Genomic DNA, 71,794 nt, shown 5'->3' with positions numbered 1-71,794 from the left:
TTTTATGCCTACCTGCCAGCTGCAAGATTATAAAAAGACACAACGCACATTGTTCATTTGTCCTCTAAAATGCATGCACCAGATTTAAACAATTCCAGATATTTGTGACAGCCACATTCGCACCTCAGATGGTCTTCTTAATCCGTATTCTGAAACAAAAGCTAAAGGCAAAGATGAAGCGATAGCAAACTATGGGATAACATGCAAGCCAGTAAGAAACAAGATAAATTAAACATTTTCGCAGCATTCAAAGGTTTTTGTTTTGTTTTGTTTTGTTTCCTGGAGTCTGGTTCCTCCAGAGGGTCAAACATTTTAGCAAGAGTTTTCAGATCCCAGTTTTGTGTGGCTGCCGTTACAGTACGTTTGCATAACGAGAGAACATGGCTCCTATAACAGCAAATGTGAAGAGTTGACTAAAATTAAAGTTCAGCTCATTGATCCCCTGATCCCCATGTCTAATTATCAGACAGGTTATGATTCTTACTGGGTTTCTAAAATGTAATTTGATTTTTTTTAATATTAATTATATTTTGCTGCACAATATAACAATCAAGCAAGAGTCACGTAGCGACTCACACATGGTTTGTGGCTCTGCCCGCATCAGACACTTGCATGTCCATCCAGAGGGTCTCCTGTACCGTAAATGTAATTAATGCGTGCTAACATTCCGTTTAAGATTCTGTTCAAGATAGGATCAATTTAATTTGGCAGCACAAAAGAAGGAAAGGGGAGTGCCCAGCAGCACTCACACACATACATACACACACACACAAATCAGGACGAATTCTCTTAACAATAAATATAAAGGTCTTGAAGAAAACCACTAACCAGTAAAATAGCAGCTTCAAAGTGCATGAAATAACTGGATTAATTGGATGTTTTCTACCAAACTGGGCTAGGTGAAACTAGATAGGCTTTCCATCTGGAAAGAAGAATACCATCAAACAGTTTGGCAATCAATTGTAACTTTTTCATTTAATTTATTGTAATTTAGCTCCCAAATGAACGAACAATGGCTAGTGGTTGTTTAGAAGCATCTAATGCCACTTTAGCATAAATACATTTAATTTTAAGGGCCCTCCAGACTGGTGGCTTTGTTCTAGCTTTTTTTTGCAGGTATATGCTGCAACATTGCATTTTGCAGGTGTAAACAACATTGAACACGGGATCGTTCCGGCGGCGACGCCATAGCGGGTGGTCGTGGGCTGCCTCGGCTGCGAAGCGCCCAGTCCATGCCGGGGGTTGGAGCCCCGCTACCGCAAAGCGGGGCTCCGGTGGGGTGCGGGAAGAGCGTCCCGCACCCTGGGCTCCCCGGCTGTGCCCGTTGTGGCTCCGAACCCTTCCCTCGCTCCCCCTGTAAAGGGGGAGTGGGGGTGAAGGGACGACGGAGCCGGGCTATAGGGGACATGCCCCAACCGGGATGCAAATGCGGCGACAAATCCCGAGATGAGCGTCTAAGTTCTACCTGTCATTAATGATTTGAAAGAACCCGGTGGTCGTGAGTATTTGACTGACTTTTTTACCTTTGGAACGATCCGGGGGGGAAGAGGAAAGGCAGCCTGCCTCCCTCCCTTCGGGAGAAGGAAAGAAAATAACCAGTTTAAGTGACTGCTGCTACAACAATGGATATAATGTGTCTGGAATTTGAAAACTGAGACTGCTGAGATTTCCCTTTGGGGATTAAGTGGGCAGAAAATATCTCCGTTTAAAGTTTTGGTCTTTACGCTCTGGCTTCAGAAAAATGGCGATGGGAAATTTGGACTGACTGACGTGGGAAATAATTGAAACAAAGGAAGGAAAAGACAGGAACTGAAATTTGACACTCACCCCTCCCCCAACATGCTGGACTTTGTGTTTGAACTTGTTTTGAACTCTGGACTAACGGACGAAGAAACGCTTACTGTCTTGAGACTGGAACTGCTCAATCGGAAATTGAAAGTCTTGAGTGGGATAATAAATAAAAAAAATCTACTTTCCACAGAGGAGGCTTTTCAAAAGTTTTACACAATGGAAGGAAACCTTGGCAAAGAGTTAGAAGGGATACTTGAAGGATGGTTTGAAATGGCTGGGCGACTCCGGGAAAAAGAACCGTTCTTTGGGGGTGGCAGTCCCGGAACGGCAAGATTTGCAATATCCAGACCCCGAGGTGGGAGCTCGGGGGCAAGGGACGTGGAATTAAGATATCTACAAGAAGAAGAAGTATGGTACAAAGAAGCGGAGGAGCCCAGAAAAGAGGGGATGTGTATCCTGAAGCTTGATGCAAGGTTTGTTGTGAATGCTGCCTGGATCTGTGGACATTTGGGAAAAGAAGACAATTGGAAGATTGGTTCCGGCGAAAGACAGAGAAAGACAATGGACAGAGGGGGTGTGGGGTGAAGTATTAAATGTAAAATTTAAATGGCTTGTTATGGTATCTGAATTCGGAGGGTGAAGGTTGTTAATTGTAAGTCTATCTTGATTAAGTAAGGAGATATTGAGATTTTATGTTAATAGCAGCATGATAAAGGACAGAAGAAATAAGTTTAGATTTTATAAGAATACTTTGTTAAGATTTATGTTAGAACATGAAGATTAAGATAATGGTGTTATCTTTATTTGAAGTTAAATTCTTTGTTTTGTTTTTTAGAGAAAAGTTGTTATGGAAGTAAAATACAGTTTTAAAACCGAAGGTGAAAAGGCAGGGGAAGTCAAACGTCAAGATTCGAAAATAGAATTATTTTTTTCTTAGGTATATAAACAAGAAGAAGAATCCTGGCAATATATGTATTTGTATTTGTTATGTATTTGTAGGTGTGGGTTTGGGTTAGTGTTGTGTTATGAAAATGTTAATAAATTCTTTATTAAAAAAAAAAAAAAAAAAACATTGAACACGGGATCCCAAATAAATGCCCCAATATGTTCATGAGCACAAATGATCGTGTATCCACAATACTAAAAAGATGCCTGGCAGGGCCTTAAATGTTTGATTCACCCAAATGATTTCAAGTGGGGGGAATGGGTGATACAATTTATTAGTAATTTCCAGTGCAAGTACAAGACATTTTGCTACCTGAAGCCCTCCGTAAAATGTCCTATGCTTTCGAATGGCTGCAGCATTTAGACAACAGTTTCTGCCTTCAGCTACCTCTGTTTATTGCGTGGACAGGCGGAGCCCCCCAAACCCTAGGCAACCCCCGAGTGGAATAATGACGCAAGACAACGTGCTATGGGATTAAAATTGGCAACAACTTTATTAAGATTCAGACCTTGGCTCAGGCATTGGGCGTTTATCCTTCCCAGCCCCCAGCCGGGGATCTGGAAAATGTCAGGGTTATCCAGAATGTGCAGGGATTGGGCTGGCTCTGGAGAACATATGTTCAAGCAGAGAGCTCGCCCCCCGTTTTGCCGCCACTGGTGGGGGAGAGCAATGACAACCTCTCGGCGTATGGTCAATGCCTCCCCCCAATACCCCTTTAACGGGGAACCCTGTTATCGCTGCCGCACTGGGAGTGTGGAGTCTCCGGCCCATGCCCCCCATTTAGGAAGATGACTAAAGAATTCTGGCCTGAAACCACCAAAGTTGTAACGAATTGCTATGAGAAAGGCGAAACCTGCCAATGCAGGGAAATTCCTTTCCGGCCCTTCAACAGCAGCCTTGGCATAGCAGCGCCTGCATGCCTGTGGAAGAGGTTAACCTGCAAAGTAAGCGTTAATTGAGGGAGTGGAGGGTGGGAGAAGCTCTGGAGCCGACTGCTGCTTCCCAGGTAAGCTACACCCTCTATTGTGTGGGCTGGGTAGTCCTTCCCCTTACCTGGCCAATCCCTTGGCAACGCCTCCCCCAGGCGGGATTGGACGGTTAACTGGGGTAGGCGGAGACCCCAGGTATCCCCCCTGGGAGAGGGTGCAGCCAGCTGAACTACTAGATGTCACCCAGGAATTCAGGGGGCTGTGCGCAACCACGCAACCGTCCCCCCATTTGATGTGGGGAACGGTCATTGTGCTACCAATAGCATTTGCTTCCCACCATACTGTGTGGTTTGCAACTCTTGTGAGATTTGTTGCCTTATCCCATGCATGTTTACTTGCACGTAACAGAATCATAGAGCTGGAAGGGGCCTCAAGGGCCATCTAGTCAAGGTTCCTGCAAATGCAAGAATCTCAGCTAAAGCATCCATGACAAATGGGTGTCCAACCTCTGCTTAGAAACTTCCAATGAAGGAGAGTACACCCCGAGGGAGTCCGTTCCACTGTCAAACAGCTCTTACCATCAGAAAGTTATTCCTGGTGTTTAGTCGGAATCTCCTTTCTTGTAACTTGAAGCCACTGGTTCGAGTCCTACCCTCCAGAGCAGGAGAAAACAAGCTTGCTCCATTCTCCATGTGACAGCCCTTGAGAGATTTGAAGATGGCTATCATATCTCCCCTCAGTCTCCTCTTTCCCATGCCATTTGGAATCGGCGTCTTTCTCATCTGTATCACAAGTAAACTGCTCTGTATTAGATTATCCAGTATACCTGAAGGAGCATCTCCACCCCCATCGTTCAGCCTGGACACTGAGGTCCAGCTCCAAGGGCCTTCTGGCAGTTCCCTCACTGCGAGAAGTGAGGTTGCAGGGAACCAGGCAGAGGGCCTTCTCTGTAGTGGCGCCCTCTCTGTGGAACGCCCTCCCACCAGATGACTTTTAGAAGACATCTGAAGGCAGCCCTGTTTAGGGAGGTTTTTAATGTCTGATGTTTTATTGTATTTTTAATATTTTGTTGGGGGCTGCCCAGAGTGGCTGGGGAAACAAAGCCAGGTGGGCGGGGTATAACTATTGAATTACTACTACTACTACTACTACTACTCAAACTTTGGCTTGTTAATTCCTTCCCTTGAGAGCCCAATTTCTACCATAAGCTCTATCATTCTTAGTAAAAAGATCCAAACACATATCATTTGGGTACACATGTATATTCTGTCATGTCTAATAATCTATTTTTAAGAGCTCCATACAATTGCAATAGCGAATTCCATAGGTTAAGTGGGGTTGCCATATTCTGAAGAGCAAAAAAGAGGTTGCTATGATTACTCTCATTTGAAATACCCCTACTATAGAAGCTGTGATATATTGCTGAGGGGGGCAGGAGAGAAGAGGAAAGAAAGTCTTCAGCCACCAGTTACTTCTATGTCTCATCCAGAAAGTATAGGCAGAGACATTTTGGCAAATTAGAAAAAAAAATCCACCTTGACAGAAATTTTACTCCTGAAAAGAGGACAAAGAGGACACATGGCAACCCTAGGAGTGGTATAAAGAAGTACTTCTTTTTGACAATACTGAACTATTGCTAATCAGCTTCAGTTACCATTCTATATTTTGAGGGGCAAATTCCTTCTCTCCACAAGGTTCATAGATATAAAAATTATCTGTCATTCCTCACAGTTGTTGGAAGAACAGAGAAATTGTGGCCCTGCAAATGTTTTTGGCCTTCAGCCCCCTTTAGCCCCAGCCGGGATGACCGCTGGTCAGGAATGATGGGATTTGTAGTTCATCAAAAACTGGACGGTCACAGGTTCCCCTCCTCTGTTCTAAACAACATGCTCAGAACTCTTTAGTCTTTACTCATTGATTTCAATAGTCCTTTTTGTATCATTTCTGTATGAGATGAAGAAACCAGAATTAAAACAAAAGTGCATTTAACGCCAAATAAAATCAAATTAGAATGCATTTGGTTGCCAGATTTGTTGAAGTCCTCTCCTTGCCTCAATCTAATGTGGGTTATGGCACCAATGCAACATTGGCCACTGATCTTTTGATGAAAAATTAGACAGAGTTTCAAATCCCTGCACTTTTTATGAATTTAGAGCATTTAGACCCAACAATGCAATTGAAGAGGAGCCAGTGTTGAGACTGTAACAGAGCAAACAATTTATCACACAAATTTGTTGTGAATAATGTCTTCCCTTCCTCACTTACTACAATATTCACTGTTATTTTCCTCCCGCCCCGCCATGCAGATTGATTTCTGAACGGTTATCTGCTGGCATTCAATTGCTAATTATACTTGCGCGTAACACAGATTATAAAGGTTGCGTTAAATTTTCCCCTTAAGCAAAGGAAGAATGTTTTCTATCTCAGGAACCATATGAGGCAGAAAGAAAAGGAAAGCCACAGGAAGTGTGAAGAAGGCTCATATTCTCTACTTTGTCAATGCCATACGTTTCCCCCCCCCCAACCCTGGTAGACTTTACTCCTTCCTCCACATCAAATTAGCAGACAATGAAGGCCTTTTGAATGTCTGATATATGTACATTCCCAACAAATTACTCTAAAATTTTATTGAGCCTCAGTAGACCTTCACAAAGCAGGGACATGGGTGGCGCTGTGGTCTAAACCACTGAACCTAGGGCTTGCCAATTGGAAGGTCGGCGGTTCAAATCCCCATGATGGGGTGAGCTCCTGTTGCTCGGTCCCAGCTCTGCCAACCTAGCAGTTTGAAAGCATGTCACAGTGCAAGTAGATAAATAGGTACCACTCCAGCGGGAAGGTAAACAGCGCTTTCATGGCTGCTCTGGCTTAGTCATGCTGGCCACATGATCCAGAAAAAATTGTCTGCGGACAAACGTCAGCTCCCTCGGCCAGTAAAGCAAGATGAGAGCCGCAACCCCAGAGTCACTTGGGGCTGGATTTAACTGTCAGGGGTCCTTTCCCTTTACCTTTTAGGACCTTCACAAACATGTGTTTGGAACCCCACGGGGGGGGAGGGAAGGGGAAAGCCACTTGGGGGACAATTTGGGTTGAGGAAGCTGTCCGTATGCACTTGGTGGTTGGGGGTGAGGTTACACCTGTCAGGGCATGGTTAACACCTGTCAAAATGAAACACGGTGTTTCATAAGCAGTGGAGCACATAAAGAGCACACTCCTAAGGACTCAACACGATGTTCAAAGGGGCTAAATTTCAGCCTAAGTGGCATTATGATTTGGCAGGTATTATGTCCCAGCTAAATTCCCCTCCTGATACTGCCGTTGTCACTGGGGATGGGGGATAAATTGGCTTCCGGTCTCATTTAAAGGTGAACCTATGTAAATTGCACTTCCCAAAACATTACACAAACTGAATTACAGCCATTTTTCAAAATTCACTCTTCTCCAAATTTCTGCAATGCAGCTGTCCATCCAAATAACAGGTTAAAATATATATATATATGCCTGCTGGTGTGCATAAAAATGCAGGAAATAGCATGCAAAATACACATTGCATTAAGGGAAATTGTTTTGGAGAAATGATTATATTAGGCAAGGTTACATGCAAAAATGTGTGTGTTGGGAGAAATACATACTAGAAGTCTGATTATTATTTTTTAAAAATGCAAATTGATGTGGAAATGTCAAGAACTGGACTGAATATTGTAAAAATGAGAAACCGAGAGAAACCGAAATGAATGGATTCGCCCATCACTAGTGGTCATTTCTCTGGTCTGCCCAAGTATGCTGATGAAGCCTGTTCTCCAAGTCTGCTTTCCTTGTCTCTCCTTGGTCCTGACAGGCTCTGCTGTCCAGTTCTGTCTGCCCTCTTCTTTACCAATGGAAACAAAAAAGAAAATTGAGGGCAGGGCAGATCAGACCACTAACAGTTTGCACAGAGGGCCTGTGTGATGAACGTGTCCTCTGAAACGTAAAAATAACAGCTGTTTAGCGGTGGAACGGAGAGGAGAAACACAGTTCTGGAGAGGGGGAAAAGAAACGTATCTGCTACGGAAACACATCTATTTTATTCTAGAAAATATTTACTGAAACATAAGCTAAAATGCAAGTGTTTATAGACACTGCAAGGATAGAATTTCCATGGATAACATATCCTTGCTGAAAGAACATTGAAACCAAGAGTTTGGATTGCTCTGTTAGGCTGCATTCCTATTCACAATTACCTGAACTCAATGAGGCTTACTTCTGAGTAGGCATGGATTGGATTGCACTCTAAATGGAGATAAATTTGGTGTACAATGCTGAGTTGAAAGCCTAGGCCTTGGTGACCTAGAATCTATTTTTCCCCTTAATTTAAAATAAAAATTGAATAGCCATACTACACAAACTTTTTACGGCCTGTTTCGCACTGTTTGACATGCATCTTTTCCATGAAGCCTCCACAAATAATTCCATAAAACTGCAGCTACGTTCTGGTCACTGTGAACCCTTTGAGCCCAAATTGGGGAAAAGGTGTGAAAGGTATAATTCCAAACTCTTAAACCAACTGGGTACAAAATTCCATTTTGCAAATGTTCTTTGAAATGTGTCCTACCAAAATTCTGGAAGGAAATTTGCAGAAGAACTTTTAACCCAAGGTTTGTGGCTTTATGGCCCACCCCCCTCCCCCAAAAAAGAGAACAAAGATTATATAGACCTTACCTCGTGGCCTATATAAAAAAGCAAATTATTCTGAGCAAATTGGAGGAGATATATGTATGTATGTATGTATGTATGTATGCATGCATGCATGCATGCATGTGTGTATGTGTGCTCCTAAACCAGCAAATACACACGCAGACCACCTTTTTGTAAAGAAGTTTAGTTCCACTTGAGATTTGGCTCCAACAAACTTCTAAAAGTCGAGAGTAAATGAATGCACATCATAGTGATGTTATGACCATTTAATCGTTTTTCCATAAGAAAAGATTAAAATGCTTTAGTTATGCTAGATTAAATGCTTACTCGATAATTGCAATGGACAGTATGCTTTCAGAATAGGAGAATTAAATTAAAAGAAAGACAACTGCGGAAAATGTACTAGTGGTAGAATTAGAGAGTGTTTCATCAGCTCCCGATGCCTCCACTGTAATGAATCTGTCAAAAGATAATAATATTTTAGTGAAAGGTGTGATTGGATAAGTCACGTTATTTATTAACTGTTACCTTAAAATATCACTTTTGTCTTATTATTAAAGAGTGGTTAGAGTGCAGCAGGGAGGCCTGACATAAAGCATTAAAAAAGGATTATGGTTATAACAGGCCTTAGAGTATATTCACTGTGCTGTAAACTCTGTAGCATAACTTGCTAATACCTGATGACTAGGGGCAGTCAAAGAACTGTAAACCAGCCGAGACTGTATCAGACTTCCTTAGATTGCTACCATAATTCATCCAGTGCATTTAGAGAGTTCCCTGGAGCTGTATTTGTCACAACAGTTTTAACCAGCCAACATCAACATCCTCAGCTTCTCCTAACCTTGATTTTCAAAGTGCCGCAATTAAATGCACCCTTTTCTGCTTACAGAGGTGGGAGCTGATAGAAGGGGAAAGGAAATCACACCACAGAAAAGGCAACTTGGAGCCTGCAGAAAAAGCATCCATCCTTGGGTCAACGAGTGTGAAAACCATGAGTCCAACCCAAGGAAGGGTAGATAGAAATGTTTCCATGCGGAATGTTAGAGCACTGAAATAACCATCTATTACAGTGGTACCTCGGTCTAAGAACAGTCCGGTTTAAGAACAATTTGGTTTACAAAACCGGAAATAGTGTCCTGGTTTGAGAACTTTACCTCGGTCTAAGAATGGAATGGAGGCAGTGACAGATTTTACTTTCTTGGGCTCCATGATCACTGCAGGTGGTAACAGCAGACACAAAATTAAAAGACGCCTGCTTCTTGGGAGAAAAGCAATGACAAAACTAGACAGCATTTTAAGAAGCAGAGACACCACCTTGCCGACAAAGGTCCGTATAGTTAAAGCTATGGGTTTCCCAGTAGTGATGTATGGAAGTGAGAGCTGGACCATAAAGAAGACTGATCGCCGAAGAATTGATGCTTTTGAATTATGGTGCTGGAGGAGACTCTTGAGAGTCCCATGGACTGCAAAAAGATCAAACTTATCCATCCTTAAAGAAATCAGCCCTGAGTGCTCACTGGAAGGACAGATCCTGAAGTTGAGGCTCCAGTACTTTGGCCATCTCATGAGAAGAGAAGATTCCCTAGAAAAGACCCTGATGTTGGGAAAGATGGAGGGCACAAGGAGAAGGGGACGGCAGAGGATGAGATGGTTGGACAGTGTTCTCGAAATGACTGGCATGAGTTTGGCCAAACTGCAGGAAGCAGTGGAGGATAGGGGTGCCTGGCGTGCTCTGGTCCATGGGGTCACAAAGAGTCGGACACGACTGAATGACTGAACAACAAGAATGGAATCCGAATGGTGTAAGTGCACTGGCGGCAGGAGGCCTCATTAGGGAAAGCGCACCTCAGTTTGAGAACGGTTTTGGTTTAAGAAGGACTTCCGGAACGGATTAAGTTTGTAAACCGAGGTACCACTGTATTTCATCATAAGCGTAATAGGCAAAAACATAGTGGGAACCACAAAGAAACAGAGGGGGGCGAAAGTATTGTGAGTTACACTCTTCCTCCTCCCTTAGTAGGCAAGGGGACTCTAGATGGGCTGATGGCAACCAGCCAGTCTTGGGACCACCAATCTTTAGGGGGGCAGTGGCCACATTTGGAATTTTGAAATAGTGCTGTATTCGCTAGTCACAAAATGGCTGCCACGGTGAGTGTGGTATGGCACAAAATGGCTACCTTGGCTTTGTGGCATAACACAAAATGGGTAGCACATTTAAAAGAGCGGGGGGGGGGGTATTTCATGAGGCACTACTTGTAACCACAAATCACTTCTGTTTCATGAACAATTAAAATCACAGACCTGGTGTTTTCCAGAGCTTCCATGGCACAAAAATATAGATTCAAATATAGATTAGGGTCCCCATAATTTTAAGAAGCAATCTCTTCAAAACCACCATCCAATCCTACGTCACCTTTGTATTCACAGTTGTGTTCTGTGATTTGTTAGTATTTTCGTTGTCATACGAAGGTTCATGAAGGGCGAAGCCTCGGATTGAAGCTTTTGGGTGCTGGCAAGCTGTGGTGAAATCTTTAGTTTCATCGTGGGTTTTTTAAGGACTGTGTGTAAAATCATGCAAATTCGCAAGGATCTGGTTTAATTCCACCGGATTCCGTTTTCATCCACACCCTATGGAAAAATCAATCTGTGTTTGTGTGTGTAAGTGTGCACATGTTGTGCAGGACTGTGTGCTTTCTTTCCATCTATTGGGTAGGAAAAGAGAAACAGCCAGAGGGGGTGGTTCTCTCAGACTTCCAAATGTGCCCCTGGACTCAACAAAGTTGACAGCCCTTTGTTTTAGCTCTAACCTCTGGATGACTTCTCCGAACAGCTTCCTGAAGGTCTTTAAAAACATCTGGGACGAGATGGAATGCAATGGCCATGGTTGGAAACACGAGTCCTGCAATTCCACTTTATCCCTAATGTCACTGCAGAATAAACTCGAACCACCACAACACTCCCTTCCAGTCATACCCTGGCTAAGCAACTCAGAAGACTTACCATGGCTGTTGCAAATAGAAAAGGAAACAGAAGTGCCAAAAATTCAAGGCCACAAGTCATCTTTTCTCCTGATTTCCTTTCCCTCCTTCCCACACAAAATGGCATTGGAAAGTGCATATTGATTAATAATGACACTCATTTAAAAGAAAAAAAAGAAAAAGACTGAGTGGTGCTGAGATTAAATTCTCCGAGAAAACATTATATTTTAGTGCTTTTTCACCTCACACTGAGACACTGAATTCTGAGTGATGCATTCCCTCTCTCTTTCTCTCATCAACGCCACCACCATCTCGGTCGCAGGCAGCCCACACCCCCTGGTCTATCACAGGGAAATCTATACGAATGCATAAGCAACTGAGCTGCCAGATTGTATATGTTAGAGGGGGAAGCAGCACACAGGAAGAATTCCTGATGCTCTCGTGCTCATGTGTATCTCTTTAGAAGGGGGACGTTCTGCAGTATTTTATACATGTGTCAGTGGAGACGGGTGGGGGAGAAGGATATTTTACAAGGAGACTATAAAATAGTGACATTGCTACATCCATGAGCAGGGATTGCTCTAAATGGCAGACACTTAGGTTCCTATCAATGTAGCCAGCTAGTCAAACAAAGCCTTGAAAAATGGTTCCGCGAGTTTTGTCCTTTTCGAGGTTAGAGAACCCGTCCTCATTCTCTTTAGCAATAGCAATATTCTCACAGAACTCGGTACACTTGCCCTTCAGTCAGTCTGCTGTGCTTGCAGGCAAGAAAAGGGTTGGCGTAAGTGATATTCCTCCTCATATTATTTTCGATTTGAAAAGTTATAATTGGGGGAAGAAGTAGAAGAGCAAAAAAAACATACAAATACATTACAGAAAAGTGGGGGTATGTCTACTGACCACTGACCCCCCAGGACCATGTGTACAGTGTTAGTGAAAAAGAGGACTTTAAGGTGTGAGTGAAGCATGTGATGAGGGTCATATGACTACACCTAATGCGTCAGAATATAATTTAGGTGAGTGGTCTTCGTCTAATCCTCACTTTTTCAAGAGCTGGGACCCATCTGGAAAGTCATTCCGGCAAAATGGAACCCACTTCCAGAATCTCATAAACTCGAGGGGCAGAGCCTAGTGGGAAAGCATCATACCCTGTGTACGGTACATTTGATATCTACATTTCTAGGCACACTTTGCCCTGGTTTTGGTACACATTAGTTGACTGCAAAATTCAGACAAGTGTGAATTTCAACGGATGGCTGTGGTTCTGTTTGCATGTCAGGATGCTGTCAGCAGCTCCCGGCTGGTTGCCCAGGAAGGTATAAAGACCAGGGAAAGTTTCTTGCAGTCCTTTTTCATTTCAATCTTTACAGAGAGAGCCTCTTGGGTAATGGTGTTGTCCCAAGTGAATCTCCACCCCCACCCCTTCTCTCCCACTTCATCATTCGTCATCATCCTCACCTCCTCAGCCTCTTGGGTAATGGTGTTGTCCCGAGTGAATCTCCACCCCCACCCCGTCTCTCCCACTTCCTCATTTGTCATCATCCTCACCTCCTCTACACGTGCTGCTACATACCCTTTGTCTTTAAGCTCTTTGCTCTCCTACTTTCAAGGCTCTCCGGGTTCTGGGAGATGGTGGGTCTGGAATGCTCTGTAATGAAAACATGTCATCCAACTACTCTCGCTCTCCCAGTGTGGTGTGGTGGTTAAGAGCGGTAGACTCGTAATTTGGGGAACCAGGTTCGTGTCTCCGCTCCTCCACATGCAGCTGCTGGGTGACCTTGGGCTAGTCACACTTCTCTGAAGTCTCTCAGCCCCACTCACCTCACAGAGTGTTTGTTGTGGGGGAGGAAGGGAAAGGAGAATGTTAGCCGCTTTGAGACTCCTTCGGGTAGTGAAAAGCGGGATATCAAATCCAAACTCTTCTTCTTCTTCTTCTTCCCACGATTTCCCAGCTTTCCTACTCATCTGCCTCTGAGCTGTGACCTGCCTCAAACCCCTGTTGTATATTTAAACTGTCCTCCTCTTCCTCCTTCCTGGAAGGATCAGGATGGGGAGGCAGTCTCCACCACTCCTCCTCTGCCCAGTCCCTGACATCAGGGTTTCTTTCAGAAAGTGTGAATTGGTAATTTCTACTTAGTACTCCCCTGGTGTATTACATTCCCTACAGGGTGCCTAGGTACTTTTAAAGGAAGTAAGCAAAGCAGACAGGAAGCACACACTTTCCACAACAAAGCACTGTTACCACAGGGGCTTATTTTGGCCAAGCCCTTGCCCTACTTCAACATATTTAGCATAGTGGTTAACTCAGGGATAACGACAGACTGGGTGCCAATGCTGTCCTCAACAAGTCTAAATAAACCCTGTAATTCTAATTTGGATGAGTTCCAAATAATTTGTTTAGGTGTGGGAGGATTTCAAATGGAATTACAGTAGTGGAATCAACCTTCCAAATCAAGTCTGGATCTCCTTCATATATTTTCTCTCTTTTTAGACGTAACACACTTCAAATAAAATTTCTATTAACAGAGGCTCTAACCACAGATTAAATATTTCTTCTGACATTATTTGACTGATAATATCAATTTCAAAGTTCAAATTTTAATAAGGTATTACAAAGCATGGGAAGAAACAAGCTAATCAAGCCAAGTTTCATATTTCCTCCCTTTGTATAAAATGATAATTGAATTTAAAGCTATGCTTTGTCTCTTTAATATCTGCTAAATATGGATGAATTACTGAATATATATTTATTCTCAGGCTCATTTGAAGGCAAATATTTACAAGGCTTTTCTCTTGTAATCTGATTTTAATATCTCAACTGAAAATGATTCATAACATGTGGCATCAAATACCCTGTAGTTAAGGAGGCCAAAAATTAATTAGCTGATTCCAGCATGGGTTTCTTAAAACTAATGGTGCCATTTGTCTGATTCTTTTAAATTATTGTTGCTTTCATTAGGTGGCAACGACCTGTAACTATCCTGCTCTGACTTTTGAAACGCCTCTGTGATGTTAGAAATATATTGAGTCTTCCTCTTCCACCCAGGCACTGCACATTCTAGTCTTCCATCCGTGCCTCTCTGTTCAAAAAAGCTGTGGTTCTCCATATTTAGGAATCTCCAAAAAGTACTGATGTTCAGGATGGAATGAGGGTTGGGAAACAGCAGGGAGGGTTGACAGCTATGGATGGAATTACAGCCAGGCCTGAAAGTGGGCACCATAAACAGCAGCATCTTCATAATAAGGGCTTTTTTTCCAACTGGAACTCACCAGAACTCAGTTCTGCCACCTCTCAGGTAGGTGCCATTGCCATTCTAAGAGTACGAGGGAAGTGTTCAAGGTGAGTTCTGGTACCTCTTTTTCTAGAAAAATAGCATTGTTTATAATCATCATCAACCTGTGGCAAATCATTCCACTTTCAGTATACAAGGTGTGACTGGAAAGTTCAGTGAATGGTCATAGCAATCACACAGCGAAAGATATTTGAACATACATACATTTGTTGCTGTTCAGTCGTTCAGTTCGTGTCCGACTCTTCGTGACCCAATGGACCAGAGCATGCCAGGCACCCCTATCCTCCACTGCTTCCTGCAGTTTGGCCCAACTCATGCTAGTCGCTTCGAGAACACTGTCCAACCATCTTGTCCTCTGTCGTCCCCTTCTCCTTGTGCCCTCCATCTTTCCCAACATCAGGGTCTTTTCCAGGGAGTCTTCTCTTCTCATGAGGTGGCCAAAGTACTGGAGTCTCAACTTCCGGGTCTGCCCTTCCAGTGAGCACTCAGGGCTGATTTCTTTAAGGATGGATAAGTTTGATCTTCTTGCAGTCCATGGGACTCTCAAGAGTCTCCTCCAGCACCATAATTCAAAAGCATCAATTTTTTGGTGATCAGTCTTCTTTATGGCCCTGCTCTCACTTCCATATATTACTACTGGGAAAACCATAGCTTTAACTATACGGACCTTTGTCGGCAAGGTGATGTCTCTGCTTTTTAAGATGCTGCCTAGGTTTGTCATTGCTTTCCTCCCAAGAAGCAGGCGTCTTTTAATTTTGTGACTGCTGTCACCATCTGCAGTGATCATGGAGCCCAAGAAAGTAAATACATACATTACAGGCCTTCAAAGTAGGCTCCCTCTGATACAATGCACCATTGACAACCTTCGTAGAACTGTTGGAAACTTCTGGAGAAGTCCTCTTTTCATACTGCTTTCAGTTCCCTCGTCACAGCAGCTTGGACATGTGAAATGTTGGAAAATCTGTGCCCTTTCAGTTCAGATTTCAGTTTTGGAAAAAGAAAGAAATCCGGTGGGGCCAGATCGGGAGAATATGGAGGGTGGGACGGCTCAGTAACCTCAGTAACGATTTCACGTGGCATATGCAATCCTTCCGCTTATTATTCAGACAGACAAACCCTGATCCTGCATCAATAACTCATGAATTCTGTCGACATTTGCCGCCGTTCTGCTCGTCGACGGTCTGCCAGACCGAGGGTCATCTTCGGGGGTTTGCCGCCCTTCGCGGAAACGCTTAAACCACTCATACACTGTCTTTTGAGTTACAGCTTCATCTCCGTACACAATTGTGAGCATTTCGTGGGTTTCCTTCCGATGCCAATTGTATGTTTGAATATTTCTCGCTGTCCTGTTTCTGTGACCATTCACCGAACTTTCTGGTCGCACCTTGTATTTCTCTTTTGCTGCTGTTCCTGCTTTCCAAGAGGCAACAAAGTGCCCTTCTCACTTGAGCGTGCTGCTTTACGCAAGGAGGTTTAAAAGTTGCTCTCTGTTTAACATGGAGGGTGTGTCAAAATAATCAGCAGCCGTAGATAGAAGCCTTAAACTACCTTAATTTATATTGTGGGAAACGTTGAGACAACAATTAACAAGAGCCCACGTTGTGAGGATGGAGCTGCTGTTCTCCCCCCCCCCTCCCTTCCCCCAACGGAAGCACTCTTGGCCAAGAAAAAAGCGACTCTTCTGCCAAACCCTTTCCACAGCAATCTCAGACGGAGGACAAAGCAAGGTCTCGCTATTGCAATCGTACCCAAATTGCCCTCCGTCAGTCAGATAAATAAAGTTTGGTTTTCCTAATGGTTTGTAATGTTCTTCTGGAGGTTTTATTGCTTCCCGCTACATTCTACACATCTCAATGTTCTCCTTGAAAACCTCTTCGGAACTTTGTTGCAAGCAGACTGAAGAGCCAACGTCACCATAGATAAAAGGACCTAACACAGGATGAGGCCTTATACAGAGTCAAACCATTGGCCCACCTAGCTTAAAACTGTCCACACAGACTGGCAGCAGCTTTTTGGGATTTTAGACAGAATTTGCAGCCCTGTTATACCTGGAGAAACCAGGGATTGAACTTTCCTTCCTTCCTTCCTTCCTTCCTTCCTTCCTTCCTTCCTTCCTTCCTTCCTTCCTTCCTTCCTTCCTTCCCTCCCTCCCTCCCTCCCTCCCTCCCTCCTTCCTTCCTTCCTTCCTTCCTTTTAATTTTCCTTCCTTTTAGTTTTTATGAAAGACTTTCTTGTGTTACCAAACAAACAAATAAACAAGGAAAATTACAGACAGTCATACCTTGGTTTTCAAATGGAATCCGTTCCAGAAGTCCGTTCGACTTCCGAAAACATTCGGAAACCAAGGCATGGCTTCCGATTGGCTGCAGGAACTTCCTGCAGGCAATCGGAAGCTGCAGAAGTCGCGTCGGACGTTCGGGTTCCAAAGAACGTTCGCAAACTGGAACACTTCCGGATTTGTGGCGTTTGGGAGCCAAAACATTTGAGTCACAAGGCGTTCGACAACCAAGGTATGACTGTAGCGCGTCTCTATTTTCAATTCATAGAGTCTTTTTCACAGTTCATTTACATTTGGTAAGAGACACTGTTGTTATATACATCATGTGTTTGTGGGGAAAGAAAGTAGAGAGAGAGAGAGATGAGGGTGATGCGTTTTCATTCTATTTCATAGTGTTAGTGAAGAGCTTGAGTCAGCATCACATGTAGGTCCTTTATTTATACATTTATTTGTTCGTATTGGCATTGTGAGAGATTAGGGGATCCAAGGCTTGATTGGTTGCGTTCAGTTGGTTCTGTGTGGTTTGTTTGTTTGTATGTGTGAGGGGGTCAGGTTAGCCATATTGATTCATATACTGTTGAGGGGGGAAACAAAACAATGCTTTGATATGACATGTTGAGGGGGGGTAAGTCATTGTCTTGTCATGCTATATATGTGATAAAGGGGAGCCACACCGGGGTGAGGGCATCCTTCCGTACTAGTTTATGTTTGTTGGTAAGCATTTCAGTACCAGCGGCCTACGTTCTCTCCTGATAGGTCCCTCCAGCGACTATCTGCATTCAGAGCAAATGTCCTACCGCTGAGCCCTACTCTTCGCAGTCTGCTTCCTCATCAACATTTAGCGCCACTGTCCTCCGTTTCCTTTTTGGCCGACAATGGGAAACAACAATTTTTTTAAAAGACATTAACCAGGGATGGCTGTCTTAAAAGCTGCACCACCACAGAGGGCAGAGGGATAGAGACATGGCAATATTGGGAGAGCCAGAGGAAACAAGTGGATTATAGAGGCCTAGCGAAAAATGAGCAGAAGAACTAAAGCAGGAAGCCAGAGATCCCGGGGAAGAGGGATCACCTGTTCAATCACTCTGAGAAGCATAGGAGCCAACTCCTAGAGGTCCCTTTGGCACACCCCCTAAAATTTTTGAGGGGTCCAGGCCCCTGCAAAGTTGATGGACTGTTCGAATGCAGCATGTGTGCTGTGTCTTGTGGTCAATTATGCAACATTCTCCAGTATTCTCATTACTGCTCAAAGTGGTGCAATATTGCTTCAAATGTCTTGTGCAGATGAGGCCTTAATGGCGGTGGGCGAACTCTGGTTGCAATTATGTTTTTCCATTCTTCCTTAACCATGGGACAGGAAGGGAGAGGCTCTCAGCAGTAGCCACTTCTCCCTCATAAGATCTCGCTTATTGATCAAATGGGCCGGGTTCGAACGCGTCAGAAGGAATGTTTGGCGTCGGCAATTAACTCAGGCCTGCTTAGATACGTGGGCAAAAGGGCACAAAGGCAGTCATAGGAGCGACAGCTCTCAAAAGCCCCAGAATGTAACTTGTCCGTGTATAAGTGGCATGCATCTTGCCGAGAAGGGAAAGGAGGAGATGGGCAGTGCAGACGACCGCCCTGGAAAAGTTTCCAAAGCAAAACGATAATGTTGAAGACCCCCCCCCCTCCTTCTGCTTTTGTAGGATAGGGTTGATAACAACGACAGCAAGGGAAATGATCCGGTTCCAAGCACCATTCGCTGCTTAATAAGCCACAGCGCTGCCCGAAATGTGTTTTGTCCCACACTTGCCATTTCTTCAGTCCATGCTGCCACCTGGTGGCCAAATGTTAGACAAGCAGGCGCCGGATCTCCCGCTGCTAAACCCAGCAAGGGGTTGTGGAGTGCAAAAGGAAAGACGCCGGGGCAATCAAGCAGATTGATTCTCTTCTCTTCCTTCCAGGCTTAGTTTGCTCTCTCATCACACGGGAAGGCTATCTATGCCGGCATGATTAATGCTCCCTTCGGCACAGTCTCGCAGTCTCCAGCAGCAGTGAAAATATTTCAGTCACATACCTGTGGCTGAGGCTCACAGGTCAGGGAGATGGTCAAATGCATATGTATGAATTATTGTTTTTGCTACTGCTGCTGCTGCTGCTGCTGATATTATTTTTTACTATTACTGCCCACCCTTCATCCTAAGATCCCAGTGCAGGTTATAACCATTTGAAATACAAAGCAAGTTTTTTAAAACTCACAATCAGGGCTTTTATTTTTTTTCAGTCACAACTCACCAGAGCTCAGCTCTGGCACTTCTCAGGTGGGCGCCATTGCCATTCAAAGAGAACAAGGGAGAAGTTCGTGGCGAGCATGTGGTTTCCTGTGCTGTGTGTTTCTCGCTTTCCTTCCCCACAATAACAAGATAATTCTGATTATTATATTAATCTTTTCTCTTTTTTGCCCTCTACACACACACACACACACACCCATGTGCACACCAATTTCTGGAAAGGCAGGCTGGGGCTGCCAAGTGGAGCGCATCAGCTTGGCCCTGCAAAGCGGTGGCGTTGCCCCATCCAAACATGTGCTCCCGCTTACATGTGTGCCGAAAAATGGCACCAAAAAGGAGTGAGGCAGAATGTGGCTTCCACAGGGGAACTGCAGAAAGAAAGTGGCTGAAGACCACTGGACTATGGTTTCCACCCAATGCCTTCTCCAGCCTTGGCCACTCCAGATGTTTAGATCGCAACACCCGTGCCAACAGCAATACCCGGCAGGAGCTCATCATGGGAGGTGTCCTCCAAAACAGCTGGAGGTCACCCAGTTGGGGAAGCCTGTTTGAGGCTGCTTGCAGTGCTGGCTTCTGCAGGTTCAATACACGAGGAGGTTTTATGGATCAGATTGTGCTGTTTAAAACAGGAATAGTGCGTACACTGTGGTGGTAGCATACCATAAGGGGGGAACGGGGAGCAAAGGATTTTGAGATGCCCAAATCTGATCTGATTTCCAAACATAAAACACTGCAATCACCCAGCACTGCAGTGAGGCGCAAGACTTCTGTGTGGTGGACTATTCATCTTTCAGATTAGTAACAAGTCCGCACTCATCCCACACACAAACACCTCCGGGGGCGCCACACTCACACACACCTAGATTCATAGGCTTCCAGTCTTGGTTCCTGACACGTTGAGCACCCCAGGTGTTGTTCTTCAGAAAGCCCTTCTGCAAGATAAAGGCTTGGCTGGCCCCTATAATTTCAAATTGTATTAAACTACCCTGCTGTCTACTTAACCTTTGTGCTAACCGCTGTGCTGCTGCGATGGTTTTTTCCCCCGGCTTTCCTCTTCGCAATTGAACTGTTCCCTGGCCTTCCAGTATTTTCGCTCTCATGTGCAGTTAATCCTGGGGAAGGATGTCCTGTTGCCCCCTTGACAGGGAGTTCATTAGAGGAGAGGAGAGGACATTGATCAAACGCTGCGTCAGTGTCGATGCAAACACAGAGCATGTGTACCAAAACCGAAAGCCGCCGCCTCCTCTGCGCGCTACGTCTTAATTTAGGAGAATGATGACTTTGGGAGACAAGTGACAAAGTATTTGAAAATAAATGACAACTATCAGCATAGATTTCACTTGGCAGGGTAGTAATTTATCTGATCTGTTTTCGCTGTGAGGAATTAGGGGCGAGGGGGAAACCAGTTAAACGTAAACAGAAAGAAAGCTTTGTCAGTTACGGAATTTCATGAAAATGTATTGTCTTGAAAGTATGAGCAAACTGAGGGATTATCCAAAGAGATTTCTAAAGCAGGGGGTCTTTTCTCAGATGGTTTATTCTTTCTGTTGCTGGTGATGTCTTCCTACCTTGCTAGGACAGAACACGCTCATGCAACACACACACAAACCATACACACGGAGAGGAAATTCTTTTGACAATCGTGTTTGTTAACTTGAAATTTTATATATAAAACAAGCCAGTCAAAGCCATTTCCCAGGCTACGGCTGCTGTCTCATGCTTCTAGGAGCCACAGGTGAGAGCTGAGTTCAGGGTAGGGTCCAAAGGTGGTTAAACTACCCCAGAAGGAGCACAACGTGCCCCCCGCCACCAAAAGTACTACCCCTCCCTTAACACCCTATGCACCCCCAGGCAAAATGTAGAGTTTTGGATTCAACTCTCAAAATGGCAGACCATCATATAAACATCTGGACATTTCCACCAGGAGATGATAACATACTTGCTCAATTAGACCAGGTTTTGTCTAGTCAAATGGTGGTCAGCCACAAGAATGGTACAAGTAGGGAGGAGGGTGACGCTGTGGTCTAAACCACTGAACCTAGGGCTTGCTGATCGGAAGATCGGTGGTTCGAATCCCTGGGACGGGGTGAGCTCCCATTCCTCTGCCCCAGCTCCTGCCAACCTAGCAGTTAGAAAGCACACTAGTGCAAGTAGATAAATAGGTACCGCTGCTGTGGGAAGGTAAACAGCATTTCCGTGAGCTCTGGCTTCCGTAATGGTGTCCCGTTGCTCCAGAAGCGGCTTAGTCATGCTGGCCACATGACCTGGAAAGCTGTCTGCAGACAAACACCTGCTCCCTCAGCCTGAAAGTGAGATGAGCAATGAAACCCCATAGTCACCTTTGACTGGACTTAACCATCCGGGGTCCTTTACCTTTTACCTTTTTTAGGGTACGATAACCCATTGTTTGTCTTCAGCATCTGCTACTCAGAGGTATACCACATCTGTTCATAGAAGTTTAACTCAACTGTCTTGAGTAATAGTCAATGATAGACTGATTATCCAAAAATAATAATCTGATCCAGCCATGAGGAACCTTTTTAAGGCTGGAAGCCATATTACCCTAGTGGAAATCTGTTGCGGGACACATCCAGATACCTTTCATCCTTCTTCACCTGCTATTTCCATACTGCTCAAGCCAGATCCTGCCCCATCTCCCCATTCTTTTGATTTCTCTGAGGAAATGAGATGCACCAAGAAAATGAGACACCGCATCTTCTATTTTTGCTGCTGTAAAGGAAGCAGTATTAGGGGGCTGGTTGAAATGCCTTTGCTGGCTACCCACAAGAAACCCATTTTTTAAAAAAAAAAAAAACCACCCTAAGGCAGTGATGATCCTCAAAACCAGTGGTGAACGCAATGAATTGCACAAATTAAGTGTGCATTAGGTGAAGACTCAGTGCTGGATTTACATATAAGCTAAACAAGCTATAGATTAGGGCCCTACTCTCAGGGGGGGGAGGCAAAATTACCATATAGCACATATTCAACACAAAAAAACAGTGACAATTTGTTGTTGACAAAGGACAGCTGGACATAGAAAGGGCCCCATTACCTTCAATAGCTTAGGGCCTCAGCAAACCTAAATCCAGCCCTGGGTGAAGTATGTCCCCCTTCTGTCTATGGTGAACCAATCAGTCTCATTGATTTATAATATTTCAAACATTACACCCTCTCTATTCCACACACATCTTTGCAGTCGTACCTTGGATCCCAAACGCCTTGCGAGTTGAACGTTTTGGCTCCTGAATGCCACAAACCCGTTTCCAAGCGTTTCGGAAGTCGAACAGACTTCTGGGATTCCATTTGACTTCTGAGGTACGACTGTATAGACCTCTATCACATTTGTGTCCCTCTCTTTCACTATCATATTTTATTTCCTAGGCTTAAAAGAACCAGACTTCTTAACCTTTCCTTGTAGGAAAGATCCTCATGTCCCTTGATCATTTCTGTTGTCTGTTTCTGTACTTTCCCCTCACCAAATCCATGATTTGCGATGTGACGAATACACAGCATGTGGTTATGGCATACATAATATTCAAAATAGAATTCTGACACTTCTTTCTCATTTTAAAACAGTAGTCCACCAATGGCTCCCTCCCCAGATCTATATAACTAACCACCCAAAGATCTCCACCCATGTTTATTATATAAACTAAGAGAAACAGGCCTGTGTGTTTGGAAGCTGGCAGAATTCTCTAAGTCATTCACAAATACCCTTGACAGTTCATTTCATTCTGTTTAGCACTTCTTCTTTTATTCTCTGCGGTCTATAAGCTCTTAAGCAAATGTAAGAGGGAGGAAAAGCTAATGTATCTGATAATTCACTATATCTGACTGACAACCTTGCGGAATTTCCCCTGTGGTGCTAGCAAAACACTGTTCCAAAAAGTAATAACATACCAAAAAGAAAAGGAAAAGGGGGGAGGGAGGATCATAGGGCTCATGCCGTCAAATTTAATTTCAGAGAACAAAAATGTGTAAGATGATTTCTGTTTAGATCAGTCGCATGCTAGTTGGGGAAGCCGGTGCCAACTGCTGCAATGGGGTAATGTGATCTGAGCTTAAAATAGCTGCCAAATATACCATGTGGTGACTGGCACCATTAAATGTGTTGCAGTGCGAATGATCTCTTTCAAAGCAGAGCCACATAACATCAAGCCATGCTGGTGTAGAAAGGGAATGTTTTTCCATGGAACTCCCCTAAGTTTCGCGCTCCTGTACTTTTTCAGTATTCCTCAAGAGCTGGCCATTTAATTCAGGCAAATTGTTCTTTTCTCAGGCTTCAGTTCCCACCTGTCGGACAAAGCTTTGCACAGCACAGGGACAGAGCATGCACACTGCCTACAGAAAGTTCCTAGGTTCAGTCCCTAACATCTCCAGCTAACAGGATCAGGTAGGATCCTTGAGTGTACCTGTCTAGACAGGGATGCGGGTGGCGCTGTGGTCTAAACCACTGAGCCTCTTGGGCTTGCTGATCAGAAGATCGGTGGTTCGAATCCCTGCAACGGGGTGAGCTCCCATTGCTCTGTCCCAGCTCCTGCCAACCCAGCAGTTCAAAAGCACACCAGTGCAAGTAGATAAACAAGTACCATTGTGGAGGAAAGGTAAATGGCATTTCTGTGCACTCTGGTTTCCGTCATGGTGTTCCGTTGCGCCAGAAGCGGTTTAGTCATGCAGGCCACATGACCCGGAAAGCTGTCTGTGGACAAACGCCGGGAGGTGAGATGGGAGATGAGCACCATAGCCCCATATTCGCCTTTGACTGGACTTAACAATTCTTCGGCGATCAGCCTTCTTGATGGTGAGAGCTGGACCATCAAGAAGGCTGATTGCCGAAGAATTGATGCTTTTGAATTATGGTGCTGGAGGAGACTCTTGAGAGTCCCATGGACTGCAAGAAGATCAAACCTATCCATTCTCAAAAAATCAGCCCTGAATGCTCACTGGAATTACAGATCCTGAAGTTGAGGCTCCAGTACTTTGGCCACCTCATGAGAAGAGAAGACTCCCTAGAAAAGACCCTGATGTTGGGAAAGATGGAGGGCACAAGGAGAAGGGGACGACAGAGGATGAGATGGTTGGACAGTGTTCTCGAAGCTACTAACATGAGTTTGGCCAAACTGCGAGAGGTAGTGAAGGATAGGCGTGCCTGGCGTGCTCTGGTCCATGGGGTCACGAAGAGTCGGACACGACTGAACGACTGAACAACAACAGTCCAGGGGTCGTTTACCTTTACTTTTTTTTACATTGGACTAAATGGACAAATTGTGTCTGACTTTATATAATGCCAGTTCCTATGCTCTAGGAGAGCCAGTCTTTACTGCTGTCACCTGCCTTCAAAGAAAACCATATCAGTCACCTGATTTGTCTGGTCCAGACAAATAGCATGGTCATACCCTCCAACATTTCTGCAACAAAAATAGGGAAGTCCTAAGGAAAAGCAGGACATTCCTGGATCAAATCAGAAACCAGGATGGCTTCTGCAAATCTGGGACTGTTCCTGAAAAATAGGGAACTTGGAGGGTCTGCATAGGGTCCCAGAAGTAGCCACAATGCTGTGGGGGGGGGGTGGTATCTAAGAACTGGACCACAGAAAAGATTTAAAGCGGCAATCCTATGCATTCTGGAACTACATGGGACTTACTTCCAAGTAGGGTTAATCTGTAAGTGATTTGAGAATAAGTGTTTCGCAATACTAGAACCGACTCTATCCTGCTCAAGCTGTCCCACTGCAATCTGATGGACTATGGGACATCTGCTTTAATGCTTCATGCCATGCTTAAAGGTAAAGGGACCCCTGACCATTAGGTCCAGTCGCGGACGACTCTGGGGTTGCGGCGCTCATCTCGCTTTACTGGCCAAGGGAACAGGCATACAGCTTCCAGGTCATGTGGCCAGCATGACTAAGCACTTCTGGCAAACCAGGGCAGTGCATGGAAACGCCGTTTACGTTCCCGCAGGAGCTGTATCTATTTATCTACTTGCACTTCGTGCTTCCAAACTGCTAGGTTGGCAGGAGCAGGGACTGAGCAGCGGGAGTTCACCCCGTCACAGGGATTCGAACCGCCGACCTTCTGATCGGCAAGCCCTAGGCTCTGTGGTTTAACCCACAGCGTCACCCGCGCCCCTATGCCATGCTTAGCCAGTAACAAAATACAGTACACAGGGCGTTCCCATTAGGAGCAATGCCAACTGCTTGTATTTGGGACTGTTGCTTCTGTACTTTCATGAACAGTTACAGTACATTAGATTGTAGCTGGAACCAGAAATGAGGAGAGAGGCAGCCTCAGTGATGATGGGGGACCTTACTGTCACAGAGCCTGCTTCTTACCAGTGAATGGGAATGTGGCACAACTTTTCGCTTGACTTATTTCAACCCTCATCTCTCAGCACTTTTGAAGTGCTTTAAAGGTCTGTAAGCAAGATGTGTTGGGGTCAGTAAAAGGGGGGAGAACATGTTAACTTTATTGGCAGTGTGATGGCCTGGGAGTCAGACTCTGATGCTGAACCTGAGGGTTCCCAGCCTGCACGGGATTCCCCGCCTCCAGAACCAGCTGAGCCGGGGCCAGGGCTTGAGCCTGAAGGATCCCCACCTGTGCTGGATCCCCAGGTGCAGGCATCAGCAGAGTCTGCTCTGGCTCCTGATGGGAGGGAGGACCCATTGCCTGCAGGTGCTCCACTCCCAGCCTCTTCAGAGGAAGCTGAGGCATCCCCTGGGTCCAGTAACCCACCATCCTCTCCTGAGCTACAGAGGCTCAGGGCAGAGAGGCGAAGGGAGTTAAGTGTCTGCAGGAGGAGTGCTCGCCTCCAGGCCCGGAGGAGAGGCGAGTCTCCGGAGGATCGGGACCGCCCTAAGCATAGGGCCAGATAAAAGCCAGCCAGACCCAGCCCAAGTTGCGTGAGCAACTTAGTTGCAAGCGTGTGCTCAACCTGCAACCTTGTGCCTGAACCTGCCTTGGACCTTGATCTGCTCCCTGCCTTGCTCCCTGCCGGATTGACCTCCTTTGGACCCCTAGACCCAGGACTGGACTTGGACCTTGCTTCATGGACAAACCCTTGGGGCCAGCACAGTTTGCTCACGCCACACCCGCACTCCCCCTTCGCTGGGGTGCGTTCGGGAGGAACTAGTAGCCATGGCTGACCAGGCGGCTGCGCTGGTGGCATTGGCCCAGGAGAACCAGGCCTTGACCCACACCGTGCGGCAGCTAAGCAATGTGGTTACGGCGCTTCAGCAGCGTTTGGATGCCTTACTGGCTCCTGGGGCCGCCGCCCCAGCTCCCGGCAAGTACCCAGTGGCCCTGCCAGAGAAATTTGATGGGTCCCCAGCCAGCTTTCCCATGTTTCTCGCCCAGGCCAAGCTGTATATTCAGGGGCGAGCTCGGGATTTCCCTGACGATCGCACTAAGGTGCACTTCCTGATCAGCTTGCTGAAGGACCAGGCGGCCAAGTGGGCGTTGCCGCTGCTCCGGCAAGACTCCCCCTTGCTGACAGACTATACGGGGTTTTGCAATCATCTGGAAACCACGTTCGCCAACCCTCAGAAGGGGAGTCAAGCCAATCGGGCAATTCGGCGGTTGAAACAGGGCAAGTCCACAGTGGCCACCTATGCCACGGAATTTCGGCTGCTGGCGCAGGACTTGACCTGGAACGACTCTGCCCTGCGGGACCAGTATCTCGAGGGACTTTCAGACGAGATACTGGATCAGCTGGCCACGTTGGATCGCCCTGCCACACTGGATGCCCTCATCCAACGGAGTCTGCAGATAGACGATCGGTTGGAGGACCGTCGCCAGGCCCGGGGCCGCCGGCACTCCGGGCTCCCGGCGCCGGTGCTTCCCTGCAGTTCCGTGGCCAGAGCTGAGTCATTGGAGGAGCCGATGCAGCTCGGGGCAGCGCGGCCTCGCCTCTCCCCCTCGGAAAAGACTCGGCGTCGGGAGGGGAACCTGTGTCTCTACTGCGGTGGGAGTGGACACTATGCCCGAACCTGCCCTGAGAAACGCCAGCCGCAGGGAAAACGGCCAACCCCAGTAGTTGATGGCCCAGGCTACCTGGGGTCCCAAGCATCGCATGATGGGCCCTCACCAGTGGAATTGCAACACCTCATGATACCGGTGCGTCTATACCCCCCCGGTGGGCCCTGGATTCTCACCCACGCTCTGGTGGATTCGGGGGCAACCCGCTCCTATATGGACTCTGCCTTCGCCACTCAGCATCAGGTGCCGCTTCAGAACAAGCCGGAACCAGTACAGGTGGAGGCAATTGACGGACGGCTCCTACGCTCGGGCGCTGTTACTCGGGAGACCCAGCCCTTGGTCCTGTGCTACCAGCAGCACCGGGAGGTGCGAACCCTGGACATTGCCACCATGCCCCGGTTTCCCCTGGTGCTTGGGATGGACTGGCTGGAGTCGCACAATGTTCAGATCGACTGGGTCAATCGGACTGTACGCTTCCCAGACCCGGGTTCCCATGCTCAGTCCGAGTTAGTAGCAGCTGCCCCCATGGGTCAGGCTTTGTCAACGCTCCCTGCTGTGTACCAGGACTATTTAGACGTGTTCGAGGAACAGGGAGCAGACAAGCTGCCGCCTCATCGGTCCTTCGACTGCGGCATAGACCTACAGCCTGGGGCGCCCCTGCCTGTGAGCCGCTTATATTCTCTTTCGGAGCCAGAGCGTGAAGCCTTGCAGGACTTCCTTCGCAAGAACCTGGAACGCGGGTTCATTAGACCCTCTACCTCACCCACTGCCGCTCCTGTACTCTTCGTTAAGAAGAAGTGTGGGGAGCTTCGCCTCTGCCATGACTACCGGGCCCTGAATAAGATCACCATCCCAGACCGGTACCCCTTGCCCCTTATTGCAGAATTGCTGGAGCGGGTGCAGGGGGCGCAGATGTTCACCAAACTGGACCTCCGAGGGGCCTACAACCTGATTCGGATCCGTGCCGGGGACGAGTGGAAGACTGCATTCGGGACCCGGTATGGGCAGTTTGAATACCTGGTTATGCCGTTCGGATTATGCAACGCGCCCGCCGTGTTTCAACGGTACATCAACCACGTGTTCCAGGACTTGCTAGACAAATACGTGGTGGTGTACCTAGATGATATTCTGGTTTATTCCCGTGACCCAGCCCGTCACGAGAGTCATGTTCGGTCCGTGTTGCAGCGCTTGCGGGAGCACCGCCTGTACGCCAAGCTCAGCAAGTGCGAGTTCCACCAGCGGTCAGTAGACTTCCTTGGACACCGACTCTCCCCTGACGGGGTGCAGATGGACCCTGGGAAGGTGGCTGCGGTTCGAGAGTGGGCAGCGCCCCGGAACCGCAAGGACTTACAGCGGTTCCTAGGGTTCGCCAACTATTACCGGACCTTCATTGCAGATTATGCTCATCGCACCACCCCATTAACCCGACTGCTGCGCCCCAAGACGCCCTTCTCCTGGGATGAGGAGGCTGAAGTGGCATTTCAGGGGTTGAAAGCCTGTTTCCAGAGGGCGCCGATTTTACAGCATCCTGATCCCTCTCGTCCCTTCGTGGTGAAGACTGATGCCTCCAGTACGGCTCTCGGTGCCATCCTGTCTCAGCAACACGGACCCGATGCGCCACTGTTACCCTGCGCTTACTACTCCCGGCAGCTCCTTCCGGCGGAGCGTAACTATACCGTGTGGGAGCGGGAACTACTGGCCATCAAGGTGGCCTTTGAGGTCTGGCGCCATCATCTTGAGGGGGCACGACACCCGGTGGAAGTGAGAACGGACCACCGGAATCTGGAGTACCTCCAGACCACCCGCAAGTTGAACCAAAGGCAGATCCGGTGGGCGCTGTTTTTCTCCCGGTTCCAGTTCCGGGTCCGCTACATCCCTAGCTCCCAAAACCGGAAAGCGGATGCCCTGTCCCGGAAACCTGAGGACGTCGCAGACACTGTACAGCAGGCAGTACCGACGACTATCTTACCACCAGCCACATTCCTGGCCACTCAGGAGGCCAAACCGCTGCAGGCTCGGGTGCGAGAACAGCAACGGGTCGACGCTTGGGCACAGGAACGGCTCCGGGAACTGTCTGACGGGTCATGCCCTCGATATCCGGGGCTGGCCCTGCACCAGGGCCTACTGCTGCACCAGGGTCGTCTATACATCCCACCAGGACCATTGCGGGCTGAGGTTCTCCAGATGTCCCATGATGCCCCAGCAGCAGGGCACTTTGGGCGGTACCGGACCACCCATCTGGTAAGCCGGGAGTTCTGGTGGCCCCGCCTGAAGGCTGATGTGGCACGCTATGTTGCTGGTTGCGATGTCTGCCGGCGGGCCAAGGGTCCTACCGGGCGACCCCCCGGTCTGCTCCAGCCATTACCAGTCCCACCGCGTCCCTGGCACACGGTCTCGCTGGACTTTGTGGTGGACTTGCCCCCATCTCGTCACTGTACCTGCCTTCTGGTTTTCACGGACCATTTCACTAAGATGGTGCACTGTGCCCCCTGCCCGTCCATACCCACAGCTAAGGAAACGGCTCAACTGTACTTGCAGCACATCTTCCGCCTGCATGGCCTGCCCGAGCGTGTGGTTTCTGACCGCGGCGTCCAGTTCACATCCCACTTCTGGCGAGCCCTGCACCAGACCCTTGGGACGGAGGTCTGTCTATCTTCGGCCCACCACCCGCAGACCGATGGCCAGACGGAACGGGCAAATGCGGTGCTGGAGCAGTACCTCCGGTGTTACTGCAGTTTCCAGCAGGATGACTGGGTCGATCACTTGCCATTGGCGGAGTTCGCCTACAACAATGCAGTGAACGCCTCCACCCAGCAGACCCCGTTCCAGGCCTCCTACGGCTACCATCCTCGTTTGTTCCCAGACGTGCTGCCAGCTTCCGCAATCCCCGCAGTGACAGACTGGCTTCAGGAGCTTCAGTCCCAGCAACAATTATTGATGGAGCAACTGCGCCAGGCCAAGGACGCATACAAGGCCCAGGCTGACCGACATCGTCAGGAGGGGCCAGAACTCCATGTTGGCGATCGGGTGTGGCTCTCTACCCGTCACCTGCATCCTTCTCGGCCCTCACGAAAGCTGGATGCACGGTTTGCCGGCCCATTCACCATCACTGCTCAGGTGTCGCCGGTGGCGTTTCGCCTCCAGTTACCTCCATCGCTCAAGGTTCACCCAGTGTTCCACCGGTCCCTACTTAGTCCAGTCGCCCCGCCCGACGAGTTCCACCCAGACAATCCACGACCGCAGCCAGTTTTGGTTGAGGGGGAGCCTGAGTACGAGGTGGAGCGCATTCTCGACTCACGATACCGCAGGGGGAAGCTCCAATACCTCATCGACTGGAAGGGGTATGGGCCTGAGGATCGTTCATGGGAACCAGCGGAAAACGTCCACGCACCTGCCTGCCTCCGTGATTTCCATGCAGCTTACCCCAGCAAGCCTGGTCCGGCCCCTCGGTTGAGGGGGGGGCCTGGGAGGGGGGATGGTGTGATGGCCTGGGAGTCAGACTCTGATGCTGAACCTGAGGGTTCCCAGCCTGCACGGGATTCCCCGCCTCCAGAACCAGCTGAGCCGGGGCCAGGGCTTGAGCCTGAAGGATCCCCACCTGTGCTGGATCCCCAGGTGCAGGCATCAGCAGAGTCTGCTCTGGCTCCTGATGGGAGGGAGGACCCATTGCCTGCAGGTGCTCCACTCCCAGCCTCTTCAGAGGAAGCTGAGGCATCCCCTGGGTCCAGTAACCCACCATCCTCTCCTGAGCTACAGAGGCTCAGGGCAGAGAGGCGAAGGGAGTTAAGTGTCTGCAGGAGGAGTGCTCGCCTCCAGGCCCGGAGGAGAGGCGAGTCTCCGGAGGATCGGGACCGCCCTAAGCATAGGGCCAGATAAAAGCCAGCCAGACCCAGCCCAAGTTGCGTGAGCAACTTAGTTGCAAGCGTGTGCTCAACCTGCAACCTTGTGCCTGAACCTGCCTTGGACCTTGATCTGCTCCCTGCCTTGCTCCCTGCCGGATTGACCTCCTTTGGACCCCTAGACCCAGGACTGGACTTGGACCTTGCTTCATGGACAAACCCTTGGGGCCAGCACAGGCAGAATGCTACTTGCATCTTTTACTCAAGCCAAACCAGAAGAGGGAATTCTAGATGCTATTATTTCACTTTAGTTAAAAAAAATAAAAGCAAGGCATCTGTATGGCATGAAAACACCACTGATATCATTGGAGTCATAGAATCATATAGTTGGAAGAGACTCCAGGGGTCATCTAGTCCCCCAGAGAACTCAACATGTGGTCTCCCTTCCAATGTGAAACCACACCAGATCCTGCTTAGCTTTGCCAAATGTGCGAACAGATTTATTGCTGCACTACTAGGAGTGTTCTGTTAACAGTTGAGTAGCATAACCTGGGGCATTTGGGGGATTTCACAATTAACAGACACCCTGATGAAGTTAGACTGAGAAACAATAACTTTCCAGCTTTCTTCCTTGTTCAATGAGATGAGACCCTTACCTTTTTCACTTATGCCTCGATAAATTACCAGGAATCTAATGAAAGACTCAGCAAGAACTCCAGAAGAGCACCTAGAAGTTAATGAACCAAGGGAAATACTTTTGAAATTGTCTACAAGGTGTCAGTGACTTTCTTATGAATCAATAAATCCGTAACTATTTAAGAGGGCTTATTTCCACTGGGAGAGAGAGGCAGTATTATGCACAAGTACTTGCGCTAAGTAGATAATGGCTCACAAACAATATGAGCTCCAGCCAATTAGCAACAAGGGCATAGTCTGATCCTGCCACTTTGTCGAAGCTAAGAACATAGGAAGAGCCTGCTGGATCAGGCCAATGGCCCATTTAGTCCAGCATCCTTGTTCTTACAACGGCCCAACAGATGCCTATAGGAAGCCTGCAAGTGGCTGGAAACAGATGCATGGGGAATAACAAAGTTATCAAATAGCCTTGATATATTATATGGCCATGCACTGTGCTGAGTTAGCAGAATAATTGCAAAATCATGTTAGGCCTCTGAAAAATTATTTTCATGACTTTCCAATTACCACCTCTGAGCTGCTTTCTAAAGCAAAAGGGGCTAATCTTGAAAATGGAATAAATAGTGCGGGAAAGTTCTGGATATTTCCCAATTGCAGAATGTGCTCGGTTGGGAGAGAGATCGCAGCTAGCTTACAGCAACTCTTAGGTGGTCGCTGTTTTGTTGACTTCACTATTCAGAACAGCTGTGGAACGAAGCAGAGTTCAGTACAAAACCAGCATAATATCATGCAAACTGTGTATCTTTATCACATTTTCAGATCGGCTCAATTTTTAACCAGAACCATCGTCACGCACATGGTGTCACACAATGTCCTCTGAATATTGAGGGGGCCCAGTCCCCTAAAAATAAAATTTGGGGGGCTGAAACTGCCTTGGTCGCTAGGAGTCGGCACCTATGTTTCCAGCTGGTAGTTGGTATCCTGCATTGTCTTGTGCAATTTTCCAGCACTGGCAATGCCCAGAGACAGCTGTGGGGGACAGAGTTTGGCTTCATAAGGTGGTGATGGTCACTCACTCGCTCAGTGTATATAAAGGCAGCTGATTTGGGGTGTCATGAAAAGGTACCAGATTGCTCAATATTGTATTATTATTATTATTATTATTATTATTATTATTATTATTATCATCATCATCATATTTTACTGCAATGAAAGAAGAGAGACACTTGTGCGATCTTTTGCCTCATGTTGTTGTTGTTGTTGTTGTTGTTGTTGTTGTTGTTGTTGTTTAGTCGCTTAGTCGTGTCCGACTCTTTATGACCCCATGGACCAGAGCACACCAGACACTCCTGTCTTCCACTGCCTCCCGCAGTTTGGTCAGACTCACGTTGGTAGCTTCAAGAACACTGTCCAACCATCTCATCCTCTTTCGTCCCCTTCTCCTTGTGCCCTCAATCTTTCCCAACATCAGGGTCTTTTCCAGGGAGTCTTCTCTTCTCATGAGGAGGCCAAAGTATTGGAGCCTCAGCTTCAGGATCTGTCCTTCCAGTGAGCACTCAGGGCTGATTTCCTTAAGGATTGATAGGTTTGATCTTATTGCAGTCCATGGGACTCTCAAGGTTGAGAGAATGTGGGGAGTGAGTGCTGAAAGGGTTACACTCAGCTCCTAGCTGCACCGGCCCACAGGAGGAAATGACGTTGTTGTTTTGATGTGTATGTAGAACTGGTGTGATTCTCAGTGAGTTCTCTGCCTTTGTACCGGAGAGAAGTCATGTCTGCTTCGTCTCCAGGAATTTATGCTTTGCTGTAATAAATCTGCTTTGCTGACAGAGAAGGAGTCAGTTTGAAGTTTGTTACAGACTGCTTTTACACAGACGATTATTGCAGGAGGCTGTGCTTCGAGACGCTGCGTTTTGTTTTTTCAACTCTGCTAAAAGTGAAAGTAACTGTACGAACTGCACAATCGGAAGCCTGCCAGGCGCCATTACGTGAGTTATGGTTTCTGGACGCGGGGGTTTTATTGCTCCTGACCCCTCGCAACTTCGAAGAGAACTTGACCAGCCTTAGATACTGTGTACCTTGACTAAGGACTCAGCAACATTAGTAAAAAAAAACAGCATTTTGAGAGAGGGAGCCATAGCACCACACTGCATTACAGTAGACCTGGGTCACTCCCCCTCCCGACAGGATTGGCTGTCTAAACCTCCAGGCTGCGAATCGTAACTCATAGCTTAAGAGCCAGTCCCAGTAGCCCAAACTCTGAAAACATTATGTGATTGGGTATCATGTATCAAATCAGGGCTCAGAATCCTGGTCCAGACTCAAGTTCATGTGAACTCAGACCACCGAATAGGTAACACTGATCATTGGTCCATCTAGTTCAGTACTGACTACACTGGCCAGCAGATGCTCTCCCAGGTTTCAGACAGGATGTCTCCCTGGAGATGCCAAGGACTGAACCTGGGACCTTCTGAACTATTGCCCTTCCTCAATGTGACAGAAGAGAGGGGCAGATGGGAAGGTGGCAGGTACATAGCTGCAGCAAAAGAAAGGAGGAAATGCAGCCTGTCACATGTCTGTTCACCCAAGGCAATAGGTATGTCCCTGGGTATGGAATTATTATTATTATTATTATTATTATTATTATTATTATTATTATTTATACCTCATCCATCTGGCTGGGTTTCTCTAGCGACTCTGGGCGGCTCCCAAAATAATAATAATAATAATAATAATAATAATAATAATAATAATGCAATAAAACATCAGACATTAAAAGCTTCCCTAAACAGGACTGCCTTCAGGTGTCTTCTAAAAGTCAAGTAGTTGTTTATTTCCTTGACATCTGATGGGTGGGCATTCCACAGGGCAGGCACCACTACCGAGAAGGCCCTCTGCTTGGGTTCCCTGTAACCTCACTTCTCGCAGTGAGGGAACCGCCAGAAGGCTCTCAGAGCTGGACCTCAATGTCCATGCTGAATGATGGGGGTGGAGACGCTCCTTCAGGTAGAAGAGTTTGGATTTGATATCCTGCTTTATCACTACCCAAAGGAGTCTCAAAGCGGCCAACATTCTCCTTTCCCTTCCTCCCCCACAACAAACACTCTGTGAGGTGAGTCGGGCTGAAAGACTTCAAAGAAGTGTGACTAGCCCAAGGTCACCCAGCAGCTGCATGTGGAGGAGCGGAGACGCGAACCCGGTTCACCAGATTACGAGTCTACTGCTCTTAACCACTACACCACACTGGCTCTCACACTTGGCCCGGGTATACTGGGTCGAGGCCGTTTCGGGCCTTCAAGGTCAGCACCAACAATTTGAATTGTGCTGTATGTCTAGATGTGGCCAGTCACTGAACGGGAGATGGCTTGGAAACACTGGACACCACCTGGAAATCCATGGGGGGGGGATAAGATAGAATATAAGCATAACAACTAAAATAAGCAAAGTACACAGTCAAGCAAATGACAGAGTGTGCTAAAATAATGGAATTCAACTTCATGGGTTGGTGGGAGGGATTGGTGGGGAAGAAAGCTTCCTTTGTGCTGGTGTTTCCTGAATTAACTTTTTATTTTTTATTTTAAAAAAAGAACATATCAAGCCATTTTTACATAAAAAACACATGTCGAACATTTATATATTTAAAAGTATCCAGTCATCATGTATTGCTGAAAGAAGGAGTCTATCTTTGAAAAATCTGCCTGTATTTTAAGGATGTGGATTTGGCATACTTGTGAGTTGTTAATCCCATCCTCCTGGGACAGATCATGCAATAAATATAAAGCTGATGAGGATCTGAAGTGCTTTCTCTCTCTCTCTCTCTCTCTCTCTCTCTCTCTCAGGCTCTGATAGACACAAATAGAGCTTCTGGTCATGGAGATTCCCCAGTCACTTCAAAGGGAATAAATGCTTGGGAAACTGAGAAATGGAGCTGCATGGAATTACTGGACTGGGTCAAAGAACTTCCCACAAATTTGCTTATAAGTAAATCATATTGTACATCAGCATACATTTTATTTGCATACTGCCAGGAGATTTTTTTTTGATCAAGTGGGTTATCAGTTTTCTAAATATATAAGTATTCAGAAATGTATCCTATAGAGCAAGTTGCTTAGTAAACTTATGGAAGGTCTTTGTCTGGTTGGATGGTTTTAATAAGAAACGGGATAACTACAGAATTGCAAGAATTTGAAGGGAGATAATAATAATAATAATAATAATAATAATAATAATAATAATAATAATTTTATTTGTACCCCGCCTATCTGACTGGGTTGCCCCAGTCACTCTGGGCGGCTTCCAACATATATAAAAAACATAATAAAACATTACACATTAAAAGTCTTCCCTATACAGGGCTGCCTTCAGGTGTCTTCTAAAGGTTGTATCACCTTGACGTCTGATGGGAGGGCATTCCACAGGATGGTCGCCACTACCAAAAAAGGCCCTCTGCCTGGTTCCCTATAGCTTCACTTCTCACAGTGAGGCAACTGCCAGAAGCACCCTGGAGCTAGACCTCAGTGTCTGGGCTGAACGATGGGGGTGAAGATGCTCCTTCAGGTATACAGGGCCATGTAGTTGCAGTCCTCTTTGGACAAAGTAGTCTCTGGTGGGCCACCTTCCCTGTCAGTGGGCCCTGGTGGGCTTGTGATGGCAGCCCTCCAACAGCACCGAACAACAAGGCCTGGTCAGCTTTTAAATTTCTCTCAATGCCCCAGAAGAGTGCTACACCAGAAGCATCATGGGAAATTAAAAAGGTAGGTAGAGAGTCAGACGAGGAAAAAATGGGGGTGCAGGGGAGGCAATTGGGCCCTGACAGCTGCCCAAAGATTCCAGGTGCCAACACCAGGCTTGGCTGAAAGGCCGGGCTGTTTCTCCATCAGCGTCTTATAGATATTAAGGGGCACAGTTATTGACAGTCTCCAGCTAATTTGGAAAGACACACACTACCACACTTCCTGCTTCTTCAGAGGTCCAAGCATCCATGTGTGGTGGGAATGGCAAGGTTCTCACATTGTTTCAGATGCGGTTTCAGAGGTTTCAGGTACCATCCCATCACCCTTTTCACATTGTGAGATTTCACACATCTGTTGCATGGTTCCCAGATTTCCTTGTATGTCAAAAGATGGACACCAGTCAAGATGACTTGGCCAAACAAGTCAAACCATAAAGTACAGAGGGAAGCAAAAATAAAAATATATATTACGGACAACAGAAAAGCATGCATTGTTGTTAAGCCCGGGGGGGGGGATCTGCTATTGCAGAGAACTGAACTAAATGACCCATAAACTTCCCAGTTCCATTACACTGATTGTTTATGACTTGGACCACATGAAAGCATACAAACAGTTCCATATTCATAACAGCATCACAGCACTAATTCAGCGACCTGGCCTTCTGTACTACTGCCACATTGGCTAAAGCAATACATGGGCAACTGCACTCTATTTTTAAGAGCAGAAATATTTGTTCATATTAAAGCTAATGCCAAATACCGAAATAAGAAATAACAGGTGATTAAGGGATTCTGTGGACGCTTGCTTTGTTCTGCATAAGCAGAACCAAGACTAATTCACACATTTCCTTTCCTAACGAGGGAACACACACGACCGAGTTTAGTTTTGCTTAGATTATCCACAGGGAGATGGGAATAGGTTTCACTCTTCCAGGAAGCAACACAGTTGCTTGCAGATGGGAGTTACAGCATTCACTTTCCCGTTGCCTCGCCACGACCAGATCCTGCGCTCATCGCAAACCTAGCCAGCTTTAACACTTGGCACCTCACTTACCGACCATGACGATTCCTGTCGAAGCACACAGACCTTCCGCTTGGAAGGAGACTCTGAGGATGGAGGAAAGTAGCCATCGTTAAGGTGAGCCAAGCACTGTCACTTGAAGAAGCTAGATTTGTGGCAGGCAAGGGACAAGAGTTCTGGTCTTACTGAAAGAATGGCGCATTGGCACAAAGTGAATGCTAGGCGACTACTGGAAGGGTGATCTACAGCCTGTGCTGCTCATTCCCTTCTTCTGTGGCTAATATATATGAGCTGGAGGTGTGGTTTCATTGCATATTCCTTCATTAAGATGATAATGGTTGAACTGGCCCTAAGCCAAAATTCTTACATGAATCATTTCATATTTTTATCTGTCCCCCCAGTGCGTTCAACACAAGAGACGTGGTTGCAAAATATCTCATGTGCTGCATGCAGTTCATCAAGATCTGAAAGGATTTGAACAGTCTTATTTATGTCACTATTCCTTTATGGCAAGGATATATAACTGAGACCGCAAATCCTATAAGGACATACCTGGATATAAGCTTCGCTGAACTCAGTAGGACTTACATCTGAGTAGATATGCATGGGATTGCATTAGCTACATAAGCAGATCTAGAATAGCACCAGCAAACACACGGCTATAAGAGGGATAATGTATAAAAATAGCTTTTCAACAAAACCTCGTCATAATTCCAACATTTCAAACAGCCGACATCTGATTAATCGGAGTGCAGATAAATTGTACGCCCTACCAGTAGGAACAGCATTCCTGAAAACATGGTAAAAAAAATTCCAACTGGAGCCAGTATAAAAGACCAGCCATAACGCACATAGACAGAAAAGCCAGGACAGTCTGTTTTCTTCATATTCACATAGTTTTCAAGATCAGCCACTGCCTGGACCCAGATGACGTAAAGCACTACCACCAATGTGAAGACAATACCTGAAGGAAGGAGGGAAAAGGTAGTTTTAGTGAAGATATATGATGGCTCAGTTTGCTTGAGAAATGCTTGGTATATATCCAACGAAGGACAATGGTCGAGTTTTCCCCTAACACTAAGCCAAACCAAGCCTTAGCACAGAGGTCAGCAAACTTTTTCAGCAGAGGGCTGGTCCACTGTCCCTCAGACCTTGTGGGGGGCAGAGATGCATTTTAAATAAAAGCACACATTCTACTCATGTAAAAACACCAGGCAGGCTCCACAAATAACCCAGAGATGCATTTTAAATAAAAGCACACATTCTACTCATGTAAAAAACACTAGGCAGGCCCCACAAATAACCCAGAGATGCATTTTAAATAAAAGGACACATTCTACTCATGTAAAAACACACTGATTCCTGGACTGTCCGCGGGCCGGATTTAGAAGTTGACTGGGCTGCATCCGGCCCCTGGGCCTTAGTTTGGGGACCCCTGCCTTAGCACAAATGGTTTGTCTCCGCCAGACAAACCATTGTTACGGAATGGGACGGGGGGCACCTAAACAAGATCTTCTCCCGAGTAAACTCGTGAGGATCAGTTCAGTGTTCCCGAAAGCCCTGTTTGCACAGTAAATAGTCTAAGACACTTGGAAATTCATAGGAAATAGCTACCACTGATTTGTACCTTTGGTCAAGGGCTTAGAAAACACTCGGTACCTGCCATAATCCCTTAAGGGAGGTACCCCAAGGGACAATCACTGGGCAAATGCTTTCCTCCGGACCCACCCAGGTGACAGACTATGCAAACCAAAGTTCTATTGTTCTTTTCCAGTGGATACTTAGGATGTACCTCCGATTCTTATCTTGAATTTGCATTTCACCCAAGGGCATTCCTTCCTTGTTAATCTTGTACAACCCTCCCCTTTTCTGAAGTAGTAGTGATGTAGCAATGATGTAGTGATGATGCCTAACGAATTGTATGCTGGGAAGGGATCAAAGTCTTTAAAGGCTCTTGTCACCCCATCCTCGGGGTTCAATCTTGTCTTGAACCTGTTGCGCAATAAACCTTGATCTACGCTATTCCGCTCCGGTTGGTGGCTGGACTCCTTCCCTTTATTCCACAGGGTTGTACCCGACGAGCTGGGTGACTGAGCTGCCTCACACCTAGATTTTTCCATAACACCATGAGCTGCAAACCCAAGAACAAAACTTCCCCACAGCTTGTGGGTTTGTGTGGCACCCGTGCTCGGAGGCCGCACGAAGCCAAACCATCGCTTAGCTCATGGCAGCACAGCAGCAAAGGAGGAGAACGGGAGCTGCGGTCATCTCTCTGGGAACCCACACAATTGCAGGTTTGCAGTAAGTCACTGTCAAACTGCACCCCACAATCAGCTTGATATCGGTGTGTCCTCAATAGCATTGAAAGCTGGGGGGGGGGGGAATGTGGTGAATAGGGACGAATATGGACATGAGAAGAGTTCGGATGAAGTGCAAATGCACATGTGATAGGGTCCTATCCCACCAGACATGCATCCAGCGTCATCTTTGTAAAACTACTATTTAGGAACGAGCATTCAGTCACATCATAGCTTGCTGACGCCACTTCCTGTAACCTTAAGCTATCTCTGTTTGCCTGCCCTTCTTTCTTGCCTTTCTCCTTTCAGAACATTTATCATGCTTTGAAAGGCAGGAGAGGATCTGCTGCAAGTCTAATTGCTATGTCAGTTCATTATGAAGCGGGACGTGCCAAACGAAATGTATTTATTTTGGGAAGGCTGTCCTCAGCCTCTTACGCTGACAATTGTCAGGAAGGGCTGTGTTTTCGAGCCCAGTGGCTGAGATTAACCTCATCCCTGCCATTCAACTTCAAGAAGCAAGCATTTTTATAAACATTTCAGGCTGCAAACATATTTCTTCGTTTTCGGCTTGTTAGACCTTTTGCTTGGGGCACAAATATCTGTTGTTTAGTCAAACAGGATTTTTTTAAAAAAAAAAGAAAAAGAAAAAAGCTGCAGTGAATCACAAGCGACTGGGGGCAATTATTTTTAAAAAGTAAAATATATGTCTCAGAGAGATTAGGATAAATAAGCACTTTCATTCTTTTTTTTCCCCCTCTCCCCATGCCTTTTCTATTTTCTTATTTTATTTTTAAAGTAGGCCCATGTTTGATACACAGCACTGTGGAACGAGATAAGACCCAGGCTCCTCGGAGGTCAGTCATTTCTGCCATTAACATTTATTCTTTTTAATCTGTTTCACACACACACACACACACACACACACACACTCTTCTGCTCATTGCGGGAAGAGAAAAAGAACACAGAACCTTTATAAATGCCTAGGAGTTCAAGAGCAATTTTCAGGCCTTCCTTATTCTTCCTGCACAGCAAAATGTCTTTCGCTCGTCAGCCGCGAATGGCTGTTTATGGTACAAAGCTTCCATTGCACAGACAAGAAGTCAACAGGTGCTGTAGAGAGTGACAGGAGCCTCAGGCGGGCGCCGCTGGTAAATGTAGAACGATGCTGATTTGTAAGCAATTGTTTTTCTCACAGGTTTACCTCGCAGACTTCGCTCCCGCTGTCTGCGGGTGTCGTCGGGCTACGTATTGATACTTTCTCTACTCGAGTCAATAACCGAGAAGTTCCGCTGTTGAGACTTTTCATAAGATCCAAGTTACTGCAGCGAGAGGCTGGCAGAAAACCTGAGGGTGTAATTTAGCATGAGCTTAGTAGCAAAAGGAGGAGAAAACAAAAACCCAGCCTCACAGCTGTCTCTGTAATGATAGAGAGGAATAGAAGGAACCAAAGTGTTCCACAAACAAGTGGCCTAGGGAACAGCAGGCAAGGAACAGGAACCGAAGCAGGCATTTTTGCACCGACCTCAGAAGACTTGTACGGTTGAAGATCCTTTGCTGCCAACTCAAGCCTCTACTTTGAACACAAGAACATAAGAAAAGCCCTGCAGGATGAGGCCAATGGCATCCTGTTTGCACAGTGGCCAACCAGATGTCCATGGGAAGCACGAAGGAAGGATCTGAGCACAAAAGCATCGTCTCCATCTCTGATTCTCAGCAACCGGTATTCAGAGACAAAGTACCTCCAACAGTGGGAGTAAAACACAGCTGTTGTGGGCAGTAGCCATGGATAGCTTTATTGTCCATCAGCTTGTCCAACCCTCTTGCAAAGTTGGTGGCCATCATTACCTCTTGTGGGAGCAAATTCCAGTTTGTGCTTGGCAATGGGGTATTGGTGGTTTGCACCCCATACATGAGACTCGCAGCACACTTCTGTACAGGTAAACTCAGAATGTAAATTACAGCAAATGCCATGGGGCTTAATCTCAGGTTAAGGATCTCAGCTGAAATGTTTCAAGTACAAATCTTGCTGCATTCAAATTGTAAACCAGAAGCTCCCTGAGAATAAATGGATTCACCCCCATACAATCAATCGGGAGCAGAGAGAATAATTTCTTGACAATTATTCTGGCTTGAGGACTTTGCATGTGACCCCCCTAGATTTGAACATGGTCTAGACGAGAAAGGTTAAATGAGTACCTCTCAATCAGGGAGGGGAAACTTTTTTTAGTCAGAGGGCCACATCTCCCCATGAGTAATCTGGGGGGATGGGCACAATACCCCACAAGCATCCCAGAAAAAAACAGGGCATCCCATTTTCTCACGATAGAGCGTGGCAGCCATTTTGAGTGCTGTGATCTTGTGCGATTTTGCACCAAGATTTTGCTCCAAAAAACACCGTGATCTTGCATGATGCCCCCCGAAAACACGTTGGGTGCCATGCAAGCACGTCCCAGAAAAAAGTGTATTTTGGACTCCATGATCCTTGCACAGATCATGTGACTCACACAGGAGCACAGGCAGGAAGACGTGTGTCCTGTTTTCAGGACTCAAAATGTTGAAGGGTATGGGTCACATACCAGTGTTGGCTGGTGCCATAGGGCAGGGTGACAGGTGTGATTCCTACTTTTGTACTGTAGGCCATGTTTCAGCCATGCCAATGTTGGAGGTTTCTACACACAAATCTCTCAACACAGACAAGCAAGAGGCACTGCCACAGCTCAAGGACACGTTCTAGCCAGGCAAAAGCAGTCAGGGTGGGCGTGGATCAGGGCTGGAAAGGAGGGGCTGAGGAAAGGGGGTGTGGCCTATGAAGGGAGTATTGCCTGGGCTCAAGGGCCGGATAAGGAGTCCTAGAGGGCAACATTTGGCCCATAAACCTGTGGTCTCCCATCCATGCTCCAAATACTTTGAAATAATACATACCAACAAGAACTGAAAAGCAGGAGATTCTGAACAGAACCAAACTGCTACACTAATGGGCAGCTATTGCTGCAAGCATTGGGCTTGGATTATTGGATTATGTGCAAACAGACAATGACCGCAAACTACAATGACCGCTTCCCACATCAAACGGGCGGCACCTTTTGTGCGGTCGTGCGCAGCCCCCCCCCCCATACCATGTGGCTCCTGGCAGTACAGCCTTGGATACGCCGCCCCCCCCCCCCGGCTGGACACCTGGAGGTAGCCGCCTACCTCTGCTCATTACCCAATCCCAGCTGGGGGGGGGGCGTTGCCAGGAGAGAGTTGGCCAGGTAAGGGGAGGGATCGATCAGCCCACACAACAGTGGGCGAAACTTACCTGGGAGTTCTCAGTCGGCTTCAGAGCTTCTCCCACCCTGCCCTCCCTTAGTTCAGCCTTCTTTTGCAGGTTAACCTCTTCTGCACAGGTACGTGGGTGCTGCTACGTTATGGTCACTGTTGAAGGGCCGGAAAGGAATTTTCCTGCATTGGCAGGTTTTGCCTTTCACGTAGCAAAACGTCACAACTTTGGCAGTTTCAGGCCTTGGGCAGAATCCTTTTGCCTATCTTCCCTAAATTGGGGGGGGGGGGTTTGAAGCAGTGACCTACGGCCCTCCCCCCCTGCGGCGGTGATCCCAGGGTTCCCTATTAAGGGGGTTGTTTTGAGGGGAGGCATTGGCCATACGCCGTTAGGTTGTCATTGCTCTCCCCTACGACGGTGGCGAAATGGGGGGCGGGCTCTCTGCTTGAACAGACGTTCTCCAGAGCCAGCCCAATCCCCACATATTCTGGATAACCCTGATGTTCCCCAGATCCCTGGCCAGGGACTGGGAGGGATAAACGCCCAATGCCTAAGCCAAGGTCTCACTACATCTGAAGTGTTAATCAAGTGGTGGCCAAATTTTAATCCCATAGCACGTTGTCTTGAGTCCTTATTCCACGCAGGTGTTGCCCAGAGTCGGGGGGGGGGTCTCCGCCTGTCCGCGCAAAAGCACATCTTGCAAAAGCAGATCCATAATGAAAACAGAATTTCCCATACATTTCTTCCAATACTTAGTCCACAAAGTGATTTATATTGTCTATTATTACCATCTTAAAGAAACGGAGGTTAGCGACAATAGCAGTAAGCTTTCTTGGGCAAGTAGGAATTTCAGTTCAGGTGTAGTAGACACAAGCCAAGCATTCTCTTGACACACTAGTCCTCACAGGCAAATCACACAGACCACCAAGAAAACTACATGAAGAAGCTTTCCCAGATTTAGACCATGAGACTCTTTCTCTCAGGGTTGTGGGTTCGAGCCCCACACTGGGCAAAAAAAGATTGCTGCATTGCAGGTCGTTTGACTATTTGACGCTTATGGTCACCACCAACTGTACAATTCTGTGATTCCATGACAGTGTGGCCTTGACACTGTTCCCTTTTCTTGACATTATAATCCTTCCAGCCACCAAGGCCTGGGAATGAATGTCTTACGCAGTGTTGGAAGACAGATTCAGAAAGCTAGATCTATCCTAGCATCACCCTACTTTATTACCACTTAACAGTATCTTCTTGCATTATATAAATTATGATTACACATATATTATATAATTACATAAAATTATTATGCATTGCAGGAGGTTGGACTAGATGACCCTTCCAGCTCTACAATTCTATCATCCAATTCTATCATCCTGTTGTTGTTGTTGTTGTATGCCCTAGACCAGGCATAGGGCAAACTCTGGCCCTCCAGATGTTTGGGACTACAATTCCCATCATCCCTGACCACTGGCCCTGTTAGCTAGGGATGATGGGAATTGGAGTCCCAAACATCTGGAGGGCCAGAGTTTGCCCTATGCCTGCCCTAGACCTATTGAAATGAACCACAGATGCAACATGAACTCTCCCAATTCTTCCCCAGTGCCCATTTTCTTTTGTGAGCCTTCTGCCAGAAAACCTCCAAAATAGCACGCGGAATTCCCTTGATGTGCATTTTTGTTTTGTTTTTAAAGAAAAACAAACCCACAATTCTAGGCCGAGTGTTGCGAGTTTTTTTGTTTTTTTTAAAGGAGCAGGGGTGGTTGAATTCGGATTAAAACGTTTAACACTTACCAGCAGTGATGAAAAAGCCTCCCCCTACTTTGTACAGCACGTGACTCCCGAAGGGTGCAGCGCAGATGATGAAGAAGCTCGCCACGACCACAGTGACCACTCCCAGCAACATCAGAACAGACCAGAAGCCACGATAAACTAGAGGTTATCAGGGAAAGGTAGGAAAGACACAGAAAGAGGATTTTTGCAAAAACATCCTTACGACAGAAGGCCATTTTACGAGGTCCCGTCCCGTCCCCCTGCCTCCCATTTTCATTTTCTTCATCACCAAAGCTGATCATTTCTTCTAACACAGCTTCCTGTGCCTTAGTGATCTAAGGCGCCATATGTCTTTCATTAGACTTGAATGCCAAATCCTATCAGATGATCTTGGAATATAATAACGTTAAGTATACGTGTATACGGTTAATAAGTATACAGTATACGTGTGTGGTTAATAAGTTCATTTACTTGGGGAATGGAAATGGTTCATAAAATGGTGTGCTGAACTGTAGCCAAGATTCTTCTAGATAATTATACGGTTTCTCTAGATAACAACCAAGTTCACCAAAGTAGAAACAGACACAAGAAAGAAAGCTCATTCGGACATTCCTAGGGCAGGGCCAGTTTAAGGACTCGGAATCCTTCCTCCTTAAAAAACCACAAAAGAAACCACTGAGATTTCGTGAAGCTTGTGTATTTCGGGAGGAAATACACTGGTGTGTGGTTTTTAAAATGAAACTGAAAACACCAACAGGACAACCGGTGGGGGGAGAAATATATCAAACGAGGAAGTCACCATAGCCATTCAGTTCTTTGTATATTACTCAATTCAAAATGCAAAACTACAGAATCTCATTGAGCCAAGGGCAAGCAATGCTGAATTAATGGAAGCAGCTGGTGATAAATGGGCTGAGAGTTTTGTGACATATGGTGGCCCCCCAAAAATGTTCATAACACAATAATTTAGCTGCTTAATTACACATCTATTTTCGGAGACACTTTAAAGACCGTGGCCACGGAAATAAATTCGTTCTGTACATTGTAAAAAGGGGAATATCAATTCTTCTTGTTAGACAAATTATTTTATAGCCTGTTTTCCTAGAGCTAAAATGGAGGAGATAAGGCAAGACAGTGTAGGCCTATGTATCACGGGTGGCAGTTTAAGTTTAATAAGTGGATATCAAAAACAGTTTAATACCAGGTTTTGGTATTAATAGCACTGAACTAAGACAACCTATACTCATTCAACCAATCATATGTGACTGAAGATGTCTCATAAATCTTACAGTATATGAGAATTCTAGCAATCCACACTGTATATATTATCTTCAATGGAAGCAGACATTTGTATTTTCATTTCATAAACTGACCTTTAGTTTCCTTCGTTTATAACTATTCTGCAAACAGATATAATTCTAAAAATATATTAGATAACTAGATGATAGATATAGATAGATGATAGATAGATAGAGATAGATAGATGATAGATAGAAAGATAGATAGATAGATAGATAGATAGATAGATAGATAGATAGATAGATAGAGATAGATGATAGATGATAGATGATAGATGATAGATGATAGATAGATAGATAGATATAGAGTCATTGTAGATCATTCCATTGTTTTAAAAAGATATTCTTGCATGACAAGCACCCCACCTTGCCACACCCCAGAATTTATTGTTTTGGCCAAATGGTTTTTCATAGTTACTTGTTGAACTTCATTTGTGGCTACAGACAAAAATTCCATAAGGGAAAAACAACAACCAAACAATTGTTTGAAATCTTGAAAATTAAACTGGTACTGCAGACATGCCCATAATGTGGTTGGCACTGAGCAGACCCAATCCTTGATGCCCACGAACATTGTGCTCTGTGATGGTACCAGGACATGTAATGAGGCCTTTTAAAACTGAAGACTGTAGGCAGGTTCAAATGTGGAGAACCTTTCTACTTTGGGGCATACCATTTACGCCTATGGTATTTTGCACCACTAATGTTTAGATTATCTAGAACCACAAAGGTCTTCAACTTTAGAAGTCTTTTCCATTGGTGGTTCATCAAAGCATGCCTTCTTTAAATGGTATAAGAGCTTTTCATTCAATTTTATTGGTTGATTGTTTTCATTCAAACCATCTTTTGGTTACCAGGAATAGTGCAAGATGAGATAATAAGGAGACCCCTGACCATTAGGTCCAGTCACGGATGACTCTGGGGTTGTGGTGATCATCTCACTTTACTGGCCAAGGGAGCCGGCATACAGCTTCCGGGTCATGTGGCCAGCATGACTAAGCTGCTTCTGGTGAACCAGAGCAGTGCGCAGAAATGCCGTTTACCTTCCCGTTGGAGCGACCTATTTATCTACTTGCACTTGACATGCTTTCAAACTGATACCAAAGCAAACACAGAAACCTTTTATGTAGTATAGTTATCCCCATCTATCAGCAAGTAACACATTTTCTCCCTACTGTTCAAAAAAGAAAACTCTCTGAAGAATCCATTTGAGAAATCCATCCCTGGGAACAGTAAAAGGTAAAAGGTAAAGGACCCCTGGATGGTTAAGTCCAGTCAAAAGCAACTATGGGGTTGCACAGCTCATCTCGCTTTCAGGCCAAGGAAACCAGTGTTTGTACACTGACAGCTTTTCAGGTCATGTGGCCAGCATAACTAAACTGCTTCTGGCGCAACGGAACACCGTGATAGAAGCCAGAGCGCACGTTTACCTTCCCACTGCAGCGCTACCTATTTATCTACAGTGGTACCTTGGATGTTGAACTTAATTCATTCCGGGAGTCTGTTCGTCTCCCAGAACCCTTCAAAAACCAAGGCACGGCTTCCAATCGGCTGCACTCAATTGGAAGCTGTGTCGGATGTTCAGCTTCCAAAAAAACCTTCGCAAACTGGATCACTTACTTCCAGGTTTGCAGCGTTCAGGAGCCGATTTGTTCAGGAGCCAAGCCGTTTGACAACCAAGGTACCACTGTACAGTGGTGCCTCGCAAGACGAAATTAATTCGTTCTGTGAGTCGTTTCGTATTGCGAAAAATTCGTCTTGCGAAGCACGACCATAGGAATGCATAGGAACGCATAGGAATTTAATTCCCATAGGAATGCATTGAAATTTTCGTCTTGCGAGGCATGACCATAGAAAAATTCGTCTTGCGAGTCACCCTTTCGTTAGTGAATGCCTTTCGTCTAGCGAGTTTTTCGTTGTGCGAGGCATTCGTCTTGCAAGGTACCACTGTATTTGCACTGGTTTGCTTTCAAACTGCTAGGTTGGCAGGAGCTGGGACAGAGCAACGGGAGCTCACCCCATTGCAGGGATTCGAACCGCCAACCTTCTGATCAGCAAGCCCAAGAGGCTCAGTGGTTTAGACTACAGGAACAGTACAGTACACAATGCACTATATTTTCCACAGCAATTTACAGATATTCTAGTATGTCTCCCATACTGTATATAAATCAGCTTTATTTCCAATATTTATATTCAAAATCTTTCTAAAGTAAAGCAGTGTAGGAAAGTAGCAGATAAATTCAACCAGGGCTATGTATTCCATGTCTGGCTACTCTGTGTTGTTGCAACAGGATGACAGAGAATAGTTTCCATAACTTAACTGTCCAACATTTTTCTTCATCTTGTCACAGCACTCGCTTTGGCAATGTTACACAAAGCTAAAAATATAATTGAGTCAGGACAGGACAAGGAAGACAGAACTGAATGGGCTGTACCCAAGTCTGATTTCTCAAATAGCAATATCATTCCAGCATCTCTCAGGTAGGCGCCATTTCCATTCTAAGAGAACGAGGGAGGTGTCCATGGTGAATCCTGGAACCACTTTTTCTAGAAAAATAGCACTGCCCAGAACCAATATATTATCATCACCAAATAGGAGTTAGTGGGTTTTTTATATTTTCGATTCATGGTTGTTTAGAAAAGTTGTTCTTTATGGCTATATATATATATATATATAAAATCAATATTCTAGATGACTGTTTGGCTCTTAACCAATTATTTGTTCAATCAATATGTGCTCACTTATTTAAAAATCTCAGAGAGGACATCTCTGAAAGCAAAGAGCAGTTTCCAGAAAGGGACACACAACTTTTCAGTTGCTATTGCTCACAGCTAACAGAAACAGCTGTCTTTAACAAGGGTGCTTGGTTTAAAAAAAAAAAAAAAAGGTGCTTTTTCCCATTTGCAAATACAGAATCTGGAACGCTTCACATCAACACACAGCACAAGGCAAAATGCAAGCTATAGAAGGATCACATTTGCATAGATTTCTGAGAAGATCTATCAGGTTCAGCTGCCTGCCTGCAGTTTCAGCCTGAAAATAATTATCTGCTAACTTTAAGCGGTAGAAATAATGTTTCTGTTTTATCATAGTTGGGTAGACATGTGGGATTAATAGCGCCAGATAAGGCCTGCAATCCTGCTTATGTTTACTTGGGAGTAAGATTCCTTGAGTTCAGTGGGATTCACCTTTCAGTAAGCATATATGTCAGGCTAAAAGACTTGTAGTCCTTGTTTTACGCCCAGTTGGGAAAAGACATTTAAAAATGCATGATATCACCATAGCATACCCTCCTCCCTCCAACATCCCACAGAAGAAAATCTGGACGTGCATATTTTGTGACCACACTCTCGTGGGAGCCAGTTGATTTGCACGAGAGCATGGCCCCCCAAAGCAGGCATCTTTGGGGCCCACACTCTTGTGGGAACCAAAGCAGGACATCCCAGGATCCCATCAGAAGCCGATGTGGATTCTATAACTTTGGGGTGTCCCGCTGAGTGGGACAGTAGAAAAGTATGCTATAGCTAGCATTAAAAGATGTAATGGGAGATATGCTTAACAGAAATGGAATGCCAAGCATCTACCAGTGACAAATAGACTGAGAAATGCAATGCGCTTAACACTCAGAACACATATAAACTTCAGTGTGCGCACATTGTAAGCAAAGGTGACAAATACTTTGGGAAATGGGTAGCTGAGGACACGAAAAGGGATTCTAAAAAGAAGAATAAAGGTAAAGTAAAGGGACCCCTGACCATTAGGTCCAGTCATGGATGACTCTGGGGTTGCGGCGCTCATCTCACTTTATTGGCCGAGGGAGCCGGCGTACAGCTTCCGGGTCAAGTGGCCAGCATGACTAAGCTGCTTCTGGCGAAGCAGAGCAGCACATGGAAACACTGTTTACCTTCCCGCTGGAGCGGTATGTACTTGCACTTGACGTGCTTTCAAACTGCTAGGTGGGCAGGAGCTGGGACCGAACAATGGGAGCTCACCCTGTCGTGGGGATTCGAACCACCAACCTTCTGATCAACAAGCCCTAGGCTCTGTGGTTTAACCCACAGCGTCACCTGTGTCCCTTTTAAAAAGAAGAATGCAGGGCCCCAAAGACAAACAATAATATATCAAATGCTGTATAATAATAATAATACAGTGGTGCCCCGCTAGACGAAAATAATTCGTTCTGCAAAAAATTTCGTCTAGCGGGTTTTTCGTCTTGCGGAGCGGCAATGACAGCCGCGCTCCGCAAAATGAAAAAGAAAAAAAAAAGACAAAAAATTTTCGTCTTGCGAGGCAGCCCCATAGACTTTTTCGTCTAGCGGGGCAGCCTTCCGCTAGACGAATGCGTTCGTCTAGCGAGTTTTTCGTCTAGCGAGGCATTCGTCCAGCGGGGCACCACTGTAATTGCATTACTTCTTCACTGTGAACTGACTCAATATGTGGTAGTGCCGGCTTATGGTGAATATTATATCTAAATTTTAGAACTCCACATTTTCAATTGTCTCTGGAAAACAGCAATGTAAAATCTGAACATTTATTTAATACTATTGCTTGGGCTGATGAAAATCTTAAAATCATAGTTAGCAATGAGATTGGTCCATGTGAAGAAATTAAAGATGAGCATTTCTGTGTCGCGGTGATTCCCAAGTATCATGAACACTGCAATCCTATACATTTTACACAGAAGTAAGCCCCACTGAGTTTGGTAGAGCTTACTCCTACCATGTAAGTGGGAATGAGCTTGCAGCCTAAGAATGTCTGTAAGTAAGCCTGAAATAACAGCAAATTTCTAATGTTTTCTTTTAGATAGTCACAACTATTTAGAATGGGTTAACAAATTGTTACTGCCTTTGAGGCAGCAATAGAACAGTCAGGAAGCTACATTTCTGTGGACCGTTTAAAATAAAAGATAATGCAATTATGTTTTAAGTACTGAAGTCTTGGTGCGATTAGGTCAATTTGAAACAGCACCAATGTATAAACACAACACACATTTTATAAAATAGTATATGATGCCAAATCAAATCACGTGACACAAAAGCTTACATGACAGAAATGGAACAAGGTAGGACTTTTTTCCAATTAAAGCACTTATGGTAGATGAGAATCAGTTTCAATGCACACATTTAGGAGGTGCTGCTGTATAGCGATCATTAATGAAATGGCAATGGCAAATTATATTGACTGAAACATATGAAATAGTGGGTGGAAATCAACTAAGTCAGGGGCCAGCAAACTTTTTCAGCAGGGGGCCAGACTATATTTTGAAGAAGAAGAAAAGAACAAATTCCTATGCCCCACAAATAACCCAGAGATGTATTTTAAATAAAAGGACACATTCTACTCATGTAAAAACACACTGATTCCCAGACTGTCCGTGGGCCGGATTTAGAAGGCGATTGGACCAGATCCGGCCCCCGGCCCTTAGGTTGCCTACCCATGAACTAAGCTTTACTCAGATTGCAGCATGGTCCTTCTAGCCTAGGATTCTGTTTTCCAACAGGAGAGCTCTTGCGCAAGTCGTGAAAGCGATAGCGCTATTGACACAGTAGTGAACAGGAAAATACTTACTAATTGCCGAGTTGTAGGCAGTTGAATTGTGCTCATCTCGGAAGAAAGGAAACGGAGAGAGATAGGCATGGGTGCAGTTTTTAGTAGGCGACTGGTTCGCTGAAAAACAGCAACCACACACATTAAAACTACTGTCCTGAACTTATTGGAATGACCACTCCCCACATCAAATGGGGGGCGCTTTTTGCTTGGTCGCATGCAGCCCCCTGGATCCCAGTGCGGCTCCTGGTGGTTCAGGCTGGCTTCATCCTCCCCAGGCTGGATACCTGGAGGTCTCCACCTACCTCAGCCAATCACCCAATCCCGCCTGGGGAGGCGTTGCCAGGGGACCGGCCAGGTAAGGGGAGGGACCGCCCTGCCCACACAACAGAAGGCGAAGTGGCAGTTGGCTCCAGAGCTTCTCCCACCCTCCCCTCCCTCAGTTAAGTCTTCTTTTGCAGGTTAACCTCTTTTCCACAGGTATGCAGGCACTGCTACGTCAGGGTTGCTGTTGAAGGGCCAGAAAGGAATTTTCCTGCATTGGCAGGTTTTGCCTTTCCCACAGCAAAATGTCACAACTTTGGTGGTTTCAGGCCTTGGGCGGAATCCTTTAGTCTATCTTCCTAAATGGGGGGGCATGATGCGTTGACCCACGCCCCCCTTGCAGCGGTGATCCCAGGGTTCCCCGTTAAAAGGGTTGTTTTGAGGGGAGGCATTGGCCATACGCCAAAATGTTGTCATTGCTCTCCCCTCCAGCGGCGGCGAACGAGGCGGCAGGCTCTCTGCTTGAACATATGTTCTCCAGAGCCAGCCCAATCCCCACACATTCTGGATAACCCTGAAGTCTCCCAGATCCCCGGCTGCAGACTGGGAAGGATAGACGCCCAATGCCTTAGCCAAGGTCTCCCTACACCTGAAACTTAATAAAGTTGTGGCCAATTTTAATCCCATAGCACGTTGTCTTGAGTCATTATTCCGCTGGGGGGTCGCCTGGGGTTTGGGGGACTCTGCCTGTCCACGCAATCTGCAGAGGAAGCCCTGTTAGAAATACCATGGCCTAGACATGTCTATCTTTACAGTGATACAGAGAAGGGATTTATCCATGGTGCAACAAACTCTGATGGGCATCAGGCAGGCAATGGATGTTGGATGCTTTCGCTTACAATTAAAAACATGCCTCTTTCCCAGCTTTTTCCAACTGTTTATATCAGTTCCTAGCTTTCTAGTTATTGTGATTGATACTGATGTTTTATTGCTGTTTTATTAAGAAGGCTTTTGTTATATAATGTGCCTTAAAGTGCATACATTGAGTACGGTAAGTATGGGGTACAGTGGTACCTTGGTTTCCGAGCGTCTCCGTGGACTAATGTTTCAGAACTCAAACACCATAAACCCGGAAGTAAATGCTTTGCTTTTCAAATGCGTCTCAGAAGTCGAACCGGAAACACAGCTTCCGTATTAAGATTTCCGTTTTGAGGCTTCCAATTTGAGTTTTTAGTTTTCGAACGTTTTAGAACTCGAACAGTCTTCTGTAGTCAGTAGGGTTTGTTTTAAACATTTGTTTTGAACATTTAAAACATTTGCTTCGTTTTAAACATTTAAAACATTTTTTTTTTAAATCGCAAAACATTTTTTTCAAAAGACCCAGATTATTATTTCATATTGGCTACACCTACCTGTACACTAAGTGGCTGTTCCTGTGTTTTGCTGTTTGGCTAAAGTATTGCTACTGTTTACTGATTGTATGGTTCTAAATTATGTTATTCCAAAGCATTCTTGTAGTTATATTGAAAGGAGGGCCATGCATGTTTCAATAAAATAATTAATAGCTATCATACTTGAAATTCTCAAGCACTGCAAGCAGCTCATACGCCATCATTTAATCTGTCCTGTTCTGCATGCCACCTGTTTTTCATTATGATTCGTTATTTTTAAAGCTCCCAGGCTAATGAGGTGCAGTACAAACTAAAAAAAAAAGACCCTGCCTGCCTGCCTGTGGGTTTGCAATATAAATCAAAGATACCTCGTGCTAGAGTGGTGCATGAGAAAAGTAAACCCAAATCCAAGTATATTCTGCTACCTGTTCAACCTCTTGAACAAGCAGAGGCATCCAAAATGACGCAAAACCTAGTGCAAGAGCCTTTGCCAACCTGCTGCCCTCCATATATTTTGGACTACTGTGTGTGTGTGTGTGTGTGTGTGTGTGTGTGTGTGTGTGTGTGTGTGTGTTTGTGTATATATATATAGTATTAAATTTTCTGTGTTACAATTTAAAGTAATCATTTTTGCATCCTTAAGATATCAATGACTCCCCTCCTTCTCTTTCCATGGTTCATTTTACATATCATAAATCCCTGCATATTTTACAAAAACTATACCATTCAGTATTCCATTCATACATCCATCAAAACTTACTTACACCGTTGAATTTATCTTAATGCTGCCAGCGTTTTCAGCTGCACACAGTTATTTCCCATATATTCAATAAACGTTTTCCAATCTTCTCTAAACGTATGTTCTTCTCGTTCTCTTATTCTATATGTTAAGTCTGAAAGCTGCGCATATTCTGTCCATAGCAGTTAACCCGCCCTGCTGTTCCCCACTGCTATATACATACCGTAGCTGTCAACCCTACCTGCTATTTCCCAATGCTATAATAAGGGAATTTCCCGCAAAAAAGGGAAAGGTTGACAGCTATGAAATTTCTGTCAACTTAAGTCGCCATTTTCTTTGGTTGGGACCTCGCCCGTTTTCCATTTGGGGGCTAACAAAACACGGGCTGCAGTCGTGGCATACATTCATAACCTTTTTTGACACCTGGGAATTTCAGTCTGAATTATCCCCAACAAAAAGGACTCTGGGGGTTTTTGGACTACAATTCTCATCAACCCCATCTATCCTGGCTGTTGACAAATGCTGTAGTACAGCAGTGTGTGAACTGTTGTACAAGCTGTTGCAAACACATTTGAATAATGTACTTGTACAAGCATTTGCAGAATTGCACCAAAGGGATCCCCCTGTGATCACTGCGAAACATCACAGCATTGTCGCTCCTAATGTGTGTGCAAACATCTATGATGACCACCACTTTAAGAACCAGGGCATTATACAAATAGTGCTCTTTTGGTAAATGTAGACATACTTTAAATAAAAGCACCAATTCTAAGTAATATTATATTGCCAAAGAAAAGGGGGGATACTTACTGTACCAAAACTTTAACATACTGTGGGCATTCTCTTCGACATTCCCATCAAACCAGCACCTCCAGAAAAAACCCTCATGGTGGAAAGTGACTCTCTCTTCCTGTATAAAAGAAACATGTAAATTGCTATTCACCAAGTGGAGCTCTACTCCCTGTGCAAATATAGACACATACTGTACAGGCAAGTAAGAAATAGGAAGAAAAAAATGTTAATAAAGGTTTCTGACAATGCCTACAAAATTATGGGGAGGGGGGTTAATATCTCTGCTGGTTCTGAACGTAACTGACCAAAATGAGAATCGCATAATATCATCTCCTGGATTTTAATATGATTTAGATGAAGCTCACAGTAACCTATACAGAGTGTTCCTCATTTGTAACAGATATTTCTGGTGAGAAAGATGCAAGCACCTTCCTGGCCCTACTGCAAGATGCCATTCAGAGGAATAAAAATATATACTAACCCTGGTGTCATTCAAGCCTTCCGAACATCTTCCAACCTCTGTAGCAAGAAGCCAATAGTCCGTTCCAAAGGCAACCAAAAAGAACAAGATTCCGAGAGCTCCAAATAAGCCTCCAAAAAATATCCCGACTTTCAATTTCATTGCTGATTTGTTTGTTTGTTTGTTTGTTTGTTGTTCTTTTACAAAATGGACGTGAAAGATTTATAATATACTTTTAGTGAGAAAAACCTCCCCCGAAAAACAGTACATCAAGGATCAAACTGCCGGACCAGAAGTTCTGCCGAAAGAACTGAAGTCTTGAAAGAAGTTGGGTTTAAAAAATATATATATCTTTCTCAATGGGTTTCCCACTTGTGCTGTGGTTTGATTAGTGCTCCATTAAAGTGTAGCCTAACGAATGGACAGGACTTCTATTTTAGGACACTCCATGGAAGAACGAACTTGACAGGCTTTCCCTTTGCTAGGCGTGGCCAGCCAAAAATAGCTGACCTTCCCTTAGCTGGGTATTGACTGGAAATTTTGTTGCACTTGGTGCATCAACAGACCTGGAAGAGGGATGAAGTTACTGCGTGCCCTTGTTACTCGGCGCAGGTTTGAGTTTCAACTCCAGCAAGCCGTTCCAAGCATGTACGCCATGTAATCAATGTATCCACGTCCCATAAGCAGGCAAGCACTGCCCAGTCTCCATCGCAGACAAGCACACAAAAGCACAGAGCCAAGCTGAGACCCAGGAACATACATGCTACACCAAAAGCTTGGGCTTCATTGATTGACGAGCACATGCACACAAATATCAGCCGTTGTTACAGAGCTTTCTTGACGTGTTAAAAGTGACAGACTGTAGCAACCTCTTGCTCCACCCACCCTCCTACCCCATCCCACCCAAAATAGGAAATTTTATGCCTTGATCTGAAACCCATAGCTAAAGTATACTTCCTAGCAGCAGAACCAGCACCAGTAGACTTGGCGCATTTGCAAAATAAAAATAAAAAGGAGAAGCAGTCATTGGCAACCATGCATGCCCGACAAGTTATTCCATTGGTGGCAATGCTGTGCTTCCTTCAGGCCAAATTTCAAAAGGGAAACAGTGGAGAGGGGGATCCTACAGTGTGGGTGCTACTGAAGACCTTTGCAGGTGCAAAGGTTTCTGAGCACCATGATAGTGACCCCTGATATAAAGGACAAAGACGTACAGCTTTTTGTGGCGCTGTGGTCTAAACCAGAGCCTGGGGCTTGCTGATCGGAAGGTCGGCTTCGAATCCCCGTGACGGGGTGAGCTCCTGTTGCTCGGTCCCAGCTCCTGCCAACCTAGCAGTTAGAAAGCACGTCAAAGTGCAAGTAGATAAATAGGTACCGCTCCAGCAGGAAGGTGAACGGCGTTTCCGTGCGCTGCTCTGGTTTCCCAGAAGCGGCTTAGTCATCTTGGCCACATGACCCGGAAGCTGTACGCCGGCTCCCTCGGCCAATAAAGCGAGATGAGCGCCGCAACCCCAGAGTCATCCGCGACTGGACCTAATGGTCAGGGGTCCCATTACCTTTAAAGGCCCACATGTGTTAACTGTTTTGTTACAAATAAATATATATATATTGAACATCTAAATAAGAGAATTCCAGGCTTATTCAGTATCCCTGAATCAGTGGAAGTGATGGCAATGTTTTTATCTCCTTTGTCAAAGTTTAGATCTTTTAGGAAATGGAACGTACAATCGCAATAAACTTGGTGGGGGGGGGGGGGACCAAACCAACTTCCTATGACTCTCCTACAACGTCCACCAGAGTTACTCTCTACCTAGCGCCCATGTCCTGCCATTTTCTAAAGCTTTTAGAATGCCATTCTTTGAAAGCTGTGCAATTCACTTTCAGAGGTCGCTGTTTCATACATTTTGCTTATGAAACTAACAAAATAAACACTGCCCACCTCATGAATCTTTGTGGGAAATCTCGCAGTGGCATCTCTTACACTAAAATTAAGCCCTGATGTTTCGTTGTAAAAAATAAATTGTAGCCTTTACAGCCATGGCCTCCAGCCTTATGGAAACAATTATTCGCTCCCCTGAGAAAGATAAAATCTTTTAAGATTCAGATTTTTTTCTTAATGGAGAAGTTACTGGGCCAAATATATGTTTGGTTAACCATACACACACTTTACGTTTCCTGGGGTCCAATCTGGCATATTGTGCCTATCTTTCCGTTGCAATCCTATATGCAGGCTTATGTTGAAGAAAGCTCAACTGAGCATCATAAATTGGATCCAGACTAAGGATATGTTCACAATACCACTTTGCTCAGCATCCAGTCAAGGCTGGATTTAGGTTTGCTGAGGCCCTAAGCTACTGAAGGTAATGGGGCCCTTTATATGTCCAGCTGTCCTTTGTAAACAACAAATTGTCGCTGTTTTTTGTGTTGAATATATGCTATATGGTAATTTATAGACCTAATAGGTATCTAAAGCCATTTGCACATAACAAATAGGACCTAATGGTCAGGGGTCCCTTTACCTTTACTAGGCCTGGGGTCTCCAATGACCCAGTCCCCACTCACACTACTACTATGTTGTGAAATTGGGGGGGGGTGGAAGACCTGTTTAATTGGGATGTTGCCTGTTTGTGGGTGATGGGTTTGTTTGTTTTCTGTAGTCATTGCTATTTTTCTAGAGAAAGATGTGCCTGAAATCACCACAAACACTTCCCTGGTTCTCTTAGAATGGCGATGGTGCCCACCTGAGAGGTGCCAAAACTGAGTTTCTGTGAGTTTTGCTGGGTGCTGTCTCCCTCCATGCCCCCTACTTGAATTTTGATTCCCTCAGTCCAAAGGAAAGGCTGCAGCCTGCCTTTTCCCGCAACCAGCTGCTGAAGGCACATTTATGGCATTTCTACTTTTACAATTAAAACAGCTCTTTTGCACAGAAATGCATTCGTACAAAAGAGCAGTATTAAAAAATAAAAAGTTTCCCTTGCAGGTACAGTCTTGGTCTCCCCTATTTTGCAATGTCAAAATCCAAGAATGTATCCCATTTACTGCAGTAAATTTAAGTCACTGTATTTTGACTGTCTCCATAAAGGAACATAAGAACTTTATTTGAACATTTACATTACAGTGGTACCTCGACTTACAAGGATAATGCGTTCCGAACGCACCCTCGTAGGTCGAAATTTTCGTAAGTCGAAAGACGCTATCTCCGAAGGGGAAAAAAAAAAGTGAGTCGAGAAAACCGCATTAAAAAAACTCATAAGCCACCGCTTTCCCTTTGTAAGTCGAAAAATTCGGAAGCGGCGGCCATTTTTTTCCTTCCGGAACTCATTCGGAAGTCGAAAACGTCGTAAGTCAAGGAGCTCATAAGTTGAGGTACCACTGTACTTCTAAATAGTAATTCCTGCAAAGAAATATAATCAAAGCAGTGGTGACTGGTTCCCACTAGAGTTGGTGGGATTGCTAGGAAGTCATCGAGATGTGGCAAATGACCAGTCACAGGGGTGTGCCCAAATTGTTCTGGTTCTCTTCCCATCCTCTTCCTTGCAAATACACTGTGGGTGCTTAACCAATGCAATCTTACAAATAGTTAGCAGCTAACTAAACTGAAAAATCTCTTACTTTGGTAAGCTCTAGCGCACCGGCCCCAACTAAGAAAAATATTAACACTGACACTGAAATGCATTCACTCCCTTGTTGAATGGAAGAAAAACTGGGCGACACATAACTTCTCCTGGTTATTTCCCTGTCCTCCTCCTTAGCAGAGAAGAAATGAATTAAGAGTGCTTTGTCTACATTAAAGCTTTGTATAAATGCCACACCTTTTCTTCCTCTTCTGGATGATAACAGAAATGTATTGAGAAATATGGTTGGTGTGAATAGGTGCAAGCTCTCACATTTGCCTGGGTATATGATCTGTGGTGGTCAAAAAGCATATTTTGGGGTGAGTGCCCCTGGTTCCCCCCGCTACATACTTTGGCTATTTTGGTATTCTTCCATTTCCTCCTGTGTATGATTTATTTTTAAATGGGACGCGGGTGGCGCTGTGGGTTAAACTCGCTTGGCGAGTCCCTGCACACTGCACTAAACTGGCACAGCGTGGCACAGGGACTCTGTTCCACGGTGCCAGAAATCACTTTTGCGCATGCCCAGGCACCGAAAATCGCTTCTAAGCAGGCACAATTTTTGGTGTCTGGGCATGTGCAGAAGTGATTTCAGGCACAGTGGACATGCGCAGATGCGATATCCGGCATCGTGCTGCGCTGGTCTGGTCCATGGGAGTGATCCAGCCCATGCCCGGTAATCTTTGCCCACCCCTGGTATAGCAAATACCTGTATATAGTAGTGCGTTGCAGCACGTTTTATTAATTTGCTTTTTGCAATTGTTATTTTTTATTTTAAAAAATCAAAAATAAGAACAATGGGTTCTTATTTGATTACAGTTTGAATCAGAATCATAGGAATCTTTATTTGCATCACCAATAAAATAAAATAAAATAAAATGTAGTGAAGATAAAGGTAAAAACTTAACTACAGAAAATACATTTTGGGGCGTTTCCATCCATAATCAAATAATAGATATTATTCTAATTGCCCCCACTAAAAATCTTGCAGTTTGATATACAGTATATCCATGAGGATAAACACGCCCTCTTTCTTTAATAAAAAAATCAGGATAATCGATTTGACAAAACACCCCAAAGCCAACTTTATTAGGTCGTCCAGCCGAAATGTCACAACGCTGTGAGAGAGGTTTGTTTGTTGTTTTTTAACGAAAGGGGGAAGGGGGAAGTATTTCTGTCATAGAGTCACAGAGCTTTGTAACTGGGACGACGAGAGTCTCCGAGTCTAACCTCTTGTTGAAATGAAGCTTGTAATGCTCTTAAACGTGGGGTTCTCCAGAGACTACAACTCCCATCATCCCTAGCGACCAGGCCAGGAACGATGGGAGTTGTAGCCCGACGGCGGCGGCAGCTCCAAGTTTGAGGCAACACCAGACTACAACTCCCACCGTCCCTTTAGGTAGCAAGACCCGTAGTCGGGGATGATGGGAGTTTATGCGACCCAAGTTCGGAAAAAACCCTGACTAGCCTATATGCCCCGCCCATGCTCTCCTTTCGTCTCCTCACAAGCGAATGACGATTCACCTCAGAACGCCGAGCCGGCGCTGCGCAGGCGCGGAACCTCTCTTAGGCCCCGCCTTCCGGGGGCGGGGCGGAGCGGCTGCCGCTCCCCGGCGGAGCCTCCCGCCTCTTCTGCCGGCCGCTGTGCCGGTTGTGTCCCCCCGTTTCTTGGTCCCCGCGGCTCCTCCGCCCTCGCATGGCGAATGGGAGGCGCGGCAAGGACCGGGTGCCGCCGGCGCTGCTCGGCCCCTTCGGCGCGCGGGGAGCCGAGACGGAGGCGGAGGCGGCCGAAGAGGAGGTGGTAGTGGCGGCGACGCCGATGCGGATGCCCTCGGTGCCGTCGACGTCGACCTTGCGCGGCTTCGGAGGGGTCGCCAGGCCCAGCCGCTTCGTCTTCTGCCTCTACGCTGTGGGCTTCCTGGTGAGCTGGGCCTCGGCGGTCAAGGAGGCCGGGGGAGACCCCGGGGCCGGCAGGCTAAGCTCCCTGAGGGGGTCGGAGAGAGAGAGAGGAGAGACCTCTCTCAAAAAAAAACACCTCCCCTTGAACTCGTGCCTCCCGAGGAGAATGCACTCTGCATATGTTCAGAGGCGCGCACTGCACCGCTGGCTCCTCGCCAGCTATAAATCCTGTCACTAAAAAAAAGTGTTTTCTTCCCCAAACTTGGGTCTCCCACCTGCTTTTGGACTACAGTTTCCCCCATAGGCCATGGCCACTGGCCCTGCTGGCTAGGGATGACAATGTTAGGGGAAATGACATAAGCACCAAATGTACACAGTGGTTTGGAACACAGAAATAAAGAAAGTCATCAAACCATCAAATCTACCTAGGGGTGCAGGGGACACACCTAAGTCCTAAGTTATATAATTCGGCATATGAATGATTGGTATTAGTAATTGTATGGTAATTTGGTGTTATTGAGACTATTATTGGATTGTAACTGAAAATTAATTAAAATTATTATTTTAATTGGTACTATCAGGGAGGATTTGAGGGGGCACATGTCCAGAACTGCTGCTCTGCAGAATCAGCAGAAAAGCCCCCCCCCCCATGCAGTAGGGCTACTTTATCACATCTGTAATTTGCACCCCCACCCCAATAGTCCAGATGTATTCCTTAAATGGGAGTTTTATAAGCAAGTGTAGTCATATTTGTTTTATATTACCAGGGCAGGTCCTTTTCTTGGGCTGCAACAATAGAACATGAAGCAAAAGCAAGTGATTACACAACAAAATAGGTTCCTGTGTTGTCCAAAAGTTGCTGTGAAATTACAGTTACAGTACACTGCATGACTGGCCTGGGTATATATATATATATGCTTAAGTCGCTGAAAATCTGTGTTGTCTGTTTCCAGGATTTCTTTGGTGTCAGCATGATTGTCCCCTTATTAAGCCTTCACATCAAGTCTATAGGAGCAAGCCCAACAGTTGCAGGAGTGGTAGGTGAGCACGTCATCGAACCTTGTAAGCAATTGGAGGCAGTGTGCCCCCCTTTTCAGCGAAAGGCTGTGGAAACCAGCCAGTCTGAAGCAGCAGGGTTTCACTCAGAAGCCTCTGGTATAAAAATGTGTAAGTTGTCATTCAAGTTAGCAAAAGTTGTTAATGGACCTCGGGAGAGAAAATGAAAGAGTGCCCTGCTAAGCAGCCAGCTGTGAGGGCCTTTGCTTGAAAGTCTGTCTGTGACATCACAAGGCTGGCTCTTGAACAATTGACTCACTTTGAAAGCCTTTAGTAACCCATATACCGTGTTTCTCCTAAAATAAGACATGGCCATAAAATAAGCCACAGCAGAATTTCTATGCATTTGCAAAATATAAGCCGTTCCCCGAAAATAAGCCATACCCTGAAAATAAGCCATAGTGATGCGGCACCTCCCATTAAAACAGCCTGGAGAGGTGTGGCTATGCAGCGTACTGATGCGATGAGGTTAAAATAAGACATCCCCTGAAAATAAGCCATACTGTGTTTTGTTGAGGGGAAAAAAATATAAGACGGTGTCTTATTTTAGGAGAAACACGGTAGCACAGAGCACCTTTCACCAGTTTGGGTTGGTGTGCCCAGCTGAGACTTCTGGATGGAGATAGTCTGGCCATAGTTACCCATACGCTTGTTACATTCCACCTGGAGTACTGCAAAGCATTATACACAGCATCCTTTATGAAAATGGTTCTGAAACTTAAGTTAGTGCAGGTTGTGCTGACCAGAGATTTGTTTGTTTACTTGCATCATATCTTGCCAACCATAGAACTTCTCTGGCTGCCTATTGACTTCTAGGCCCAATTTAAAGTGCTGGTGCTTCTTTTTAAAGCCTTAAATAGGCTGGGACCTAAGTACAGGTATTTGAAGGAATACCTTCCCTTCCATACCAGCTGCCCACACATGGGTCAGTGCGTTTCTAGAGATATCACAACTGTCAGAAATGAAGTTTGTTGTGACGTGAAATATTTTTCCCCCTAGTGGTGGTTCCAGCTATGGAATGCCCTTCCCAGAGACATAAACCTAGTGGCAACTTGGCTCAGCAAAAAACATTTATTCAGACACTTTAAAACATTTTAAACAATCTGAGACTTAGCTGCTTATTATTTTGAGTGCATTTATTATTGTTCTGCTGCTTAGTGTTTTCATTTTTGTAAACTGTATTTGGATCTCTAATAAAAAGCAGCATATAGATGTTTCAAATAATCAGCTGCTTTGGGCATAACATAAAGATACTTTTCTTCTCCCCCTTCCCCCCAGCTTTTCTTGACCCTTAAGTTTGGATTTTGTTATTCGTGAATTCCTGTTTGGATCTGTTTCTCTAATACTTTTTTTAATGCTGTGAATGTGTTTGTAGAATAGTGTTTTATTGCTTTTATGTTGTATTTTTGCACATAGCTCAGAGATGTTTAAATATGAAGCGGTTAGAAATTATTTGAAATAAATACAGTAACAGAGGGCTGGTTGCAGACTCCAATTGGAGTAAGTCACGTTTTCTTGGCCTCACAACTCACATGACAAGAGTAGCAGTAAGATAGGTAGGGCAGGCAATTACAGAACAGGAGAAGGAGCTAGATGCAATTCATCACCTCCCCAACATTCGAGGACTTTTAACATGAATTATTTCCTTTCTGTATCAAACCAAATGTCTGGGAAAATCACAAGCAAGACATAAAGAAGGTACTTGGACAGTATCAGAAAGATGGCCAAGTCCCTTTATTTCAGTGGGTCTTCTCCGAGCATTACATAGTTGGATATCATCCTTTGTGATTGTCATAGAGGAAACAGAAAGTATGATGACTAAACCAGTTGTCATTTACATTTTGCATTACGTTACTGGTAAGGCAGGAAGAAGCTGGGCTTAATTATACCGTAGGAGGGAAATCCACTGCAACTGCTGTTTAGATATTAAATCTGTAAGGAAGAATCCTACAGAGAACATGCCAGGAGTCATATAATATCTCAGAGCTCTAACCTCAGAGCCAATGTTGGATCCTCCCTTTTGTGGAAACATCTAACTACCACCAGAGCTCTGGCATTGGTAGAGCCAAAGGCTTGGGGGGGGGGGGTGGAAACAGTTTGGGGGCATGTTGGGCAAGACCAGGAATTAGCCTGGATCCAAAACCATATTAGCAACCAAGGATGCTCCCAAACTGGGGAGATATTTCAAACTCTCGTATGAATTTCCTACAGTTTCCAGTGGGAGGGAAATGGTTGGTTGGTTGGTTTAAAAAAAACAACAACAACCAGAAAAAGAAAAGAAGAATGCAAAAGTGCTCCTTTGCCTTTGTTTCCACTCTGCTGATAAGAGCCCTGATGAGAGCTTTGTCTAAGGCAATCAATCTCTGGGACTTGCCTCCCCTTCCTTAGAATTGCAGATTGAGTGTATTTATTTGATGGCCATCACCATAGCTTATGATAGTGAAATTCGTATGTTTTATGTGAAGAAATTCTTCTTTTTCTCCTGAACCTTTTCCAGTAATTTGCACTGATGTACCTGTGCTCTAGCTTATTGAAGACGATTTCTTTCTTCTTTCTCACCACTGTTTTCACACTATTTATATTCCCATGTGCAAGTCAAATTGAACTTAATCCAAACTGCTTTATGCATGTCAGCATCAGGAGACCCTAAAATCAAACTGAGTTTATAACTAAGGTCTCAACACATTATAATCACTTAATTGCGCAGTAAGAATAGCAGATAACAAAAAGTCAGTGGTTTGCTTTTATTGTGTTCAAATACATGCCAATTGTATATATCTGAGTTCTTACTTTACTGTAAAACCTCCAGTCTACTATACTGTTCCATTGCATTGCCACCAAAGAGAACTCTGATCCGAATTAAACTTGTCTCATAAATAAACCTACAAAAGTTACCAGCCTGCAGCAGCCTGCTGCTTTGTACACAGCATATAGAGAAGGGGGACTTCCTTTTTCTTGTGATTTCTTAGTTTTGTGCTATGCTTGCTCCATCCCTTCTCCATCAGTTTTGCTCACTCACATTTGTGGAATTCCATGCACTTGCCTTCATGCAGTTCTTTGTTGCTAGTAGACAGGTGACACGCTTCAATGGCCTTTTTCCAAATGGTTGCAAATTCAAATTCAAACAATATATAGTGGTACCTCGGGTTAAGTATTTAATTCATTCCGGAGGTCCTTTCTTAACCTGAAGCGTACTTAACCCGAGGTACCACTGTATCTGGAAGCATTTCTTTTAGTAAAATTTAGAAACATGCTATTTCTCTATGTTCTGAAAGTTTTGAAGTTTTGCTGTGCACAATTCTGGCCTTTGGTATATGTGACTATGCACTGCACTTGCCCAGTACAAACTGCATCCTGTCATGGCCTCTTAAGATCAGCTGCCATCTGCCGACCATGTCTGAATCAAGAACGGATAAGTTGTTGCCCTCCAGGTGTTGTTGAACTGCAACTCCCATCAACCCTGGCCCTTGACCATGTTAGATGGGGTTAATGGAAGTAGTTGTCTGTAAATCTGATGTGCGCCATGTTGGGAAAGGTGTGTTAAAATGTTATTTGGTTCATAGAATGTTCCTGGTTGGTTCAGTGTTCCACAGCTGCAGAGTTCCATTGGGCTTAAGCAGTGGGTTCAAGCTTCCCACATGAATTAGTGGGAAGGCAACCCCACACAAATTTGTGTGGCATCAAACCCCAAGTATTGCAGAAAATATCAGGGCATACCTTGGCTTCTTTCAGTGAGTTATTCATACCTCTTCTTTCATTTGTCTTCTACACAGACTCACTAAATGGTGGGATTTTTCCATTTAAAAAAAAAATTACCTAGCCGGAAGAGTCATTGAACCAAAGTTTACTGCTGGAACAAGTCAGGATATATTTTCCTCCTTCATTGAAAATCTGCAAAAGGCACTCGATATCTTTTTGTACGCAACCACTGGCTAGAATAGTATATGCAAACAAATTGGGGGGGGTGAGAGAAGAGATACCCACAAAGGAAATTTGGCAGAACAAATTGATAGAATACATAGAACTAGTAACCATGACCAGGTAACTAAGGAATAAGGATGAGTTAAAGAAATAGAAATATATAAATACTTTATTGTCACTGTATCACATGTTTACAGAGAAGAGTGGATGTGTTTTGGAGATTATCTTGGTGGGTACAATATGCAATTTAACCTACAAGTAGGAGTTAACATATTAGCAGCAGCTAACATAAAAAACGGAAGACTTGAGGTGATAATGGGTGAAATATCAAGATACGCCTCAGATCAGGATGTCCCTAGACTGCCACAGAGAGATGGATTGAGAACTCTTGGAAAAGAGATAAGTGGTGGATACCGTATAATGTTGATAAAAGCTGGTAAATTTCATAAATAAAAGATAGAATTGCATAAATAAATGTTTTTTAAAAAGAAAGAGCAAAATTATAATTCTACTCTGATTTTTAAAAAATGCTTCCTTCACTTTTAGGATCTTTATATGGCCTTCTGCAGCTCATTTCCAGTACCTTAGTGGTAAGTTTGGTCAACATTTTTAATATCTGGAATAGTATGATGCAGTAGGCAGAATGTTGTATATAAACACAGGCATTCCATTTCTTGTTCAACTCTTCAGCTTATTGGGTTGCTGTGACTAAGTCAGTATCTCTCAGCTGAGCCTGTCCCATAAGGTTACTGTGACAATACATACATATGCTGTGGAAGTGATATGATAAAACTGATCAAATTAAAAGTGTATTTTTTGAGTGGGATGAATAGAGAAAGAGCTGGCATCTAAGCTCCATGGGCAGGCAAACTAAGGCCCGGGGGCTGGATCCTGAATCTGGCCCACGGACATTCCGGGAACCAGCGTGTTTTTACATGAGTACAATGTGTGCTTTTATTTAAAATGCATCTCTGGGTTATTTGTGGAGCATAGGAATTCATTCATTATTATTTTTCTAAAATATAGTACGTCCCCCCACAAGGTCTGAGGGACAGTGGACCGGCCCCCTGCTGAAAAAGTTTGCTGCCCCCTGTCTGCTAAACAAACGTAGGGGAGCTTCCATTGTTCAACAAATGACCACACCATATTGCAAACTGTATTTGAAACTCCTCATTTTCAAAAGCAATTTGTTGTGCATTATAGGTAGCCCCTTGGGCTGCCTGTATTTTTTGAGTCTACAGAGTAATTGCACCATTACTTCAGATTAATTTTGAAGTTTCCACATGTACCTCAAAATAAGAAGCTGCCCTTTCTGTAGCTGGACTTTATTTATTTATTTATTTATTTATTTATTTATTTATTTCTGCCTGCTGTTATTGCAGTTCTAGAAAATTATCTAATACATCAGGGAAATGCCATGCGGTTCTTTAACTTTTACAGGATGGGGTCCCTTAATGGTGGCAGGAACCTAATTAGGTTCTTCCTCCCGCCCCCTTTAATCCCAGCCTATAACCAAATGTTTATGTCTCCCCCTCCTTTTCTATAGCTCCACCGCCATCTTCAGTCTACCCAAGCAAAAATTGCTTGTTCAAACCAGATATCACAAAACACATTTTTACTTTTGTAACCATACCCGTGTTCAGTACCTGTCAGTGCCACTATCTATATCAACTTCTTTATTTAGCTTAACTGTTATTGTCACACTCTGTTAAGAGAGTGAAATTATAATCAGAATGGATTAATGAAAAGGGTTGAGCAACAAGTCCACCCCTTCAATTAATGTTATTTATAATTCCATGGAAATATGTTGGACGCTATAGGCAGCTGTGTTGATTTGAACAGGCTCCTTCTGTATTATCCAGGGATCCTGGAGTGATGTGGTGGGAAGACCTCATTGCCTACTTGTCTGCATTATCTTCAGTGCATTGGGTTATTTTATGCTTAGTATCTCCAGCAATGTGATTTTATTTGCTGTTGCCCGGATTTTTGTGGGTAAGTAGCTGCTTGGCTATTTGTACCCAAGCTCAGTTCATCTTTCAATCAGTAATGGATAATCATAACTTGGTTCATTCCTCTTACTTCTGAGAAGCACAAATTCTGAAGAGTTAAATGCATTATATGTAATAGAGCCAGTTAAGCACTTTTAAATACCATTTTTTCCCAATGGGAAAGCTATATTTCTCCCATTTTAATAAAGGGGGCTTTATTTGTAACATGGGCCATGGTATGCCCATTCTTGCTATGAGTGATAGAATTATTCTTGATAAAGATGCCATTGTAGGGCTGTTCTTTCTTTTAGGAAAGCTTTATCCTTCAAAAAACCTTACTAGGGTAGCCTACATTTGTTGTTGTTGTTGTTGTTGCCACAGTCAAAAGTTCCCAAAATGCTACCTTTTAATTTAGTTATGGTATCATTGGTTAGCAAAGTGGGAGCATCTTGTCCTCCAGCCATGTAGTAAAGCTAGCAACATTGCAAAGTATTTCCCGCTGGCTGTTTGCTAAAGGTATAGGAAATCTCTAAACAAGAACAGAAACAGCAATCAGTTGCAAAAAGTACATCCTGGTGGGTAAAGGGCACCAGGGAGATCTGAGTTCAAATCTTCTCAGTCAGGAGGCTAGTTAGTTAATTTTGGACCTGTCACACACGACCTCAGCTGAACCTTGCTCACAGTTGTGAGGATTTGAGGGAAAGGCAGAATAAAAATGTGATAGAAACCATAAATTGCAATATTTTTAAGGCTGATATTATAGTTTCACATTAAAGGCTATCTGATTTAAGTGTGTGTGTGTGTGTGTGTGTGTGTGTGTGTGTGTGTTTTTAAAGTCTTAAGTATCAAATGTGTGATTTTCTTCACGTAACATTAATTCCCAACTTTAAAACGAGCACACAATTAGTCACTTCTGGGGAAGAGAGGAATAGCCAGAAGTTGAAAAGAAAATTTTATTGCATTTTCAACTTTTATTTGCCTCTCTGCTGCCTTTATGGCATGGGTTTGACAGTTTGGAATCTGCACTTCTCTAAGTAAATTTATTCTCTAAACACATTTCTCATTCATTTCTAGGTATTTTCAAACACACACACTCAGTTTCCAAAGTTCTTATTTCTGACTTGGTTCCTGAGAAGGACCGCCTCCGAGTAATAGGATATTTCAACGCCGCTGCCAGTATTGGTTTCATTCTGGGGCCTGTTGTTGGAGGCTACCTTACAGAGCTTGAGGGTGGCTTTTACATGACAGCTTTCATCTGTGCTTCCATCTTCATCTTGAATGCTGGTATGTTGCTTGATATTTTTCTCTTGATGCCGCTCCTTTTACAATATAAATGTTGTTGTTGTTATCAGTCTTTTGTATATTTATTGACCGACTGCAATAGTTGTATCAATTACGGATGGAGAACCTATGGCTCACAGACCCTCCCTATTTGGTCCCCTGGGCCATTTTCGCCAGACGACATCCATTTGCCCTACAAGTAATTGTCAGATCTCCATAGGCAGCATTCTGTTGTAGCCAATGTAATAGATTCAGGTAGGTAGCCATGTTGGTCTGATGCAGTCAAAATAAATTAAAAAATTGTCCAGTAGCACCTTAGAGACCAACTAAGTTTGTTCCGGGTATAAATCTGAAGAGGTGTGCATGCACACAAAAGCTTATACCCAGAACAAACTTAAGTTGGTCTCTAAGGTGCTACTGGACAATTTTTTAATTTATTTCCAATATAATAGATTGCAGTGTGCGCTTGGTTGTGGCATGCATATATTGCCCACGACAGTTTCTTTGCTTTGCCCCCAAAGTTTGGCTCCATCTTACGTCAGGCCTGTGCAATACATTACGATGGGCACTAGGTTATTTCTAGAAAACGGGCAGCGCAGCCTCGATTTGTAAAGGTGTCTCAATTTCCTTTGCAGCTCTTTTCTGGATACTGCTATGGATCGAAAAGAAAAAGCATGGTAATGACTGGAGCATTCTTAACCCAGCAAAAGGCAGTCCCTTAACAATGGTAAAGCTCAGCCTGCAGAAAGACCCTCTATCTCGCGAAGCCACGAGGAACATTGCACACACCCACACCTCTTGGGCTCAGGTTGTCTCTGTGTTGAAGAGGATTCGCAGTATTACCCGTTCTGATCTGCGGGACGTCTTTCTGGTACGGCTACTGATGTCAATCACAGTCATGCTTTACCATAGCAATTTTGTCTTGGCGCTTGAAGAGAGGTTTGGGATAAAACCTAAACTCACCGGTTACCTCATAAGCTACAGCAGCGCGCTTGGGGTGGTTGCTGGCTTTCTGCTTGGACCAATTACAAGACTATATAAGCACAATACCTATGCCATCTTACTGCGGTCTACCATCTTCACCTGCGTGCTCACAATGATATATTCCCTCTCGGAGAACGTATGGGCAGTGGTCCTGTCCTCCACCTTTTTAGCATTTACGACCACCATCGGACGTACTTGCATTACTGATCTCGAGCTGACCTTGGGGGGTGACCACGCCAGTGGTATGCTCATAGGTGTCGGTCAGTCGGTCTCGGCCGTGGGCCGCATACTTTCCCCTCTTCTGTCAGGAATCGCCCAGGAGTTCAGCCCTTGTGGCCCCCCCATTCTCGGGGGCCTGTTGGGACTTATAGCTGTTCTCATCATGGTCGTCAACAAATCACGATACACAATCATCAGGGGCGCCAGAGTTAAAATGAGATAAGCTGTTAGTGCTACTACTTAAAAAAGCAAAACAGCTGAGAGAAATGAAAATGTTAAGTGTTCAGGAGGACTGTTGCTGGGACGCTTTATAACGAAACACTATAGCGTCAAGGAAAGAACAGTTCCCTTATCTTTCATCCCAACCAGTAAACTTAACAGGTAAATTTGAGGCTGGTGAAGGGGCGTTAATTCACACAGCTAATAAGAAATCTTGCTGGTTGTAGTGCAAAGAGAAAGTTGCTGAACATTACATCTCAAATAACTTTAAATGTGATTAAAATCCTGGTGTATGTTTTTTAAAAAAAGTATGACAATAGGACTAGAGCCTGACTCCAGGTATCTGGTGTTTCAGATAACTTGTTGCAATGATACATTACTCACATTTAGTACACCCACACACATTCCAAAAGAAAAAAGGAGAACGAAAGAGATGTTATCCGTTTCTGCTGTGGTCCAGTTAGACTTCCACCAAGCCTCACACATCGTTGCCAGAAGATGCAGAGCAAGGCTTGGACTTTCTGAGGGCTGTGGTCCCTGTATATGCATGCAGAGGAATGAATCTGTAGTTAACATGCAATTTATTAAAGGTAGTGTTCTACAAGTTGTGCCATCTTGGTTTGGAACAATTCAACACTGAACACTCAATGGGGAAGGGGACCTTAATGACGAATGTGCTTTAGACTTGGGAAGAATACTACCACACAGGGTCATCAGCTGTGGGGTTTACAAAGCCGCAGCAAAGACTCAAAAGCAGGAAGAGTCCATATTGGGGGTTTTCAATGAGTTTCCCGCCTCCTCCTTTGCTACAGGACATTCTAAGCAAGTCGTTTCCTCTTTATTATGGTTTACTGAAGTGTTTCAAGGAATGCACATGCCCTTTATACTTGAAATAGTACAGGAATGGGGAAAGACTGCTCCCTGCAGCAGACACCCTTAAAGGAGGCTTGTGACAGCGGCCACATATATTTAGAAGAGAGTTTTAACTTGCTTGGCAGCAATTTTGTTGTTTAGTTTGGGGGCTTGGAGGAATTACCTGGTCAGGAGAGATCATTCGTTTGTCAGTGAGGAGCATTGGTTTGGTACCAAGTGTAATAATGTGATAGAACATGAGAGCATTGAAGCTGAAATCTGTATTATATGTAACTCAAAAACCTCAAGAGCCACAAACCTTAAACTTAACGGCATGCCTTTTTGAAAACAAGTACCGGTAGATGGAGCTCACTTCAAAAATAGATAGGGATGTCCCTGTTCTGTATTCATCCCTCTTTGATCAGCTGCTTGAAATAGAAACAATTGTCCAATCAACTCCAGCTGAAATATAATGAAATTTGGCCTGCTTTTTAGTTAAAACGGCATTGGCGCAGGCTTGTACAACTTGGTCCCACTAAGATTAATGCATTTTGTAGACTGCAGTCTGAGTGAGGCAGCA

At 45.1% G+C, this 71,794-nt stretch overlaps 2 protein-coding genes across 3 annotated transcripts; one reads left to right on the top strand and one right to left on the bottom strand.

Moving 5' to 3' along the window:
- Positions 1-36,898: 36,898 nt before the first annotated feature.
- Positions 36,899-55,454, bottom strand: TMEM182 (transmembrane protein 182). The gene is made up of 5 exons (XM_033147640.1): positions 55,203-55,454; positions 54,740-54,839; positions 51,557-51,655; positions 44,711-44,848; positions 36,899-38,324 (listed from the first exon to the last, which is right to left on the bottom strand). Exons 1-5 carry the CDS (start codon positions 55,341-55,343, stop codon positions 38,101-38,103), a joined length of 702 nt encoding a protein of 233 aa, XP_033003531.1. The 5' UTR covers positions 55,344-55,454; the 3' UTR covers positions 36,899-38,100.
- Positions 55,455-60,289: 4,835 nt separating this feature from the next.
- MFSD9 (major facilitator superfamily domain containing 9) lies at positions 60,290-70,964 on the top strand. 2 transcript variants are annotated; one of them, XM_033147638.1, is made up of 6 exons: positions 60,290-60,716; positions 61,648-61,731; positions 66,218-66,261; positions 67,534-67,663; positions 68,734-68,943; positions 69,576-70,964. In XM_033147638.1, the coding sequence occupies exons 1-6, from the start codon at positions 60,308-60,310 to the stop codon at positions 70,364-70,366; spliced, it is 1,668 nt and encodes a 555-aa protein (XP_033003529.1). In that variant the 5' UTR covers positions 60,290-60,307; the 3' UTR covers positions 70,367-70,964. The 2 variants fall into 2 exon arrangements, with proteins under 2 accessions (XP_033003529.1, XP_033003530.1); XM_033147639.1 differs by having other exon boundaries at positions 60,459-60,716; positions 61,648-61,735.
- Positions 70,965-71,794: the final 830 nt, after the last annotated feature.

This window comes from Lacerta agilis, chromosome 4 (genome assembly GCF_009819535.1).
Source record: "Lacerta agilis isolate rLacAgi1 chromosome 4, rLacAgi1.pri, whole genome shotgun sequence".
Lineage (NCBI taxonomy): Eukaryota > Metazoa > Chordata > Lepidosauria > Squamata > Lacertidae > Lacerta > Lacerta agilis.
This window is presented reverse-complemented; position numbering and strand designations above follow the sequence as displayed.

Coding starts and splice junctions, on each gene's coding strand:
- TMEM182 (XM_033147640.1), bottom strand. CDS start 55,343: ATGAAATTGAAAGTCGGGATATTTTTTGGAGGCTTATTTGGAGCTCTC. Junction 54,840..55,202: donor AAGGCTTGAATGACACCAGG/GTTAGTATATAT, acceptor TCTTTTATACAG/GAAGAGAGAGTCACTTTCCA. Junction 38,325..44,710: donor AGGCTTTTTCATCACTGCTG/GTAAGTGTTAAA, acceptor TCCTTCCTTCAG/GTATTGTCTTCACATTGGTG.
- MFSD9 (XM_033147638.1), top strand. CDS start 60,308: ATGACGATTCACCTCAGAACGCCGAGCCGGCGCTGCGCAGGCGCGGAA. Junction 61,732..66,217: donor GCCCAACAGTTGCAGGAGTG/GTAGGTGAGCAC, acceptor CTTCACTTTTAG/GATCTTTATATGGCCTTCTG. Junction 66,262..67,533: donor TCATTTCCAGTACCTTAGTG/GTAAGTTTGGTC, acceptor TGTATTATCCAG/GGATCCTGGAGTGATGTGGT.